Here is a 60,738-nt window from a genome sequence, read left to right on the forward strand (position 1 = left end):
GTCCCTGCCTCTGTAAAATCAGCGTGTGTCCAAGCGAGTGTACGAGTGGGTTGAGGATTCCATCCCAAGTGAGGATCGGGAACCCCCGGCAGGGCCAGCTCTAGGTTTTTTGCCACCCCAAGCAAAACATTTTTGGCTGCCCCCCACCCCAGCCCTGGGCTTTCCTCCCCACCCACCCCCCGCACCTCCTGCCGCCCCAATCCTGGGCTCTCCCCCCCCCGCACCCCCTGCCGCCCCAACCCTGGGCTCTCCCCCCCCCACCCGCACCCCCTGCCGCCCCAACCCTGGGCTCTCCCCCCCGCACCCGCACCCCCTGCCGCCCCAACCCTGGGCTCTCCCCACCCCACCCCACCCACACCCCCTGCCGCCCCAACCCTGGGCTCTCTCCCCCACCCCACCCACACCCCCTGCTGCCCCAACCCTGGGCTCTCCCACCCCACCCCCGCCGCCCCAGCGCTGGGCTTCCCCGAACCAGCGCCAACTCCGCCCATTCCCCCCTCGCCTCCAGCCGGTCCAGCGCTGGCAGGGTCAGGGTAAGCAGCGGGGCTCCTGGGCTGCACCTCAGCCCAGGGTCTCTCCAGCCGGGGCTCCCGTCTCCAGGACCGGCCGGGACCGGGGAGGACAGAGCCAGGGGACCGCCCCAGCAGGGGGCTGAGGAGCTGGGGCAGGGTAGCCCCAGAGGGAGTGGAGCCCCGGAGAGCGGGACGCGGGCCCCGCACGGCAGCACCCCGCCCTCTATGGCCCCGCTGCTGCTTCTGCTCCTGGCTGCCCTGCCACAGCCCCCGGACAGCTCGGGCCGCTTCGCCCAGCCCCGGCTGCAGCGCTGGGGGGCGGCCGCCCTGCGGCACCTGCAGGCGGCTCCGTGTGTGCCGAGGGACAGCCCCCAGCCCGAGTGTCCCGCGCTCAGAGCCCGCCCGGCCATAAGGTGCGGGCGCTGCTCCCCGACGCAAACCACAGCGGCCCCAGGGCGCCCCCGGTGCAGGCCGCGCTGCTGCTGCCAGGGCCGGCTCTAGGCTTTTGCCGCCCAAGTGCCAAAAAAAAAAAAAAAAAAAAAGAAAGAGGCTGGCTGGAATGCCGCCCCTGAAAACGTGCCGCCCCAAGCACCGGCTTGGTTTGCTGGTGCTGGGAGCCAGCCCTGACCCCCGGTCAGTTTCCATGGCGATAGTGTAGCGGGGCCTGTCCTGTAGCTGACCTGGATTTCTTGGTTTAAAACAGACAGTACGGCCGAGACTGCCCATCTCCCAGGCCTGGAGACTTGCTGGAGCGCAGTGCCTGTGAGCCAATGTAGCTGGGCCAGCACCCCCCTCGGCATGTCCTCCAGCAGCAGCCCCCGCAGGGCCGGGGGGCAGAGGGGTCCACAGCCAGGGCTTTGCAGGCTGCACAGAGAAGGTGAGCCAGCCAGCGGGCATGTGATCCGCACTGCAGGGGCCAATCAGCGAACCCGCGGAGATTCTGGCTGTGGGACTGCGTGGTCCAGAGAGTCCCATGCTGCCGGCTTGCCATGTGTATGAGACTTACAGACAGGAGCGCTCCATTGACCGGTCCCCTGGCCCGCCCAGCACTGATAGCTCTGCCCAGTGTTGTCCCGCTTAGCCTCTTGGATTTCACGCGGCAAATGTTCACGTACCAAGGAAAACGGGACCTTCGGGAGGGCGTTCCTGGGAACTGACAAATGCGGCATTATTATCGATGATTATTATTAATGATCCGTATTACCCTAGGGCCTGGGACCCCCACTCACAGACCAGGCCCCCGTTGTGCCAGGCGCTGGACAGACACAGAGCAAAGAGGGTCCCTGCCCAGAGCCGGTAATCTAAGCTCCTTTGGCCAGATAACGCCATTTCCCCTGCAGTGAGATCCCCCACCCCCGCCCCGAAGTCAGGACAAGCATTTCCCCTAGGGGAAAACCAGCCGTCTGAGCAGCCAGGAGCCTTTTCCTCCTGTCCAAACTGCCTTTGTGTTGTGGAAAGCAGCAGAGAAACTCTGTCCTCAGCTCCACAGTCCACGGGCACGATGGGAGCTGGGGGGGTGAGGACCCCAAGGTTTAAGAGGAACGATTCCTGCCAGTGCCCCGTCCTCCTGGAGTACGTGGGGTACCTGCATTTCCGGGCTGGGAGCCCAGCTTCCGGGGGGACTAATGGCCCATAGAGAGCGTCACCGCTCCTCCATCCTGCTGTCCTGAGCTTGCTACTCTCCTGTGTTCAGAGACTCAGAGAAACTAGAGCTAGAGAAACCCACTAGATCTCCGCCTCCTGAGAGGTGCAGGGCTGTTCCCGGGGGCTGTTCCCCTCCAGACACTCCAGTGACGAGGGCCCTAGACATGCCAATAGATGAATGGGTTCCTTTAGGACCAAGGCTCCAGCAGGTCTGTAGCACTTGGCAGAGGGTGGGACCTAGCTTAAGCTGATGCAGGTTTTGTTTGTGTTGGTAAAATCAGAAGTGATGCCAGCTGACGCCCCTCGCTCTGGCCCCGCGACCTGCCCACAGGGAACCCATGGAAACGGGCCCGGTCGTTCCAACACGCCGAGCAGTACCTCGCCTGCCCACAATGCACTGGGCCACAGGCATCCTAGGAGACCCAGGACAGGGATTAAGAGACCATACACTGAAGGTACCTTGATTGCCATGCGCCTTCCAACCAGGTTCCTTGTTAGGCCCCCCCAGTCTATTTTCAAAGGTACTGAGCCCCCCCAGCAGGGTTAGTGGGTGCTGGAACCAGGCCTGCATTTAGGGGTCTGGTCAGGTTCTTCCCTTCTGGGGCTGGGGGTCTCACTGGCTCTTGTAAGCCAAGCCGAGTTTGGTGTGGTCAGTCACTGGATGGGAGACCTCCAAGGAATTGTGACTGAACAGGTGGCGATCTGCCCACTGAGTCCATCCTGAGCCAACGCCCCAGCCCCACCTTTCACATCAGCCGTAAGGCCGAGGGGCCACATATCGGTGGGCGTTAAAATCGTGCACGAGTAGGGGTGTTAGCCTGGGACCTGGTCCAGTGCCAATTGGGTAATTACACTCGGTCCCACAGCACACGGGGATCTCCTGCCCTTAGCTCCCTGGCCTACGCTGGTGGGTAGCGTGGCTGGAAGACAATCAGCTGCCACCTTTCACTCCAGAGGCGGCTGCAGTGCAGTGGTGGGTGTGGGGATTCCTGCCTAATACTGTGCTAGGGAATTGGCTCTAGAAGTGGTGCTGACCGTTGCTTTGTGTTGCCGGGTCTGATATGTTTGTCCTCTGGACCGTAGCCAGGACCGACGCTGCCCGACCCCCCAGCACCGGCTCCTGCACTTCTGGTGAGGATGGTGGACAAAAGGCGGATGCCGCGTGGGAGGAATGTCCCAAGAGACCATGCCCCTGGGAGTGCTGCGGCTGGGAGAGCGGGACGCCCCGGGACCTCAGGGTGGAGAGGAGCGCGATCGAGGCCGGCCTCTCAGAGAAGCTGGAGCGGGTCTCCCAGGATTTCGCGGCCATGTACAGGGACGTGTCGAGCATGCGGAGCCGCGTGGCCCAGCTGGAGCGGGACTCGAGGGGCTGGGCTCTCGAGGTGGCCGTCCTCCAGAAAGGCAACAAGCGCCTGAGCGAGACCGTCCGGTGGCTGGAGAGCCGCTGCCACGTGCTGGAGAACCGCGCCCGCCGCAACTGCCTGCGGCTGGCGGGCCTGCCGGAGGGGGCGGAAGGGGGAGACCCCGTCGCCTTCCTGCAGAGGACCCTGCCCACGGTGCTCCGCCTGCCGGCGGACTGGCCGCCCCTGGAGATCGAGAGCGCGCGCCGTGTGCACGGGGGGGCGCGCTGGGACCCTGCCTCCCGGCCCCGGGCGCTGGTCTTCCGCCTGCTGCGCTTCTCCGACAAGCTGGCCATCATGCGAGCGGTCAGGAAACGCGCGGAGCCCCTGACCTGCGGCGGCGCCAGGGTCGCCCTCTTCCCGGACGTCTGCCCCAAGCTGCGCCGGAGGAGGGGGGCGCGGTACGCGGCCGTCAGGAGGCTGTGGCGGGCGGCGGAGCTCCACTTGGGCGCTCCGCCCTCCGGCTGCTGCCACGCCCGGGCACAAGGACACTGGGAGCCGCTGCCCAGCCCGCCGGGCCGCACGCCGGCTGCAGACGAACAGGGGAGCAGAGTCACCAAAGGGCAGTGACAGAGGGGGGGACTTGGAGCTGCTGGTTCCGCTCACCCCCCTGAGTCACAGGGTCCGTCTCCATTCTGCCCCGGAGACCACAGCGCCCCCCAGGTCCGGCCTGGAGCTCTCCGGATTCCCGGACAGTAGCTAAATGCCAGCACTTGGCTGTGTGATTCCAGCGTGTCTGCGGGGGGGGGCTCTGGGCGGGGGCCTGGGCTAGGGTCAGGCACTCGGATTTGCTTTGCTCCCCCTGACAATTGCTCCTGGCCAGCTGGGGAGAAATGTACAATTCCCCTTTTGCCCCCTGTCCATCGCCACTGCTCAAGCCGGTGTCTTTTCTGTCCAGCTTCTAACCAGCCCCCGACCCTGGGTGAGTCGCACACGCTGCTACGTCTCGGCAGCAACTTCCCAGGGAAGAGCCTTCGGGGGCCCGGCCTGTGCATGCAGGGGCAGAAACCTCCCTGGTGCATCTCACTCACAGGGCCGTTGTCAGAGTACAGGCACCGCCGCGGACTTCCAGCTCCCCGGGCACTGCCCTCGCCCAGGGGGAGCTGAGGATAAAGGCTGTCATGGGCTTTCTGGGCTGGTCCTTTCCCCTGTTTGTTTATCTACTTCCACGGGCTGGATCCACCGCCCACAGACATATGCTTATTCCCCATCACTTCGGCTCTCCGCTTTGCTGCCCAGTTCCCTACTCTCCTCTGCAACTCCCCAGGCATCTCCCGGCACTCTGCAGAGTTTCTGGTTTTTCGGCACAGGGAGAAGCTACCAGATTTGGAGCCCTCTGCACCCGGAACGAGTCCCACCCCCCACGTGCATGAGCCCTGCCTTGGAGGGACCATCTCTGAGCACAGAGGGAAGTTCATTCTCAGTGGCCTCCTTCCTCCCTACCCGGCCGAGACGACAAACAAAGGGACCGAAGGCTCGATCCTGCCAGGTGCTGTGCACTCTGGCCCCGCTGCAGCCAAGCATGTTAGCTTGTGCTTAGCTTTAAGGACTGGGTAACCCCTCTGAAGTCGGTGCTTTCCTGGATCGCGGTCTGAGCGCTTAGCGCCGCAGGATTGAGCCCTAAATGGGGCTGGGTGATGCTGACACCCACCCACTCCGTGCCCAGCTGCACCCGCCAACTCTCCCAGCAGCCATCCGTGCGCGAGCGGGGCTGGACTTGAACTGGAGACCTGCAGTGAAAGGTTCCTGCGCCCTAATCTCACCCTGATCTCATCTCAACAGGCCCCGAAATGCCGATCTCCCAACAGAGAGTTTATGCAATGTGTTCCCAAACTGTCCTGTCTGTGCGTACCGTCCTGCGTGTAAAGCACAGGTCTGAGCAGTGAGGCTGAATACAGACTGGAGCTAGGCAGGACTACGGTAGAGGATGTGCCGTGTATCGGGCCAGGCAGCCCTGGAGTGGTTGCCTGGACGATCCCAGCATTTTACGAGTTAATCAGTCCAATGAATCATCCTGTTTGCTGAACAGAAGTGACAGGTGCCTCCCTGGATACGTATTTATTAAGTTCCCTTAGCTGGCCCATGTCTCAGCCAAAATTTACTGGAGCTGGAATGTCTTCGTCTTCAAGACGCCCTCTGCCTATTCCCACTGGGCAGCTCAACGACGTCTGGGTACAGGTGAGTCACCTTCCGGTACCCACACCTGCCGCTTGAGTTCACCCCCACCCCCAGCTCTGCCAGTGCATTGCACCGGGGCCTGCTTTTCTGTGTTGGGCGGTGGCTGCGCTGCAGAGCAGGAGAGCGCTAACCCCGCTGGCTCCCCCGTCGGTCTCAACTTTGCTCTAACTTGGTGGCCCTATTCAGTAGCCAGGGGGCACTGGGGGCCTGATTCTGACCTCTTACCAGCAATATTGGGAGCGACTCCGCCGTCGGGAGCGGAGCCGGGCTGGAATCCGGAGTGACGCCGCCGTTGGGAGCGGAGCCGGGCTGGAAGCGGGAGTGACGCCGCCGTTGGGAGCGGAGCCGGGCTGGAATCCAGAGTAACTCCGCCGTTGGGAGCGGAGCCGGGCTGAAAGCGGGAGTGACGCCGCTGTTGGGAGTGGAGCCGGGCTGGAAGCGGGAGTGACGCCACCATCGGGAGCGGAGCCGGGCTGGAAGCGGGAGTGACGCCGCTGTTGGGAGCGGAGCCGGGCTGGAAGCGGGAGTGACGCCGCCGTCGGGAGCGGAGCCGGGCTGGAATCAGGCGCTTCGTGGCCCGGGCTCCCTCCTGTTGACAGCATGGTGTTTGAAATCCTTTCCTGCTGCCGGGGCGGGCGGCACATGGCTGTGCTGATTTCCCTGTGTTCTGTGCTCACGGTGCAGTGGGGCTGCATTAAAACACTGATTTGTAAAGCTGCTTGGTCCCCGGGCCTGGTGTTTGTTTGAGTTCCCTGCACCTGCGTTATGGGTGTAAGTCAGGCAGGCCACGGGCCAGAACCTGCTGTCTGGGTAAATCCGAACCACTCCACGGCCTGCGGCCTGGGGAGTTCCCCTTGTAGCCTAGAAGTTCAGGCATCCCCTGTATGAAACCCCCCTTCAGCCCCCGGAGAGAACGCGGGACATTTGCTGGGGACTTGTGAGCAGGCATGAGGGATTATGGCCTGGGCTGGGGTCCTGAGCGTTATAAACCTGGAGCAAACCCCACCAGCCGATGGATTTCCGTCTGGGGGAGGCAGTGCGAAGTGCTGGAGAATCAATGTCCTGTGCACTAGCCAATCAGATTTGCTCGAATCACCGCCCAGAATTCCATTCATTTGCATAAATCTACATGGCAGGTGGCTTCTTAAGTGCGGGGCGTGAATGTTCCCTTCCCCCATGTTCAGACTGCAGTAGCAACTGTCATTCACTTTCCTCTCAAGGCACCAGTGTGTGAGGCTGGTCGTACCTGGCAGGCGGCAGCTGTATAAGAAAGCTGGCCTCAGAGATAGAGCGGGGATAGAACCCAGGACTTTCCTCTCCCAACACGCAGCCCTTACCGCCTGAGCTAAAGGAGGTGCTCTGTTCGGTATGACCCGGCCCCTGTCCTCCCTGGAGCAGCCACTAGAGGGAGCCATAATCTCACACGCACAAGTGCACACCTACGTGCACATGGAGCAGCCACTAGAGGGAGACATAATCTCACACGCACAAGTGCACACCTACGTGCACATGGAGCAGCCACTAGAGGGAGACATAATCTCACACGCACAAGTGCACACCTACGTGCACATGGAGCAGCCACTAGAGGGAGACATAATCTCACACGCACAAGTGCACACCTACGTGCACATGGAGCAGCCACTAGAGGGAGACATAATCTCACACGCACACGTGCACACCTACGTGCACATGGAGCAGTCACTAGAGGGAGCCATAATCTCACACGCACACGTGCACACCTACGTGCACATGGAGCAGCCACTAGAGGGAGACATAATCTCACATGCACACAGTTAAGGGGCGGTAGAGACCCAGTGATGGACAGTGAGGGGAGGCAGGGAGTTGGTGGCTTGCTGGGTGTGGCTGTGGGTGACACAGGGCCAGACCACGTGTAATATAAATTAAGACCCAAAACCCAGCGTGAAGGAGCATGACTGGAAAGGGCCCAGCCCAGTGCCCTCTGTGTGCGGCGCACGGGGGCCAGTGTTGCCACGGGGACAGGTCTGCCCAGGGTGCCGTCCCTGGGGGGTCTCTCTCCCCTCAGCCCTGCCCCTGTTTAAGTCTTAGGACACTGGCCGGGAACTGTGGTGTTAAAGCACCATGTGCTGGGAGTTTCCAGGGGCTGGGGAACCCGTAGGGGGCATGGTGGCTGGGTCTGGAGCTGGGAGAAGGTATGAGGGGGGACTCCGGGTCTAAGCCAGTTCCACGTCACCTGCGTCTCCTCACCCATGAACCCCACTCCTCCGTGGGATGCTTGGCCCACCTCCAGCCACTCCTAGTGCCACCCCGCCCCACACGGGGGAGTAACAGGGGAGGCAGTGCAGGCGTACAAGGCACAAAGCATCTGGGGATGGGGCCTGTGGGGCTCTAGAGAGCTGGGAGGGAGAGGGTGCTGAAGGGGAGGAAACTCTGCTCCCATCCACCCCTGGGAACTCAGACAGCAAGTGGCCTCCACCCTCAGGGCTGGGGGCTGCCCCACCAGCTCCTCTGACCTGTGCAGGCAGCCCCTGGTGGCAGGGCGGCTGCAGCCGAGGCCTGGTGGTGGTTTGCTGCCCAGAGCACTGCGCCTCGGTGAAACACGGGAGCACCACAGGTCCGTGCCAGCAAGAGCACGGCCCCAATCGCACCCAGCAGCAGCCGCGGGCGCCCCAGCCCCTGTCAAGCAGAAGTAAACCCGTTTCACGCTCCTCTCCCCCTCCGGGGCACGTGAAGGTAATAAGAGCTGACGGTGCCCCTGACATTTCCCGCTGGCCCCTGAGCCAGGCAGCTTCTTGGCTCCCACACCTCATCGCAGGAGTACCGCACACGCCCACACGCTGGCCGTGCACTCGCCCCATCGCTCCCCAGTCCCCACGGGAACTGTCCCGGGTCCGTGGGGATCAGCGGCTGGTGCAGCTCTGAGACCCTGGCTCCGAGGGCAGAGAACGAGGCCTGGGCAGCGCCAGTGGCTGAGATCTTGGACCGCCTCCCTCCCCGTAACCGACTGAACGAGTGCCGGGTCCTGGCAGAGCCCCGGGTCTGAGCGTTAAAGCTGGAGGCCCGCTGCTTGGACACGCTGGCCAGAGGAGGGGAAATGCAGCCTCCCCTCGCGCGGTGAAGTGCCCATGAATGGAGCGGTGGGTCCGTTCGCCCCCCATCCCGGCTGCTGTGGGTTTGCAAGGTCATTATGTTGCTTCAGAAGCAAGGGAATGAGGAATAAAATGAGCCTGTGTGACAGGTGGGGGTTCCCTCTTGTGGCCATTTAAAGCCAAGGCCCCCTTGAGTGGGGGTTTCTGCGGACTGCACCGGTCGGACTCGGGGTGCACAGCCCCAGGCGTGTCTCTCCTGTGACCGGCAGGGCTGGGCAACGGGCAGCCTCCCTGCTCACTACTGCAGGGTTTCCTCCAACTCAAAGGCCATCACAAAACACGCTCTGTATTCTCCCCCCTCTGCTTGGTGGTGCAGCTGAGGCCCTGACCTGCTCCGCTCATTAAAGCTCCTACGAGGCTGGGGGTTAACCCCCAGGGGCCTGACTCTGGTAAGTCGCTCTGCGTCCCTGAACTCCTGCACTTTCAGGCTGTGCCACTCTTCCCTTTCTAGCCCACAAACATACCCGTGTGCCGTGCTAAACAGCTGCTGCAGCCCACCCAGAGGTGGCCGCATTTACTTGGTGTGTGACTGATCCTGTTTATAGTCTGTGGCGGCTTACAGGCCTTCATGGCTAAAAGGCCCTAGCCAGGCCCATGAGTCCTGATCTGCCCTCTAGTCTAGTCTACGTCTGGCCACTTTCTTCACTGTGGTATCAGCACCTTCCAGCGGGGGTGCATTAAACGCAATGAGACTAACATCCGTCCCGTATTTGGTCTTTTAACTCTCCCAGAGGGAGAAGCATGTGCAGAGCTGTGTTTGGTTGTGCGAGGGGTTCGATGTTGATAGATGCGTGGGTGTTGTTAGAAAGGTGATAGCCAAGAAACGCACCTTGCGCTTGGAGCAGAAGGTGGGACGTTCATGCCGCAATCTCGGCCCACCCCCCTGAGAAAGTTTTGTCTCCGGCATGGCCGAGCTCTGGCCTTATTACAGAGCGTTCCACTGCGCCGGAGGAGCCTGGCTGTCGCCCCCGTCTTTGTCCCAGCGCGTTCGGCTCTTTCACACACCCTGGGCCCAGGCCCTGTGGTAGGGTGACCAGATATCCTGATTTTATAGGGACAGTCCCGATTTTGGGGTCTTTTTCTTATATAGGCTCCTATTACCCCCCACCCCCTGTCCCGATATTTCACACTTGCTGTCTGGTCACCCTACCCTGTGGCGCCGTGCAGAGAAGGCCCGAGAGCCGGACCTTGCTTTGCAATCCCAGGGGCAGAGAGCAGAGGGCCGGTGAGGGGCTCGCCAGAGCTGTGTTGCTGAGACCAGCTGCTGCATCTGTCCCAGCGGGAGTTTCCTAAGAGCTGAAGCCTCTGGTGCCCAGCCGTCGCTGGGTGTTTGAACAGCGCTTAATTCCCCTGCTCACAGCTTTAGCACACTGAAATCAGGCCGGATCCTGTCCAAAATCCATCCCAGGCCATTCCCTGGCTGGCGTGCAGCCCGATCGGCCGGGTCTAAGCCAACTCTCGGAGCCTGAGGCTTTCCCGGCCTGTCGCGGCCGTGACTGCACCGGAGAATGATGGTGTTAACCTTTCACGAGCCCCCCCCTTGGGCCCCTTCACAAGCCCACACGTGGAGAGCACTTTGCCTGTTTTCGTGAGGCTGCGGGGCAGGGAGGGCCGGACACTACAGATGATCAGGGGAGTCTGCCTGCCCCTTGGAGGAGGAGGAGCAATTCTAGCCTCAGTAGTATATTATTTGGAGGGCTCTTTTGTTCTGTTTTCATTGCTCCATAGCTGTGAAGCTGGAATGGCCCATTCTGACCAGGTGGTGGGCTGACAGCTGCTTAGCGGTGCACAGCCACCCCACACAGTGGTTTAGGACAGGCTGTGATCTCGCCCACAAGACTGGGGGCTAAAAGTGCAAAACCCAGAAGGCAAATTCAACAGAGCCCCAATTTATTATTGTGTTTTGGGCCCCACACTACAAGAAGGATGTGGAAAAATTGGAAAGAGTCCAGCGGAGGGCAACAAAAATGATTAGGGGTCTGGAGCACATGACTTATGAGGAGAGGCTGAGGGAACTGGGATTGTTTAGTCTCCAGAAGAGAAGAATGACGGGGCATAGCGGCTTTCAACTACCTGGGTGGGGGTTCCAAAGAGGATGGAGCACGGCTGTTCTCAGTGGTGGCAGATGACAGAACAAGGAGCAATGGTCTCAAGTTGCAGTGGGGGAGGTCTAGGTTGGATATTAGGAAACACTATTTCACTAGGAGGGTGGTGAAGCACTGGAATGGGTTACCTAGGGAGGTGGTGGAATCTCCTTCCTTAGAGGTTTTTAGGGTCAGGCTTGACAAAGCCCTGGCTGGGATGATTTAGTTGGGGGTTGGTCCTGCTTTGAGCAGGGGGTTGGACTAGATGACCTCCTGAGGTCCCTTCCAACCCTGATATTCTATGATTCTATGAAAATCTCCTGAGGGTTTGGGTCCAGTTCACGCTTTCCCGGCGCTCGGGGCTGGAGCTACCGCCAGCAGGAGAGTCTCTTCCAAACAGTGAATGAGCAGATCCCCCCTTAGGCAGCGTGGGAAGCGGATGCTAAGATGCACCGACCTGGGAGAGGGGACATTTAAAAAGCCCCTGTGCCCCCACCCCCAGCCTATGTTTGCTACCGCAGCAGCTGGCTCATCCCGGCCGTGGGGTTTCCCCTCCGCCACCGGTGCCCTGTCCTTAGCCCTAGCTCCGGCCCCGGCCCCTGGATTTCCCCCGGGGCCCCTCTCCAGCTGTTGGATCGGGGTCCGGCCCGGCAGCCCCTGCCCACCCCCGGCTCCCGGGGGCCTCCCGTCACCCCGTCACCAGCAGGGAGCAGAGCCGCGGCCCAGCCCGCCCGGGAGCGTCTCCCGCAGCCCCCCGAGCAGGGCAAGGACCCGGCTCCATCCCACCGGAGAGCCCCGGGCCGCCCCCAGCCGCAGCACCCGGGCTCCGGGCTTCAGCCGCGGCCCCGCTGGACAGCTCCGCCCCGGCGCCGCGATCCCCCCGCCAGGGGCCGCTGCCGCCCCGCTCCTCCCCGCCCCGCCGCTCCCGGGCCCCGGCAGCCAGGCCGCGGCTCCCCCCGGCGGCGCTCGCTCTGCTCCGCTCCGCCCGGCAGCGGGGCCGGGACCTGCCCGTGGCGAGGCGAGGCGAGGCGAGGCGAGGCGGCGCCGGGACTCTGCCCAGCCCGGAGCGGGAGCGGAGCTCGGCCGGGCCGGGCCGGGCCCGCTGGAGAAGCCCCGCCCGGGGGGGCCATGGCCGAGCGGGCCGCTGCCCAGGTAAGGGCCCGGCGCTGGGGCGGGGGAGCCTCGGGCCCCGGGACAAGGCGATCCCCGCCCGGCCTGGGCCCCGGGAGCCGGGCCGCGGGGAGCGCGGGGCTGCCCGGCCGGGCGGGGGCTGAGCGATCCCGGCCCGTGTCTCCTCCCCGGGTGTGTGAACGGGGAGAGGAGTTAAACTGGTCCTGGCTTTGGTGCCCTCTCCTGCTTTGAGGCGCGTAGCTCTGAGTTCCCTGGGGGCTGGGTCCTGCTGTCCGGGGCAGGGCTTGGAAACTGTCTCTCCAGCCCCTCCGGCCTGGCGGTTTGGGGTCTGATTGTGGGTTGGAGCTGGAGAGAAGCGCCCTGTTCCCTGGCCCAGCATTGCCAGAGGCTTTCGCTGACCTCCTGCGCCTCAGTGTGTGGGGCCCGGTGTCGGGAACCTCTGGGAAGCGGGGCAAGGTCTCTCTATTCAGGGCCCCCACACACGGAGGCCTGGGAAGTCAGTCCAGGCTGCCGGAGCCTGTCAGCAATGGGGTGTATTTAATGGCAGCAGAGCTGAGAGCAATGGATGGGGTGTGAAACTGCTCATCCCTGAGCTAGGGAGCAAGGGGTACTCTGCTCCTTGGGGCCCAGTCCTATAGCGCCCATCACACCGAGAAAGGTACACGGCCAAATCATATCCCAGTGTTCTGGGTTTGCAGGGGCCTGGCACAGAGGGGCCCTGGGCCCTGATGGGGGCTCTTAGCCATCACCACAATACACACAAATAATGTTTTCAATTGATGTTATCTGAATCATAGAATCATAGAATATCAGGGTTGGAAGGGACCTCAGGAGGTATCTAGTCCAACCCCTGCTCAAAGCAGGACCAATCCCCAACTAAATCATCCCAGCCAGGGCTTTGTCAAGCCGGGCCTTAAAAACCTCCAAGGAAGGAGATTCCACCACCTCCCTAGGGAACCCATTCCAGTCCATCTGCTTTGTCCTCCCTTCTCTGCCTGCCCCTCCCTGCTCACTCCCACTCCAAATACCTATTACCACTTTTCATCCTGCTACGTCTTAACGAGAGACCCGGTGTTATGCCAAGATACTGAGCATCTCCTGAGAAACACTGAACAACCCCCACCTCTCTCTGCAGGTGCTCGGCTCTTCCCAGGATCCAGCCCGTACCTGTAAGCTCTTTGTGTCAGGGACATTACCTGTGGCTGGCCTGCACAGCCCTGTCCCTGGCTGTGGGGTTGTGTGGATGGGGCTGGATTTCAGGCAGCAGCAATAAGATATATTAGAAGTGGAAAAGATAACAGAGAAGGGCAACAAAAAACGATCAGGGGTATGGAACAGCTTCTGTCTGAGGGGAGATTAAAAAGACGGGGGCTGTTCAGTTTAGCAAAGAGACAGATAAGGGGGGATAAGATAGAGGTCTGTAAAATCATGACCATGTGGAGAAAGTAAATAAGGAAGTGTTATTTACTCCTTCTCATAACACAAGAGCCAGGGGTCACCAAATGAAATGAACAGGCAGACGGTTTAAAACAAACAAAAGGAAGGATTTCTTTACACAACACAGTCAACCTGTGGAACGCAGCTTTTGTGGCCCGCATCATGCGGGAGGTCAGACTAGATGATCATAATGGTCCCTTCTGACCTTAGAGTCTATGAGTCTATGAGCCTTGCCAGGGAATGTTGTGAAAGCCAAAAGTAGAACTGGGTTCACATAAGAATGATGTAAATTCATGGAGGACAGCTCCCTCAATGGCTGTTGGTCAAGATGGTCAGGGACACAACCCCACGCTCAAGCGAGGGACAGAAAGAATGTCGAAAACAAACCGTTACGTATGAAACAAAATCGTAACGCGCTCACTAGCGCCTCAACAGAACTCTCAAGGCACGCCCCTGGCTCCTGCAAGCTAGCTGACCCCCTGTCCTTTCCCCAGCCTTTTCAACCCCTTCCCATAAGATCAAGCCCACTGGTGGTTTGTTCACATAGATTGAAGGAGAACTGGGGGTTCATCTGCACCCCAGATATAGTCTCAAGAGTTCATTGTCTTACTGTAACAGGATAACCCCGGGTGTTCTTGTTTTGTCCTGCAACCTCCACAACCTAGTTACTAACATTTTGCTCAGATGGTAGATGGCCGTCCATTGTGAGTCGTACAGTACTTAATTGGCACGTGACCAGGCAGAGTGAGATAAATGTCTCTTCCCCTTGCTTGACAGGAGTTTGTGGATCACCTGTCAGTGACTTGCCTTATCTCACCGCCCTAGAGAACAGAGTTTTTAGCATAGATACAGAACTCTTCACATCTCGCAATGATTATGGGGACCCTTCTGGCGCCGGCTTTCGTTAGAGACCTTACATGATGGTTCTTGGCAGATGCAGACCCAGGGGATCTCAGTGGCCAATATGTACCCGTGTGCCCTGGAGTAACAACATCCCCACTCCCTCCATATCCCCACATGTCCTCAGAGAAATGGCGGGGAGGACAGCTCTGCCTTTCCAAGCCCCCGCTATCAAAAAGCCTCCTACACTTCAGGTATTAAACCCTGTGGAAATTCCACAAACCAAACCTTTGTCTCCAGGGTCTGGCTGGGTAGGTGTGACCCCCCCCCCCCGAGGGAAATCATAAGGAGCAAGGAAATGACAGTGTCTGAGGCTCCCCTTCACTGTACCCCACACTGCAGCTTCCCACAGACAGTGAGAGACTCGGCATCGTGCCAAGGAACGTGCTGCTTCCGCCAGTGACCCGGAAATGCTCTTCGTGAACCACATTCCTAGCATGTCCTTAATGGCAACCTGGTGCCCCCCCTTGCCCCTATAGAGACAGGACACACACACACACCCACGCTGGTCCTGTGCGCGCATGTCACAGTATCCGTGGAGGTGGCGAGAAGGGTTTTCTGTTGTACTGGGGGGGAGGAATGTGTTGTGCGTCTCCACAAGGGAATTCCGTCTGCTCACGCAGAGCTGGGCGCTTAGCGGAAGTGCAGTGTGTGGACAGCAGATTCAGAGGAGGCCATTGGCCTTTCCTGGCTTTTCAGGGCTGGCTCTCTGGGGCTTCTCACACTTGCTCAGCCTTAGTCCCTTTTAAGTGGAGTTTTGTTTGTGGAATAACGAGTCCCCCAGCTCCACTTACGTTCCTGTCCCTGCAAACAGGCTCCAGAGTGGGACCCGGAGTCAAAGCGCCCGATGCCTTTCCAATCCCGCTCTGACCCCACACAGACTTCTGAGAGAGAGAGCCAGCTGCAACCAGCAAAGCTTTCCATGTGGCCCGCAGTAGCTGCAATCCAAGCTGTGGACAGGACGGTGGATTCCCATGCCACGCGGTTGCTGACTCTGGAGAGGAGAGTGGGGACAGCAGAGAAGAAATTAGTCGATTGTGAGAAAACAGTGATGCAATTTGAAAGCCAGCTGGAGAGTAAATGGGCCGCGCTGGGAACTCTGATCCAGGGGTACGGACGGCTGCAGAGGAGGCTGGAGAACATGGAGAACCTGCTGAAGAACAGGAACTTCTGGATCCTGAGACTCCCCCCAGGCGCTAGGGGGGAGGTCCCCAAGGTAACGATATCCCAGCTGGCGCCGAGGGGCAGAACGGAATCACGTGCGGAGATTTTCCAGAGTCAGTGCCTAAAGCTGGGTTCCTACCTTCGTATTTAGGCAACGAATAAGTGGCCCGATTCTCCAAGTGCTGCGCGCCAGCCGCTCCCATTGGAGTCCGTGGGTGTTGCCGTGTGCTCGGCGCTCTGGAAAATCGGGGGATTTATTCATTGCCTAACTATTGCCCTTTGTGACCTGCGCGGCCAGTCACAGTGCCGGGCCCTGGGGGTGTTCCCGCTGGAAGGCAGGTATTGATAATGGAGTCTGTCCGGCTGGGATTTTCTTTGGCACAGCCTTGTTTCTTTACAAGGAAGGTACAAATGGTCTCCGAATGCAGGAGGCAGAAGGAGCAGTTTCTTAGTCAACAGCCTCCAGCCTCTGTAGGCAGCACCAGACCCAAAAGCCGTCTCTAGCTTTTCCCAGGGTCAGACACCAAACCGTGCCCCAGGCTGCAGCTTGGTTGGCTTTCCCCCTCAGTCTGTGTGTTCTCCCTCCCCACGTCCTGACCCAAACAGACTCCTCCTCCCCCTCGGTCCAAAACTCCTGGGTGGGTTCACAACCCCTTTTGTCGTAGGTTGGGGGCTGGGGTGCGGGGCTGTGATTAATTGATCCTGATAGTTGTGCTAGTTGAAAGATGTGTTCACACCCACGTTCAGAGATGTGTGACCCATATCCCGACCATCTCTTGGATAACAGGATGAATGTCAGAGCTTAACTTTAGACCTCCACTTTTGAAAATCGTGGCCTCTTTCTCTCGTCAGTCTATTGAAAGATTTCTTTTCCCGTTGACATTCCATCTCCGCAGCAAGATTTCCCCAGTCAGGGCCGCGCGCTGGAGCGCGTTTGCTCGTATCTCTTCTGGAAGGACCAGAGTATGTTCTAACCATGTTACAGAAACGTGCTACAATAGCGCACAGGCGAATTGTGTTGTGACGTGCTGCTCTGACGCTGCGTTGGCTGTTCCTTATTCACCGGCCTGAACACACATTCAGAAGCATTTGACCAGAGTAGTCACAAAAAAGACCCGTCCCAGGGGTGCTCAAACCATTGCTGGCTGGCCCCACCTCGGGCAGGCAGGCCGTTGTAACGAACCCTTGAAGAGCTCACCCCTTTATACTCTAACAGACACGTGATGTCATCGCCAACGTCTAACGTAGCTAAGAACCAGTTTGGGGCACCTTTCCCCTAGATACGGCAGTGGGGCCTTGTCGTTTGAATTGCCTTAAATGTATGGATCATAAAGCTACCTGCGTTGGCCTTTTCTCTTCTTCCGCAGGCCCACGTTGTAGTACTGGGGTGGTAAAGGTTACTGTACATTTATCACATGACAAAACAACTTCTCCTTTTGTGTTAGAACCAGTGTGTAACCATTGCTTATCATTCAGAGGCCCCGGGTCCAAAAAACTCCTTTTTCATCTCATTAGCCACCTTCCCAGCTCAGCATCCTCCCCAGAATTGGTCTTGCTGCGTGCCACGTTCTTTCTAACTTCTAAACCTGTTATTTCCAAAGCCCATTCATGGCCATGAAAGCCCCTTTATTTTACTTAAACTACAGAACCCGTTTTCTTTAGCCGAGCTCATTTAACCCTTTCCATATTTATCTGATCCTACAGCCAGAGTGTTCCCTTGGGATCAGCATGCAGAGAGGACCTTCTCCATGTCCGTGCCCACTTCCACACAGAGTATGAGGGGCAGCTGCCTCCGCGATGCATCTTCCCAGAGCCCTGCACAGCCCAGGAGTGGGGAATCCTTGTGCAAGGGGTATCTGGGTAACGTGGAGCCCCCTAGCAGCCTGGCTCCATTTCACATGTGCAGCCTGGTAACGGGAGGACGGGATCCACGTGTTGCATTGATGAAGAGGGGGAAGCAGTCTCTCTACCCTCCACCTGACCAAATTCAGATTTTCCTTTCCAGCTCTGCCGGCGCGGGGGTGGGGGCAGCATAGCCTCGTGCAGCTCTAGCTGTGATGTCTGGGGGGGGGGGGGTTACATCAAACCCATTTCTAATCATTTTCCCAATAATAGACAGACAACACTGATCCTCCCCATCTCTCCTGATTCACACGACAGGTGGGACTGACCCAGCAGGTACTGAGTGTGCAACGCTTGTGATTCCAGGTGCCGGTGACGTTCGACGACGTCTCCGTCTATTTCAACGAGCCGGAGTGGGGGAGCTTAGAGGAATGGCAGAAGGAGCTTTACAAGAACGTGATGAAGGGGAACTATGAGACCCTGATCTCCCTGGGTAATTTTTTTTCTTCGCTCACTTACAAGAAGCTGTGAGGTCACTGAAGGTAGAGTTGGCTCCAGCTCAAGTTTATTCTCCAATTCCTTTGATTCTGGGTGGATCCGTAGGTAAAATCCTTGTAATGTGGCCCTTTGATTAAGGGCTTGTCTACCCTTAAAACAGCTGTGCCATTGTTCTGCTTCAGTGTAGACACTACGTACACTGACGAGGAATTCTCCTGCCAGCGTAGGTAATCCACCTCCCTGAGGAGCGGTCGCTGGGTCGACAGAAGAATTCGACCTAGAGCTGTCTACATGGGGACTTAGTTCGGCTTCACTACGCCGCTCAGGGGGGTGGATTTTTCACACCCTGACTGATGTAGTTAAACTGACCTAGTTTTCTAGTGTAGACCAGGCCTGACTGTGTACAGCTTAAAACGAGATTATAATACACAGGGCTGGTCTACACTGAAAACGTACATCGGCATACCTGTGTCTCGTAGGGGTGTGACAGATCCATCCCCCGGAGAGCCATCGCTACCCGCTATGCTGTCCTATCCCCTGGTGTAGACGACACTAGGTGGATGGAAGAATTCTTCCCTCCAGGTAGCGACCGCCCCTCCGAGAGCTGGACTAACTGCAGCAATGGGAGAACCCCTCCCCGCGCTGTCTTGAGGGATTACACGGACGCGCTAGAGCGACGCAGCTGCAGCTCTGGCATTTTAAGTGTAGACGTGGCCCCAGTGTTGTTCCGAATTCCTCCCCCTGCAATGCTTTCTAGAGAAGGGCTGTATTGACTGCACATGCACAGAGACTCTGCAGACGCAGAGCTGTCAGTCCGCAGGGAAATGTTTGCTGCCCCAAGTGAACACAAAGGGGCCCTGTGCAGCTGGAAGCACTGGAGGCCTCGCTGGTCCATCCATGTCCCTCACTCCTGGGAGCTCTCGGCTAGAACGGCCAGTTACTAGTTCTAACTGAGAAGGAGGTTTCTGTCATTGGGCTGCATGGAGACCCCAAGTTGCATTACTCAGGTACTTCCCAGCCAGCCGCCAGAGGGTAATGGCTTGTGTTCCCCACTGCCCTGAGCCAGTCACCTAGGAGAGAGATTCCATGTCCTGTCACTAATTGTATGGACCATCCAGTTCCAACTCTAGACACTGCTGGTGTGCGCCAGGGCCACTCCCCCTTTGCCCCAGAGGGTTCTGAGTGGCCAGTGCATTGAGACAGATGCAAATGGTGTCACAGATCCTGTGACCGGCCCCTGGAAGGACCCGTTCAGTGCGCTAGACCCCCAGGAGGTCCCACCCTTCCACAAGGGGAGGCCACACGGCCTCAGTGCCCCCGAGACGGAGCCTCCTATTTCTCACTGAGCTCTGCCCAGCAAGTCCAGCTGAGAGAGACCCCTGCTCAGAGCCCGTCGCCCCTTGAGGGACCAGTGCACTGCAGCGAGCGTGGGCAGGGCCGCCAGGCACTAGAGCCGGTTTATCAGCCAGCTGGGACACGCCTGGGGTCGTGCAAAGACCAGCGGTTACGAGAGTTCAGACCGGCCAGCGCCAGGGCTCCCACGAGCCAGGCTGCCGTAGCAACGACCTATGCTGCCCTTGTCCCAGGTCTCTGAGCCGTCTCCTGTCACCTGCTGCCGCAGAGCCGGGCTGAGTCCACGTGTTCACGTTGTAACGGGAACCCAACCCCTGAACCTTTCTGGATCCTCCAGCGAAATGGGTTGGTTCCACTTCGTTCCGCAGCCTCCACAGTCAGCGCCACCAGTGCGGAATCGCAAGTTGTACCGTTTCCTAGCGGACAGAGAGCTGGAGAGCTGAAAAGCAGCTGAAGAGGGGAGAGCCTGATACACATTAGGGATGGAAAAGGTTAATCGGTAACCCTGGCGGCCCTGCATCGGGCAGGCTGGTGCAGGCTGGGACGCGCCTAGCCGGCTGGCGGGCTCCCTGGCCCTGGCCGCGCTGCGCCTACCTGGCTGGCCCCCTGGCTGTGCCGTACCCCAGCCCCGGCCGGATTGGCCCCAGTCCCCGCCGTGCCAGGCCCGCCCAGCTACCTCGGTTAATGGTTAACCAATTAAACAAAATAATTGTAGTGGTTTAACCAGTTAACTTTTTTAACCGATATTTCCATCCCTAATACACATCATGTCATTAGGAGGAAGGAAAGGAATAATCCCGAGGGTTAACAATGGACAGCAAATTCGATACCCCAAATGCACTGCCCAGTTCGCCCCCAGTTTTCCTTGGCTAAGATCCTGCACCTGGAATTTCAAGACATAACTGTGCGTTGTGTGTCAGAGAACAGCCCCGGCGCCCCCAGGCTCTATTGTAGTATAAATAGTGTCCAAATGAACCCTTCTGCCCCTCTGTGGGTGGCTCCCTGCTCGGCTTCTTAGTGCTTAATAAATAGGCACGAGGATTAATACTTCCTGTGCCCATGGCAGCCCCTTCCCTTGGGAAGAATCAGAGAGCCCCACCCATCAGAGGAACACGCCCGCCCCGGGGCAGGGTATCCCTGTAACTGTGCAGCATCTCTTCACATCGCCTGTCACCCCCAGCAGTCGGGGGTTGGGTATTTAAAACCACTGATCATGATCTGTAATGAGCATCCTACTGTGTGAATCAAACACTGGAGCGTCTCTCATCCATCTGCAGACTACGCCATCTCCAAACCTGACCTCCTGTCCCGGATTGAACGAGGGGAGGAGCCGTGTGTCAGGGATCGGGGTCGTTCAGAGGAGAGCGAGATCCCTGCAGACCCCCGCCCAGGTACATTGAAACCGCTCCAAAATGAGCCCTGAGGCCTCTCGCTTCAGCTGGGTTCCCAGTGGTCGTTCCACTGGTTGCCGGGGCATTCCCGGTGCTGGAGGTGTGACTGCCTGGCGAACGCGCACAAAGTGTGAAGTTAAATGGCTCTATCCAATGAAAGCTTCACGAGCTCTTTCATTCCCTCTGTTTCAGTGGGCACTTTTCTGACACTTGTGCCAGGGACAGGAGAACGTTTGGGGGAATTCGGGTGAAATGGACGTTGCTTCCCCCGAATCCCTGAGATTGCACCAGGGGGTTGAGCGTCATGTGTGTGTTTTATTCCTGTTCTTTGCTTTTTTAATCTAATCCCAGCCAGTGGGTAAGAGCAGTGATGGGATGAAGCCACAAATCCGGATCAGGATCTTGAAACCGCTTCCTCCCCCCACCCCCTAGTTTGGTTTGACCAACGGTGAGCAGACACCCTGTGACAAGGGATTTCCCCTGGCTGCCCCCCAGGTTAGGCAGGGCGGGGATGAGAGAGAAGACCTCTCTGGAAGGAGCAAGTGAGAAAAGCTCCTTTGAGATCCCAAAGCCTGGAACAACCCAGGGGCAGTTACACAGTTTAACCCTGGCAGCCTGCGTGCTGCAGAACGTCCCGTGTGCTGAACGGGCTCTGAGAGCGGACAGGCTCGCCCAGCCCCCAGGGGAACCACTAGTGCAAAGAGAAGCTGAAGCTCTAGCAAGCTCTCAGAACGTGCAGCTCCTCCCCAGACGTGGATTTCTGTCCTTGTCCCCGGCAAGTGCCATCTGCAGCTCTCCCCGCATCCCACCTCAACTCCCCTCCCCCTTCCTGACCGTTCTGGAATCAAACCCATCTGCAGCCCTCCATTTCCCCTCCCCCCAGAGCCGCGCTAGCGTCTGTTCAGAGCGGGCCCCCTCTGAAACACGGTGCTGGGCGGAGATGGGTGTGAGGCTCCTGGGCCCAGCTCTCAGCGGGGAGGAGAAACAGGCAGGGTGTGTCTGCGTTCAGGCTGGAAGGGGGAAGTGCCAGCCAAGGAGCCGTACCCGCGGGAGTTCTGATCTAACGAGCAGCTAACGAGAAGTGTAGCCGTGGGGGCGCACGGAGGGAGGGACAAGCTGCCCCACCTACGATCTCATCTGAGCCATTACAGATGTACCTGGGGCAGCCAGCCCCTCCCACCACCACGGCTACACGTCCAGCTCGAAAGTCGACGTACCCTTAATAGCCTTTGGCTGGGATTGGCTAAGCAGCCTAGCGACTTCGGGCCCCCACCTCCCACTGACAGTCCATGGGAACTGGGTGCCCAACTCCCCTAGGCCCCTCTGAAAATCTGAGCCCTTCTCTTTCCTGTGAACAGAATCCCCCGTCTCTGCACCAGACATTTCATTGTGGATTAACCAGGAGGAGGATCCGGGCTGCGGGGCCCGAGGGGACTCTGGGGAAAACGAAATCAGTGGAAGCCCCTGCTCGGGTGAGTAATGGATTTCGCCATCTCGGAGCCGGCGATTGCAGTAATCGTCTGCGCCCAGCCGTCTCCAGGGACCGGCAGCAGTTTTCTTACCCTCTGGGCAGCCTGTCGCCCACCTCATTGCTGTACCCGACTCCTGCCGGCTTGTCCCCCGGCCTTTCAACAGCAACCCCCTGCAGTCGCCTCGCCCCGTGTGGGGCTGGCAGGACCCCGGGGGGGCTGGCAGGGAGCAGCCCCTCTGCTCAGGAGCTGGGACGGGACCTGCCCTGCGTGCAGAGAGGATGTTGTCTCGCTCCCTTGCCTGCTGCGTGGGAGCCTGGCCTGTCTGGCCGTTAGTGCACGTGCTCTGCGTTCATGAAGCCCAGCAGGGCGGGGGTGTCCCTTAGTGTTCTGGCCGTTCAGCAAATCCCCACCTTTGGAGCCGCTGAACTTGTCTTGGGGCGGAGGAGGGGTCCACAGCGAAGGTGGTGGGGCCTGAGCTCGGTGTTCGGCTCTGGCCGAGAGCGGGGAACGTGGTGTAATCCTCTTTGCCCTGAACAGAGTTTCCGATTGTCCCCCCCGATGCCGTGTCCTGGGTTAAACGAGAGAAAGAGCCGTGTGGGCAGGATCGGCCGGTCTGTGGAGAAGGCAGAACCCCTGCAGGCCCCAGCCCTGGTGAGTAGCAGCCGAGAGCTCTGGGCACAGGGCGTGAGGGGACGAGCGGGGAATCCAGCCGGACCGTTTTACCATTTCTGCTCATCTGGTCTCAACTTCTCTAACGTGTTGTTAGTTTACAGGCCGCAAGCCAGCCGGTCGCGCCCCCTCCTGGCCCTGCCACCCCCCAGAGCCCCTCCTCCTGTCCCTCTTTGGATAGTCTGACCACTGGTCTTAGCCCCTCGTTTTCTGCTTCCTCTTGAGCCTGACCACATTAGAAAGAGGTGTCTCTTCTCTCCTCCAGCAAGAGCCACTGCCGGCTTTAAACCCCCAACTCGGGGGGAAGTGGGAGTAGAACCCAAACTGGAACGTAATCCCCCAGGAGTGGAAGGGACTCTGGGACCCGGAGTCCAGTCCCCGCTATCGCAGGCCACCCCAGCATGGAACCCAGTTCATAAACTTATCAAGCTCCACCTTCAAACCCCTTTCTCTTGCCTCCGCCTCTGTCGGGAGCCCCTTCCAGGACGTTAGAAACCGTCTGCTAATTCCCACCTGCTCTTCCCTGGGAACAGAACCTCCTGCTCCTGCGCCTGCCCGTTCCCCCTGGGTTAAACCGGAGCCGGAGGCGTGTGCTAGGACTCAACCGGCTTTGGAGCAAAGGGGGCTCCCTGGAGAGCCCAGCGCAGGTGAGTAGTGGAGAGCAACAGCTCGGAACCAGTAAGTGGCTAAAGGAGCTGGTCAGCGCCAACTTCCAGCGCATTGCGACTGCAAACGGGCCCCTCCCATCCCCCCCAGCACGGCCCCTCTGCCGGGGGAGGGGGGTGGTGTAGGCCTGGCCCTTCCAGCGTTTCTTCCCCTGGGGAATTCCCAGCAGGCCACGTGAGGCTGCTCTGCAAGCCCAGAGGAGCTCAAAGCAGCCTCATCGCTGGTGATAGCAAGGCCCAGGTCTGACCCCAGCACCTCAGACAGTGAGATGGGGAAAACGTCCCCTCTGCCCTTCTCTAGGGGAACAAAGGATTTGCAGAGCCCGGCCGGTAAACCAGCACCTCGATGAGTGTCCCAGCTCGCTCCCCACAGCCAACTTCATGGGCCTTGACTCCAAAGCAGGAGCCCCTGAATCGCAGAATTCCCTCCCTCCCTCCCGGCAGGTGACATGAATAACGGCTGTTTTCTTCTGCCCCGGCAGGTGAGATCCCGCTCCAACTTGTAGAGGAGCATCGTGCCGAGGAGGGGGGCGAGGGCCCAGGCCCCCCAGGGCAGTTTGTGCAACGCCCGGGGGTCACTGAGGAGCACGCCATGGGGGGCTGCCCCACCAGTGCAGGAGGAGTTTCACCCGCCGGTGCCACCTGGCCACGCACCAGTGGGTCCCTCCAAGGGCACTCAGTGTGGGGGCTTTGCCCGCCAGGACAGCCTGGCACAGCGCCAGAGGACTCGTCTCCTGCCAAGGGCACCGCGGGGCTGGCAGCGGGTAGCCAGGTCCTCTCAGGCTGCACCGGCCCGAGCTGGGCTTGGCGAGCCAGCCCCCTACTGTGCCCACGTGACACGTGTTCCATCCCTCCCGGGTGCCAGCCGGCCCTGGGCCAGGCGAGGCAGAGACCTTCCAGGAATAGAGTCCCTGGGGAGGGGTTTGCTGCCCACCCGAGCCCTGCAGAGAAACCATCGGTGCAGAGAGCGGGGATAGGGCTTCCCCCAGCTCCGTGGTGGGGAACGTGTCGGGTCGGAGCACTACCGGGGCCAGCACCTCCTGGGAGGAACAGCTGCCGCTCCTGAGCACGGGGAAGGATAAACGACACTGAGAATCCGGGCAGGAGGCGTCGCTTGCTGTGGGAACAGCCTCAGTCACACCCCACAAGTCAGCCGGGCTGGTGCGTTCAGGTCCCTTTGCGCACCCCTGTGTTCGGGCAGCACGAAGGGGGCAGAAAGCAGCCAGGTCGGGCCAGCTGAGATCCCCGGGCACGGGGGAGCTCTCGCCTTGTGCGCCTGGCTCCCGTGCCACCCTGGCCACCCAAACCTGTACAGGGGCCTCAGCCGAAGTGCCCTGTAGTGGAGGACAGATGGCCCCATCTCTAATCCGACACAGAAGCCACGGACTAGACAGGCCCTGGAGACAGCTCCGTTCTCACTTGTGCGGCGAAGGAAGTTTGCACGGGTGCCGTGCCGTGCCTGCTTTGTGGCTAAAGCGCACAGTGCAGCCTCCAGGACTGTTGCTCCGGCACCGTTCACCACACTGAGGAGCCCTGGTGACAGCCAGTCACCTCCCAGCCCCCTGCCGCTGAGAAGCAGACCGGAAGCTGTGCCATCTTCAGCACTCCCGAGCTGGGGAGACTGGGGTAGTTCACCTGCCTGCACCAGAGAACGCCCCGTGTTCCAGGCATGCCGCTAACGCAGTGCAGCCAGCGAGAGCGGACGGTGTTCAGAAACTGGCAGGAGCTGCCCATTTAGTTGCGATGCCTGTGGGCCCAGTCCTGCAACTCCTTGCCCATTTATCACTTCCCTGAGTGTTCCCCTGGAAGTCAATAGACCACAACCTGTCCGTGGGAACTGCAGGTCCCTGGCCCAATGGGAAGTCACCTGTGAGTCGGGGTTGGCAGGCTCAGGACACATGCACTGGAAATCTGCATCCTGCTCTTTGCACTGTGGGTGCCCCAGGGTGAGCGCTGCTCGGGGACCAGCAGGAACATCCACTCGGACGGGGCTCTGGGTATTAATCCACCAGCTGTTTGGATATGGGGACAAGCCCTCCAGCATGTTGGAGTTGGCGGATGTGATTGCAGAGCCATTGGCCATTATCTTTGAAAACTTGTGGTAATTGGGGGAGGTCCCGGACGATTAGAAAAAGGCAAATAGAATGTCCATCTTTTAACAGGGGAAGGAGGAGAAGCCGGGGAACTACAGACCTCACCTCAGTCCTTGGAAAAATCATGGAGCAGGTCTTCAAGGAATCCATTTTGAAGCACTTGGAGGAGAGGAAGGTGATCAGGATTCACCAAGGGCAAGTCATGCCTGACCAACCTGATTGCCTTCTATGATGAGCTAACTGGCTCTGTGGATATGGGGAAAGCAGTGGACATGATATATCTTGATGTTAGCAAAGCTTTTGATATGGTCTCCCACAGTATTCTTGCCAGCAAGTTTAAAAAGTATGGATTGGATGGATGGACTATAAGGTGGATAGAAAGCTGGCTAGATCATTGGGCTCAATGGGTAGTGATCAACGGCTCGATGTCTAGTTGGCAGCCGGTTTCAAGCCGGTATCAGGAGTCAGTCCTGGGGCCGGTTTTGTTCAACATCTTCATTAATGATCTGGATAATGGGATTAATTGCACCCTCAGCAAGTTCACGGATGACATTAAGCTGGGGGGAGACGTAGATACACTGGAGGGTAGGGATAGAGTCCAGAGTGACCTAAACAAATTAGAGGATTGGGCCAAAAGAAATCTGTTGAGGTTCAACAAGGACAAGTGCAGAGTCCTGCACTTAGGACAGAAGAATCCCATGCACTGCTAAAGGCTGGGGACCGACTGGCTAAGCAGCAGTTCTGCAGAAAAGGATCTAGGGGTCACAGTGGACGAGAAGCTGGATACGAGACAGCAGTGTGCCCTTGTTGCCAAGAAGGCTAATAGCATATTGGGCTGCATTAGTAGGAGCATTGCCAGCAGATCGAGGGAAGTGATTATTCCCCTCTATTTGGCACTGGTGAGGCCACATCTGGAGTACTGTGTCCAGTTTTGGGCCCCCCACTACAGAAGGGATGTGGACAAATTGGAGAGAGTCCAGCGGAGGGCAACGAACATGATTAGGGAGCTGGGACTCATGACTTACAAGGAGAGGTTGAGGGAACTGTTGTTATTTAGTCTGCAGAAGAGAAGAGTGAGAGAGATTTGATAGCAGCCTTCAACTACCTGAAGGGGGGTTCCAAAGAGGATGGAGCTCGGCTGTTCTCAGTGGTGGCAGATGACAGAACAAGGAGTAATGGTCTCAAGTTGCAGTGGGGGAGGTTTAGGTTGGATATTAGGAAACACTATTTCACCAGGAGGGTGGTGAAGCACTGGAATGGGTTACCTAGGGAGGTGGTGGAATCTCCTTCCTTAGGTTTTTAAGGTCAGGCTTGACAAAGCCCTGGCTGGGATGATTTAGTTGGGGTTGGTCCTGCTTTGAGCAGGGGGTCGGACTAGATGACCTCCTTAGGGTTGGAATAGACCTCATCTTCTGTGATTCTATGTGCCTGAGTCCATCAGTGTTCAGGGCAGCGCTTAACTTCCAACTGGTGCCTGAGCTGTCCCAGAGCGGGACGCTGTCCTGACTCAGGGCTCTGGGGAGTTCGGTGCCCACCGGGGGACTGAGGGGATAGTTACTGTCCTATGTGGATGTGTGTGGAGGGTGATTTCACTTGGGGCAACATTTCACTTGAGCTCTGTGGCCAGGCTCTTCAAAACTGGGTGCCTTGGGTGTTCCCACTGACTGCGGCGTGAGCGGTGGTGCATTTGCACTAAGTGATTCCTCCTAGAGCCTTTGGTGTGTGAGCCCCCATCGCCTGTCACCTCCAGTGACGAAGGGGGCGGGTTTAAAGCCATTTAATTTGCTTGGTAGCAGCTACTCTGTGAACAGTAACCGAGCCTCCTGTCCCCTCCCTCCTCTGCCCAGGCAATGCCATTTCCAGCCCTGCTCTGTTGACCTGGATGGCGCGTGTGGGGGAACCACGTGTCGTGGCTCAGGTGCAGGCAAAGGGGAGCCAAGTCCCTGCACACCCCGGCGTGGGGGAGTTCCAGCAGGCGTCACAAAGTGCTTCGCGCTGGGGCCTGGGCCGCACTTACAAGTTCGGTAGACGTAGACACGGCTAGGTTGACGGAAGAATTCTGCTCTTGACGTCGCTACACCTCTTGGGGAAGTGGATTCACTACAGCAGTGGGAAAACCTCTTCCCTCACTGCAGGAAGAGTCTACCCTGTGGTGCTACAGCCACGCAGGCGCAGCGCCATAGCTGTGCCACTGGAGTGTGGCCATGGTCTTTCAGGGACATTGGTATAAAACACAAACCAGAAATCCAGGAGCTTGAGTTAGTTATATTTACCCCAAACGCTTGGGTTTCCTGTAAGGAAACTCACAGTGAAGGTGGGCAAACAACCTTAACTGTGCCCCTCAGTAGCACCTGAAAAGAAAATCAGGAAGGCGGTCTGCCCTATCTATCCTCAGCACGTGTTTTCATCTGCACTGAGACTAGAATACATGACTCTCCATCATCTCTGCCTTGTAGGCCTGCTAGCTCGGTGTGTGATGACGCTTGGCTCACTGGCTGGCGTGGGGCATCACGTGCCCAGGCCTGCGAAGTGCTGCACTTTGCATGGAAGGTCCTTGGGCCCCTGTAGCACCTCTCAGGATAGGGCCATCGCTGAGTGTTGAACCCTTCGCTCTGCTGGTTGGCGAAGCAGCACTTTGTAAAGCCTCTCTGCGGCTCGGCTAAGCTGGAGAGCTTTGTTCGGGGTGGGGAAGGCAGGCTGCCTTCCGGAGGTTTGATGCTCCTGGATTTCTAGTGTTAAAAAAGAATCAAAAACTGCAGAACAGCCCTGACACGGGGAGGCTGCAGTTTGCTTGCAGGCTTGATTCCTCGTACGCGTCCCTGTGCCCTCCGTGGTTACCAAACCCCAAACTAGGTCAGATCTCCTTCCCGGGAGCATCCCCGCTGAGTTTCCGTTCCTGACTCGAGGATCTCGGACTGACTCCGTTGCACGAGCTGAGTAAGTGTCTGGATTCTCTCTTTCTTTCAGCAGCCAGCAGGATTGGGATCAAAGCCGAGGAGCGGCAGGTTGAGGAAAAGCCTGAAATCCTGGAGCTGACGACGACATTACTGGGAAGAGCAGACGAAGAGGCTTTCCAGAGCCAAGACCAGCCAGCAGAGAGTCCGTGCGGCCCAGAAGGGCGGCAGGGAGCCGGAGAGCCCACCGCAGGCGGGAGCAATCTGTGTGAATTCAAGCCAGGGGCGGTGCAGAAGGAAGCCCACGCAGCCCAAGGCCCATGTACAACTGCAGACCATGGGACAGGCGCCCAAATGGAGCAGCTGCCTCCCCTGCCCCAGAGAATCCTGACAGGAGAAAAACCCTATAACTGCGCTGAATGCCTGACAAGCGTCTGCCTCCAGCCCAGCCTCCGGAAGCACCAGCTGTCTCATGCCGGACAGGGGGCTTACGTCTGTGCCGAGTGTCGGCGAAGCTTTCGGCTGAAGAGGAGCCTTCTAACACACCAGCGAACCCACGTGGGGGAGAGCGACGGGTCCTTCATTTGTACCACCTGCGGGAAGAACTTTGGCTGCCACCCGGAGCTCACGCGGCGCCAGCGGCGGCATGACGGGGAGCGCCGGTACAAGTGCCCCGAGTGCCCAAAGAGCTTCCTGCAGAAACGGCACCTTGCGGATCACACGCGGCTGCACACGGGCGAGCGGCCCTTTCCGTGCCCGGCCTGCGAGAAGACCTTCAACGAGAAGTCCAACCTCAACAAGCACTACCGGATCCACACGGGCGAGCGGCCCTACCACTGCGCCCTGTGCGGCAAGAGCTTCATCCAGAAACACCATCTCCAGAAGCACCTGCGCGTCCATGGGGGGCCGAGGGCACAGCAATGGGGGAGGTGGGGGGATGGCGTCCCCGCCCCAGCTCCCCAGGCAAACCCGGCGGGGGAGAGACTCTATCCCTGCATCGAATGCATGGAGAGCTTCACTCAGAAGACGTCCCTGGAGCAGCACCAGCGAATGCACACCCAGGAGAGGCCCTTCCAGTGCACCAAGTGCAACAAAAGCTTCCGGCACAGGCAGTCGCTGAACAACCATCAGAAGAGCCACTCTCCCGCCGGGGGTTCACCCCGCCACAGGCAGGGGACGGAGGCAGCCCCCTCAGGGGAAAGGCTGAGAACAGGCAGTAGCCCAGTGGGCTGGCAGTGGGGAGGAGGCAATTTCCAGGCTGTTTCCTCCCCAGAAATACAGCAATACATTACATGACAGGCCCATACACTCTATAATAGCAGCTGGCGTTTACAGCGTTCCAAAGCACTGGCTGGTCCTTCATGAATCCTCGCAGCAGCCCTGTAAGACGGGGGTCAGGACTGACCTACCTACCTCACAGGCAGGGAAAGTGACTTGGCAAAGACCATGCAGTGAGTCAGTGGCAGAACCATGATGAGCACCCAGACGTGTACTCACTCCTCCAGGCCACGCTGCTTTCGGAAAGTGTATTTAACTGAAGTGGGACTTGACCCAGGTAAATAACATGTAATCATTGTAAATAGCAGATGCTACATTAAAGACCTTTACCGGGAGGCTGATGTGTTTTGAGACCAGTTATTTTTGTTAATGTACATGAAAGACTATTGGTGGGTTAGGCTTTGGGGAGGCTGGGAAGTCTAGTTATGGGGCTGGGACCATCAAACAAGCTGGGAGGGGCACGGGGATGGGGGGGGTCTGACGGTGTCTTCCAGCCCCCCCGGCCCCATGTTGTTCATATGGACATGGAGCCGGGTGCTGGTTCCCCTGAGCCGTCTCCCAGCCCGTGTCCTGCTTTGGGTGGGGGAGGTAAAAGTCCATGTCTCTGTCCCGGCAGCCCCTTGCCTACCTGGATGCTGTATCCTGAGCCACGCACTGCTGTGCTAGTGTAGCTTTCCCCTGAGTCCAGGCACACGTCCCGTCGCCCTTTCCTGCCTGGCTTCACCGGCCAGGGCCAGGTTAATGCAACCCCGGGCCCTAGCAGGTCATCACACTGAGGGACCTGCCGTGCAGACCCCTTCTTACCGCTTCTTTGGAGGAGCAAAGGGTGTGGTAGTGGCACCCCCCGAGTGTGTGGGTGTGTGTGTGTGAGGGGGGGCAAATAGCAGCCCCCTAGGAGCAGCAGTAGGGTGCCTCCCCTCCCAGCAGGCACAGCAAGGATTCCCCTGTACTTACCGCAACAGCCAGAGGGTCTGCCTGGGCCTGCTGCCCTCTTCCCCCGCCCTGCGCCCTCTGCTGGGTCTCCTCAGAGCTGTGGCTGTACTGAACGGCACGGGGCAGGTCACACCCCTCTGAGCTGTTGTTTCAGGCTGGCTGCAGGCTCAGGCAGACACAACTGCAGACTAGACCCAGGTTTTTGTCTTCACAACCAGAGCCTTAAAACAAACCCCAGACGCTGATGCAGTCACAGGAGCCCAGGCCACAGGAATAGGCCCTTAGTGCCTAAGCCTTAAATCCAGCCATGGGGGTGGGGGGGTGGGATAGATACACTGGTCACATGGGCTGCCTACTTGGAGTCGCCCATAAAAGGCAAGCCGCTTTGCTCAGCCTTTAGAGGTGTAACGAGGTCTAGACAGGCTCCTGAGTGAGTGCATCCCTCAAAGCCGGGTGCCACCTAAAGCAAACTGGCCACTCTGCTACTAGGGAACGCCGCACATCCTGGCTTTATAGTGCCTAAGCCCCTCCCACTTGCCAGAGCACTTCCTGCCAGGGCATTCATGGGGCACAGACTGGCCACACCCCAGCATATAAAGGTGACAGATACTCCCCCCCCCCCCCAGTAGCTGCTGAGATGAGGTGTCTGCCTATTGACTCCCCGCTCAACCCCCTCCCCCCCAAAATATCCCACACAAAGAGGCCTGGCCTACGCAGCCCTCTGCCAGGCTGGTAGGTACCCGAGTCTGGCCAGCTGGGGCTGCCTCTCTCTTTAGTCTGCCGTCCCCTGGTATTGGGTGAACTAATGTCCGGGAGTGAGAAGAACGGGGTGGCTGGCGCTTGCTGGTGCGGTAGGGCCTCGCCCATGCGCCTGGGTGGGTGGCGATTGTTATGCCAAGCAGGACGTGCCAGCCCCAGGGCATGTGGTGGGCAGCCTTGGCTGTCATCTCTAGCTGCGTTGGCTCGTAGAGCCCCCCCCCTGATCCCCACGTCCTGTACCGGTGATGTCCAGAGGCCCCTGACTCGTTAGCAATAGAACTACGCCCATGTGTGGTCCTTGGCCTCTCACCCCACAGAGGCGGCACAGGTGTCTGGCTCGAGCCCATGACTCTGTTCTGGGTGCCTGTGTGACGTCACTTTACTGGGCTCCAGCTAAATGAAGAATTTCAGGCTCTCTGGCCCATGGTGGGTGGGCGTAGCCTTGCCGCTGCCATTTTAACCAGCATGTTGGCTAGCCTTGCTCGGAGCAGGCTGCACCACGAGGCGTTAGTGCCACGTGCCCAGAGTCTTGTCTACATTAAGGCTCCCAGTGAGTAGCTTCAACGGTGAGCGCTTTTGCAGGGAAAGTCTAGTGTAGGCACAGCAAGGGCTGCCAGGCCAGCCGCTTCCGTCAGCACGAACCAACAGGTGACCCCAGTAAGGGTGGGAAGGCCACGGGGTGGGTGAGCAATTGTGCCATGGCCATGGGAGTTTTTTGGCCAATGCTGGTTGCCGTACCTGGCGGCTGTGAGGCGTGAGCTGGGTGACCTCCAGCTGGCTCCCCGGGCCACCTCACAAAGCTGCCCTCACACCTTGCAGCAGAGGCCAGTCTGAGCACCCCTTGGGGAGGGGACACGCCTGCACTGGGCAGGGTGGGGGAGGGTTTGCACCTGCTTTGTGGATAAATGTGGGACCTTCCATTGAGTGAGTCTCAGCTAGAACAAAGCCGGCTAAAAAGACTTAGGAGGAGCCGCCACTTTAGGGCAACACCCCTGGGAGGCAGAGGACGTGTTGGGGCCAGATGGGTCCAAGCAAGGAGGTGCTGCTAGCGCCGCTGTCCAGGAAGGGGTGGCGCTGCCCTGAGAAACCCAGGCCCAGGACAGAGAGATCAGTGAGCTAGTGAGAGTGGAGCCTGCTAGGGGCAGAGGCTCTGCAGACAAGTTTTCTAGAGAGAAAGCCACGTCCTCCTGCCCTCAGGAGATGGAGGGATTGGCCACAAGCAGCCTCACACCTCATAAGAACAGCCAGACTGGGTCAGACCAATGGTCCATCTAACCCAATAGCCTGTCTCTGACAGTGGCCAGTGCCAGGTGCTTCACAGGGTATGACCAGAACGGGGCAACGATTGAGGGACCCAGCCCCTGGCAGTCAGAGGCTTAGGGACACCCAGAGTTGCATCCCTGACCATTTTGGCTAATAGCCAGTCATGGACCTATCTTCCATGAACATATCTAATTATTCTTTGAACCCTTATACTTTTGGCCCTCATAACATCCCCTAGCAATGAGTTCCACAGGCTGACTGTGCGTTGTGTGAAGAAATACTTCCTTTCATTTGTTTTAAACCTGCTGCCTATACATCCAGTGACCCCTGGTGCTTGTGTTATGTGAATGGATAAATAACACTTCATTTTCTCCACACCCTTCAGGATTTTATATCATATGGGCTTCATTCGGTGCCCAAGGGTGCAGGCCAGCAAGGTGCATCTCTGTGCCTGGGGGGGCCGATCTACCATGCCATGTTTATACCTTCCCCCTCCACTATTACAATTTATGTCAGAAGTGTTATAAGGACAACCTAAAAAAGTGTAATATTGACATTGACACTTGCCCAGGATCGCTTAAACCGGAGTGAAGTCCTACGTGCCGGTCCCCTGCTTTCTGAACTTGCTCGCCGACAAGCCGAAGAGGACAAGAGGCGCAGGAGGAAGGAGAGACTGGCTCCCAGTCATGGTCAACAGCCTCCTGCTGCGCCTGGAAACATCTGCCCTCGTTGCAATAGCACACGTGGTTCAAGGATTGGCCTGATTAGCCGCCTGAGCCATAACGCCCATGGAAGATGATCATACTCAGTAACAAGTGATTGCCCATCCTCATACCTTCCCCCTCCCCCGAGAGTACTGCCTGGGGCGCACTTCCCCCTCCCCAGCCACCACTGCCAATATTGAAGACTGCACTGGGGGGTCTGGGCCTCCTGTGAGCAGTTGGGTGAGTGGTTCACACTGTTGTCAGTATGTCCGGCCGCCACCAGCCATTGGAACATGAGGGTGATAGCAGGCCTGAGTGCGAGAGGGGGAATGCACATCTCCTCCCACAGCAGTTCCATCATCAGTAAATGGGAAAGAGGGAAGCGTTAAGAGGTTCTTCCCACCCTGGATGAATTCATCCAAGTGCTGGTGCCGCAGGAATCCATCCACACTTAAAATGTATCAGCACAGCTGTGAACGACACCCCCTGCCCAGCCTAGCTCTGCCGCCAAACCCCAGCGGAGAGGCAGCTGGACTGACAAAAGGGGGCTGCTGTTGCTGAAACTAACAGCATTCAGGCTGGTGTTGCTGTACCAGCTTCTGGTGGTCTGCTCTGTCTGCACCCCCGGTCTATGGCAGCATCGGCTCTGAAATGCAGATACAGGCTACCAGCTCTGCGGAGCCAAGGGAGTTCAGTTTGTGAGTGGTAGAAAAGCACCTTGCAGAGCAGATGCTTTAAGATCTGATTTAATCCCACTTTGTGCCTTTTCCTGCTGGGCCCCAGGGGGGACATTGATTTTACCCAGTAGAGGCCAGTCAATAAGGGGGCACAGTCTGCTATGAATAACCCTTGCCTTATGGGAAGGAGTAAATAACACTTCCTTATTCACTTTCTCCACCTTTTATAGACCTCTATTATACCCCTCCTTAGTCGTCTCTTTTCCAAGCTGACGAGTCCCAGTCTTTTTAATCTCTCCTCAGCTTGAAGCCGTTCCAGACCCCTAATCATTTTGTGTCTTTTCCAATTCTAATTCAGCTTTTCTGAGATGCAGTGGGCAGGACTGCACACAGCATTCCAGGGGTGGGTGCACCATGGATTTGTAGCATGTCATTTTGATATTTTCTGCCTTATCTGTCCCTTTGCGAACGGTTCGTAACAGCCTGTGCGTTGGGTGCTCTGCTCCTGATGAAGCAGGAGGGATAGCTCAGTGGTTTGAGCGTTGGCCTGCTAAACCCAGGGTTGTGAGTTCAATCCTTGAGGGGGCCACTTAGGGATCTGGGGCAAAATGAGTACTTGGTCCTGCTGGTGAAGGCAGGGGGCTGGACTCGATGACCTTTCAAGGTCCCTTCCAGTTCTAGGAGATAGGATATCTCCATTAATTAAAAAAAATTATTAAAATTAAAAAGCACTACAGAAGACCAGCTCAGAATGCTCCGATCTGGGCCCAGCGGTAGACTTGCAAACACCGGTCTGATCACAGCTGCTCTGCAGGGAACTGTTACCTGTCATCTCCTCAGGGAGCCAAGGCCCCAAAAACAAACAAAACCCAGCTGTGTAGACAAGCCTGCAGGTCTCATTTTGCGGGAGGCCTGCAGGCAGCTATTGGGAAGGTAAATAGCTCCTAACCTGAGCAGAACTGTAGTGTGATGAGCAGGGGAGGGCTGAACCCCCAACCTGACACTCCACTGTAGTTAGCGCTGCTATGGCAGATGCAATGTCTGCTCTGGAGAGGTCTCACGAGCACCCACACAACTCCTAGGTCGGGCAAGGTTCAGCGGAATTGAGCTTGGCTCCAATTCCCCCCCCAGCCCTTTTAAGTTCTGAATTACGTGTTTTGACCTTTAAAGTGAAATACTCCGAGTCTGCCTTCCTGCGGCAGATCATCACACCTCACTGACACGCACGCTTTGACCACCCTGCACCCAGCTTAACTTTATTTTTTGCTGCTGCTCCAGGGTATTTGAGGGTACCACCCCCACCACCAGCTGCAGTGGGAAGCAGGAGTGTCACAAATAGAACCAGTCACCAACAGAACAGAAATCACTGCTTCCAGTTTGCCAATTGCTTCCCTGGACTGGCAAGCAAGCCGGACACTGCATTCCTGCTCTCATGCGGCACGGCGGAGCTCAGCTTCCATTTCAGGAGGGCTGAAGGTGGTGAGGGCAAGTGGTAAGAGCATAGGCGGCCTGTAGTGTAGACCTGGCTCTGCCCCTGGCTTGCAGTGCAACTGCAGGCACTTCTCAGCCACACCTCCGAGCCCCCAGCCGTACTGACTGCGGGAAGCCACTCAGTGCGGGCAAGCAGAGCGCATTTGTTGGTAACACCCTGGAGGACAAAGTACTGTTAACCCAGCACTCCTGCCGACGTGCTGACACTCACCCCCAACAGCCTGTGCTCCACTTCTTCAGTGGTGGCAGGAAGTCGTTCACGTTACAGCCGCTCGTAGCAGAGCCTGCTGGCGACGTACTCGCCGGCAGTGCCAGCGGTCAGGAGACTGTTCGTACAAAACAGCTGCGGCCACTTGGATACTTCCAACGCATTGTCCAGTCCGTCGCGGGGTCTCTTCCCCGGGCGCGGCACGTAACGGCTGCTTGCAGCTCACATTCAATACGGTCTTGCGTCACTGCCCCTCGCGTCCAGCGCTCCCCTCCCATCCGGCATGCAGAGAGGGCGTGGGATTCACTGCATTGTTTCACATGGGGCGGATCTGGCTAGTCTCTGGGGGAGGCTCTCCCCGTGCAGCTCCCAACGCAGGGCTCGCCCCCCTACTAGCCGGGATTTTCCATTTTCAGGTACAGCAGCTGGCTCTTGAACTCGGCCCCCGACGCGGCCGGCGCACCGCCCTGCTGGCCGGCGTGCGCGCACTGGTGCAGCCTCAGGGACTGCTGGCAGCGGAAACTCGTGGCGCAGGCGGAGCACTGGAAGGGCCGCTCGCCCGTGTGGACGCGCTGGTGCTTCAAGAGGTGCTCCTTCTGCACAAAGCTCTTCCCGCACTCGCCGCACTGGTAGGGCCGCTCGCCCGTGTGGATCATCTGGTGGCGCACCAGCCAGGAGTGGCAGACGAAGCTCTTGCCGCACTCCACGCACTTGTAGAGCTTCTCCTTGGTGTGGTTGCGCAGGTGCTTGAGGAAGTAGGGCTTCTGGGCGAAGCTCTTGCCGCACTGGGTGCACTTGTAGGCGCGCTCGCCGGCGTGGGTGTTCTGGTGCACAGTCAGGTTGGTGAGGCGGGTGAAGCTCTTCTCGCACTGGGCGCACTTGTAGGGCTTCTCGCCGGTGTGCGTGCGCCGGTGCTCCACCAGCGTGGAGAGGCGGCTGAAGCGCTTCTCGCACTCCAGGCACTTGTAGGGCTTCTCGCCGGTGTGGGTGCGCTGGTGCTCCAGCAGGGTGGAGAGGCGGCTGAAGCACTTGGCGCAGACGCTGCACTGGTAGGGCTTCTCGCCGGTGTGGGTGCGGAGGTGGGTGGTGAGTGTGGACTGGTGGATGAAGCCCTTGCCGCACTCGGGGCACATGTGGGTGCGCTCGCCCGTGTGGGTGCGGTAGTGGTTGGTGAGGTTGGACTGCTGCGTGAAGCCCTTGCCGCACTCGGGGCACACGTAGGAGCGCTCGCCCGTGTGGGTGCGCTGGTGCTGCACGAAGTGCTCCCTGTGGCTGAAGCACTTCCCGCACTCGGGGCAGAGGTAGGGCCGCTCCGTCGCGGGGGCCCCCGGGCACACGGTGCTGGCTTTCAAGGGGCTGAAGTCTCTCTCGTGCTGGGTGGGTTTCTCTGGCATATGCACTGCCAGGGTCACGTTTGGCCCGTTGGAGGGCGGGCCGTGCTCGGCGCTATGGTAAATATTCTCTTCCGGTCTTTGGGCCGCAGTCCAGTGCAGCTCCAGCTCCTGCAAATCTTGCTCCTTGTTCTTCTCGTGGCTGGTGAGCCAGGCGTCGGCTGGAACAGGGAGGGAAGGCAAACGTAATTCACAGGACAGCCTGGGAGAAATGAAACTATGATGCATAAAGGGGTGGGGGGGGGGAATCAACTCTCTGGCCATGCATCAGAGACCAAATGAGGGGAAGGCTGGGCCTCTGGTTACAGCACTAGGGTCCGTCTCTGCCACAGGCCCAGGGCAGAACACAGCCTCTCTCTGCCTCACTTCCCATCTGCTAGTGGGGGACAGCAATCCCTCTACCTCCCAGGGCCATAGGGAGGATAAAGACACAGCTTGGGTGTGCTCTCCATAAGCCGCCCCAAAACTTCCTCGTCATCCATCTTCAAATTCCTCTGCAAACCTCTCCTTCGCCATGACACCACATAGCCTCTGACACACAGGCTGCATGGCCTGTCATACGGACCAATATTGCCCCTTGTTCTCCTGTCCTCCCCCATCTGTTTGTACCCATGTGTTGTCTCGTCTTACGCTTAAATTGTATCTCTCTCGGGGCAGGGACCGTCTTTTTGTTCTGTGCCTGTACAGCGCCTAGCACAGTGGGGTCCCGATCCAGGACTAGGGCTCTTAGGAGCCACAGGAATACAAATAATGAACAACAATAATAACGAAGACCCTGCAGGACTCTCATACTACAGGGATGGGGCCACCGAAGAGAGACCAATAGTTCGAGATTGAAAGGATGCTAGCAAGTCTTTGGATACAAACCCTCCCTGCCACACAGGCAAGTAAGGAAACGACTGATTCTATCTGGACTCATTCCTGAGAGATTTCTCCCTAAACCCCTACATGGGGAGAAACGAAACAGGAGCTTCACAGTGGGCCAAGTTCTGCCCTCGACTGCACCCATGCAGCTCCCATTGACCCCACGGGCACGCACTTGAGAGAAGAAGTTGCTCCAGCACCTCAGTGCCACTTGGAGCAGAGAGTCACCAGGCAAGAGAGCCTAAGGGAGAACATTTCTTGTCCCTGATCCCTTCCGGTCAATCTATCCAGGCATTTCTACAATGCTCCCCTCCGGGACAGCATCGGAGCACCCCAGGGGGTTATCAGCACAGCAAAGTCCCACAGGTGGTCTCACTCCCACCCCCAAAGCAGTCCCACCCGACTGTTCGGAGGGATAAACTGCCCTGTGGGGTATGCAGCATTCTTCTTCCTGCTGCGACCGAGGCCTGTCACAGAGATAATGCTGCTCACGCTGGACTAGAGAAGAAGAGCTTTACAAGTATGAAGCTTTTGTTCGTGCTCCTGCTTTTCAACTAGACTGCCGGGATTCCGAGTCATCTGCGCCTATCACACACCTGCCACGGGCTCTGCAGGGGCTTCTCTTCCTTCTGCATCCTGCTGCTCCTCAGCCATTGGCTCTTCCTCTTGTTTAATCTGAGCGGCGATTTCGAGGGTAGACGTGGCAGACGCTGTTCATTGAAAAGAGAACTCAGTGCGGGTTTTCTAACAATCACTGCCCGACCTGAAATAAATAGCTTGTGCCTCCCGGGTGTAACTGGATAGCAAAGACCACCCATGCAGCCGAGCCAAGTCCTATTGCTAATGCAGCCCTCACTCCTTTTGAAAATTGTTCCCTAAACCTTTCAAAATGATCCCAAGCCCCAGAACCTCTGGCTCTGGAGCAGGCAGTCACTGACTAGAAACCAGCCTTGCTAAAGGGGATCTAGAGGAAACAAACCAAGTGGTTAAGTGCACTGACCAGTCCGCACACAAAACGAGGAGGGACTAGAGCCAGAAATAGTTTTGATTGGTAGAGACAAAATCAGACATAAGAAAACTACTGATTTTTTAAGCATGCAGCTCTAATGGCAAATGGAGGCTCGTTGAAGTTACAGCTGCTCGCTTCACCCGCTGTTTGAGTCGATTTCAGCCAATCTTCACCTGGGCTGGGATCTGCAGTGGTTTCTCTTTCCTCCGACTCCTGCTGACCCCTTGCACACGGCTCTTCTCCTCGCTCAATTCGGGACAGGATGTCAGGTTTGGAAATTGCATAGTCTGTTTATGGGAGAGGACATAGTGGCTATTAATAAACAGATAACTTATAGCAAAGAATTGTGACTTATTTTAAATCAATCCCCTTCTATCCCTGGAGGCGATCTGTAACCTGACTGAGTAAAAAGCAACCCCCGCATAGCGCCTCCTATGTGGGATGTCGAAGCACTTCACAAAGAGCGGATGAATCTCAGCCACCCGGAAGCCAGAGGAGTATTGCCACTGCATTGCACGAAGAAGGAAAGAGAGCAAGTGACATGCCCAAGGTCACACAGGGTCTGTGGCACAGCTGGGACCAGAACCCAGGTCTCGAGTTCCAGTTCCACCACCATAATTCCCTTACGCAGGGACATCGGTTACTTGCACCGCTTCTCTATGACACACCCTTTATGCAGCAGAATTTACCACACCCCACACAGCATCCGATTCGCATCTCTCATGCACACACGTAAGTTACAGGTGAGTGAGTGCATCGATGCCAACAGGAGTTCTACTAGTGATCAAGACAGCGCAAGATCAAAATCAGGCCCACAGAACACAAAAGGTTTTCCACATACAGGTCTGTCTTATCTTACGCGCATTTAACACGCGCAATTTCCACTTTACACAGTCGGCAAAAACAAAAACAGAAAAAAGAGAAAAACAACAGTTTTAATACTATACCTGTAGTGCGGGCCATTTCGCCCGCCATTGAACTCAATGGGGTTTTGGCTATACGCGGTTTTCGCTTTACGCGCTAACCGCGGAACAGAACCCCGCGTAAGAGGAGACAGACCTATACAAGGGCTGAGCCTATGAGTAAATACAACCGCTATTCACATCTCGAGAGCACCAAACACTGACCACCGCCACCACGCTGCACATCGGCTTTCTGTCATGACAAAACTGAATGCATGCAGGCAGGCCTGCAGCCGCAGAACTCACAGGAGTTTAAGAACACCCCTCAGCTGGTGGAGTCAAGCCAACACTCCAGAAGTCAAGCATTTTCTAATAAATCAGTGAAAAACGTTCCTTACCCAGTGAGATCATATATTCATAATTCCCCTTCATCACATTCTTGTACAGCTCCTTCTGCCAGTCTTCTAAGTTCTCCCACTCCTCCTGGGAGAAGACGGCGCTGTCATCAAACATCACCGGCACCTGACATCAAACATTCACTTAGCTCTTTGCTTTAACTCATCTCTTATACTTGTGTCACTAATATATAAAATAGATAGGGAGTGCCTAAAAAAGGCAACTAGATTTAATGCAGAAGATGGGCATTTTTTAAACACACTGTTTATGTGACAATTTAATGTTCATTATATTTGAAAGAACAATAGTAAAACGATGCAACAAATGAAAACAAAAGGGGACAGAATTCCCTGACGGGGAGAAGCAAAGGAAAACGGTTTGTATTGCAATGCCACAGAATGAAAGCTGAGTTACAACAGGACTAACAAAAGCCAGAAGGGTCCCATTTAATACCATCACTCGATACGATTCCGGCTGCACCAAACATGGAGCAACATTTCTTCCCCTTTAACAAGTATTTTTCTTAGATATTTTAAAGTTTATGGTCAGAAAGATACAGGGCCAGATTCAGATCTTTTGCACTGGTGTGAATCTAGAGCACCACCATTGAGTTACTCCAGCTTTACTCCAAGGCAGTGGAAAAGTATGTCTTGTTCTGTGGAAAATAACCAATTCGCCTCCAGTTGCATTCCAGATTGTTAAAGGTGCTGAGTTTAGAGTTATTAAAAGCATACTGGAAACACTTTCTACGACATCTGCACACTGCACTCGGACATTACACAATGGGCGCTAATACGAGAACCTGGATATGCTGCTGTAAATCACAACAATCCAAGTCGAAACACTGGGAGCAGAAGAGGGATTATTTAGCTTCGTGTAGGAATGAATTATGAAAGGAGGAGAAGCCAGAGACGACATCATCAGTGTCAGAGGGATGGTAAGGAAAAGGGACTCACTGTTAGTGTTCATTAAAAAATAATTCCCCTAGCTTTGGATGAGGAAGGACTACCGCAGGTCTGACCAGCAGAACCTTTGGCATATCTTTATTTGAGAAGTTCGTCTCTGTATGTCATAGAATGAGACCACAGAGAGAGACCATAGAATATCAGGGTTGGAAGGGACTCCCCCTGCTCAAAGCAAGACCAATCCCCAGACAGATTTTTGCCCCAGATCCCTAAACGGCCCTGTCAAGGCTGTATCCCCACTTTGAACTTTAGGGTACAAATGTAGGGGCCTGCATGAAAACTTCTAAGCTTAACTACCAGCTTAGCCCTGGTCCGCTGCCACCATCCCAATGGATTCCCTCCCTGGGAAGCCTTGAGAAACCTTTCACCAATTCCCTGGTGAATACAGATCCAAACCCCTTGGATCTAAAACAAGGAGAAATTAACCATTCCCCTCTTTCCTCCCACCAACTCCTGGTGAATCAAGATCCAAACCCCTTGGATCTTAAAACAAGGAAAAATCAATCAGGTTCTTAAAAAGAAGGCTTTTAATTAAAGAAAAAAGTAAAAATCATCTCTGTAAAATCAGTATGGAAATTAACCTTACAGGGTAATCAAACTTAAAGAGCTCAGAGGACTCCCCTCTAGTCTCAGGTTCAAAGTACAGCAAACAAAGATAAACACTCTAGTAAAAGGTACATTTACAAGTTGAGAAAACAAAGGAAAACTAACACGCCTTGCCTGGCTATTTACTTACAAGTTTGAAATAGGAGAGACTTGTTTAGAAAGATGTGGAGAACCTGGATTGATGTCTGGTCCCTCTCAGTCCCGAGAACGAACACCTCACAAAACAAAGAACACAAACAAAAGCCTCCCCCCCCCCCAAGATTTGAAAGTATCTTGTCCCCTTATTGGTCCTTTAGGTCAGATGCCAGCCAGGTTACCTGAGCTTCTTACAGGGAAAAGGATTTTGGAGTCTCTGGCCAGGAGGGATTTTATAGTACTGTACACAGGACAGCTGTTACCCTTCCCTTTATAGTTATGACAGGCCCCCTCAAGGATTGAACTCTCAACCCTGGGTTTAGCAGACCAATGCTCAAACCACTGAGCTCTCCCCAAGTCTTCTAGAGACCCTTTAGGGGATCACAGTTCAGAGAGAAACTGCAAAAAACAAAACATCTGCCTCTGGCTGTATAGACAGGCCTCAGTACAGGGAACGAGGGAAAATGAGTCCAGACATACCCGATTCGACGTCTTTCAAAGCCACGAGAGCTAGACGCATTCAGGCAGGGTCACTGGGAGGGACTGGATCCTAGGTTGGGGAGGGAGTGTGGGCAGAGAAGACAGTCTCTTGGAGGAACAACTATGACCTGAGGCACTGCTACCAGCCCACTACCAACAGCTGATCTTAGTAACGTACCCTTCCCTCGGAGCAGCACAGCTCCTGGCACAGGAGGGAGCGTAAGTGCTTCTCTCCTCTCTGAACAGGGATTCTCGGCTGGCCTGGAGGTTAGGGGTGCTACTGCATGCTCAAGTTTATCCCCAGAGAGGATAAACTCGCCCCAACAGCCAGCACAAGAGGCAGTGAGAGTGGGGATTCTCCTGATAAGAGCCCCAGATGGACGGTACGGGGATGAGTTCTAGGAAACTATCCAATGAACCCTCCAGACCTAATGTGACTAGCTAACGCTAGTGGCTAATCAAGGCACTGCCTCTATTCAAACTTTTGCAATGGGAAATGAAAGGGCTACTGGATCAGAGATATGAAAAATCTAGGACTATCAATTAATCACAGTTAACTCAAGTGATTAACTCAAAAAAAATTAACCTGGTTAAAAAAATTAATCTCAAGTAATCACTGTTTTAATCTTACTGTTAAACAGCAATAGAACAACAACTGAAATTTATTCTATATATTTCTGGATGTTTTTCTACATTTTCAAATACATTGATTTGAATTACAACACTGAATACAAAGTGCAGAGTGCTCACTTTATATTTTATTACAAATATTTGCACTGTAAAAAAGAAAATATAGTATTTTTCAATTCACCTCGTATAGGTACTGTAGTTCAATCACTTTATCGTGAAAGTGCAACTTACAAAAGTAGAATTATTTTTTTACATAACTGCACTCAAAAACAAAACAATGTAAAACTTTAGCGCCCATAAGTCCACTCAGTCCTACTTCTTGTTCAGCCAATTGCTAAGACTAACAAATGTGTTTACATTTACGGGAGAAATGCTGCTCGCTTATTTACAATGTCACCAGAAAGTGAGAACAGGCATTGCATGGCACTTTTGTCGCCAGCGTTGCAAGGTATTTATATGCCAGATATGCTAAACATTTGTATGCTCCTTCATGCTTCAGCCACCATCCCAGAGGACATGCTTCTATGCTGATGACAGGTTCTGCTCGATAACAGTCCGCACTGCTTGGGATTGATGCATGTTCATTTTCATTATCTGAGTCAAATGCCACCAGCAGAAGGTAGTTCAGGTTCTGTAGTTTTCCAAATTGGAGGATTGCTCTTTTAAGACTTCTGACAGTGCATTCCACACCTTGTTCTTCTCAGATTTTGGAAGGCACTTCAGATTTTTAAACCTTGGGTCGAGTGCTGTAGCTATCTTTAGAAATCTCACATTGGTATCTTCTTTGCATTTTGCCAAATCTGCAGTGAAAAAGTGTTCTTAAATCAAACAACATGTGCTGGGTCATCATCTGAGACTGCCATAACACAAAATATATGGCAGAATGTGGGTAAAACCACAGAGCAGGAGACATACAATTCTCCCCCAAGGAGTTCAGTCACAAATTTAATTAACACATTTTCTTAACAAGCGTCATCAGCATGGAGGCATGTCCTCTGGAATGGTGGCTGAAACACGAAGGGGCATACAAATGTTTAGCGCATCTGGCACGTGAATACCTTGCGACGCCGGCTACAAAAATGCCATGCAAACGCCTGTTCTCGCTTTCAGGTGACACTGTAAATAATAAACAAACCAGTTTAGCTACTGGCTGAACAAGAAGTAGGACTGAGTGGACTTGTAGGCTCTAAAGTTTTACATTGTTTTGTTTCTGAGTGCAGTTATGTAAAAAAAATAAATTCTACATTTGTAAGTTGCACTTTCACGATAGACTGCTCTACAGTACTTGTATGGGGTGAATTGAAAAATACTATTTCTTTTCTTGATCTTTTTACAGTGCAAATACTTGTAATAAAAATCTCAAGTGAGCACTGTACACTCTGTATTCTGTGGTGTAACTGAAATCAATATATTTGAAAAGGTAGAAAACATCCAAAAATATTTAAATAAGTGGTATTCTATTATTGTTTAACAGTGCGATTAAAACGGCGATTAATCGCAATTTTTTTTTTTAACCTTTTGACAGCCCTAGAAAAATCCCTTTGTTACCCGATACAGGCTCAGCCTTTACTTCCTGTACTAATTGGGGTACGCTTACCTTGGGGACTTCTCCATTAATACCAGGGGGGAGTCTCAGGATCCAGAAGTTCCTGTTCTTCAGCAGGTTCTCCATGTTCTCCAGCCTCCTCTGCAGCAGCCCGTACTCCTGGATCAGAGTTCCCAGTGCCGCCCATTTACTCTCCAGCTGGTTCCCAAACTCCAACTCGGTTTTCTCACACTCGAATATTTTCTTCTCAGCCGTCCCAGTTCTCCCTTCCAGACTCAGCAACCGTGTGGCCAACGAATCCACCTTCCTCTCCACAGCTTGGATGGCAGCCACTAGGGTCCACATCGAAATCTCTGCTGTTTGCACCGACGTTCGTTCAGGCTGGGAAGACATCAGGCGCTGCGACTCTGCATCCCACGCCTGAGCCTGTTTGCAAGGAGAGAGACGGGAAATGGAGCTAGAGTCAGATACAGAGACTCTGCACAAGAGCCGCTCACACGCTGCGGACTCCTCAGCACTGTGCGATCTCTACGCCGACAGTGGCGCTGTCCTGATGCGAGGAATGAGCTCTTTTGACATCTTTATTAGAATTATAAACTCCTTGAAATGAGGCTCATAAAAGGTTCAGCTGCCCTGGGCTGACATGTGCCATGAATAATAGCTACCCAGCTATTTTCTTCTTAAATTAGTGCGGTGACGGTCTGAAGCGGAGTTTGTCTGCAGAGCGTCAGGCATCCTAGACAGAACTTTATACCCACACAGGGGAGGTTTAAGGGCTGCCTCAGCTCGCAATCGAGTCAGTTTCTACAGTGAGAGTTAAGACTAGCGTCAGTTCTTACAACTGCCCTTTCGTTAGCCTGCTCGTTTCAATGATCACACACTCCTCATTTCTGTTAAATGTTTCTCGTCCCTGTTGCTGTGTGAAAGACCCAGAGTGAAAACACCTACACGAAGGGCTGTCAAATGCCCAGTGTAAATAAACAAAGAAAAGAACCTATAATTTTCCTCTAATTTCCTTCTGTTATAGTCTTTTTCGCTGTTATTGTAACACTATTAGTGATTTTAAGTTGATGTCCCCTGGAAGTTTGCAGATGCTGTGTTGTGTAAATTCATATTGCTATACCTGCTGCATGAGAGATGCTACAAACAATTTTAGTGAAATACAAGTGTGTGTACACACGGTACAAATAAAAAGTGGTTTTAAAAGCAGTTTTGGAGCAGACAAACGCTCTGCATGCTGGTGGCTTGATCATTTTCCATTCAAAATGCCAAGTTTGTTTATTTGGAAGAAGCTAGTATAATGTAGCTCTCCTACTGGCAGTCACAACCCAGTGGATTCTGGTCATACAGGAATCTATAGTGCTCTCCTGCCAACCAGCAGATCCTGACTGGTGTCCTGGGAACCACAGAGTTAGCAGCTCTGCGTTTTTCATTGAATATCTTTATCCACACTTTTGACACTTACGCACTCAGGGGTCCCTCAAATTCCCAGGAACTATTCAGACATGTAAAGTTACTCACATGAATAAGTGTCACTTTCATCCCCGCAGACTCTGATCCTTTGCTGCAAGTCAGGCATGCAATTCTAGTTCATTTCATTCACAGCCTAAGCTACTGAATGGCAATGATGCCTGACAAAGTTTTGTCACTGACATGACCTCTCATGAGAGCGCCACAGGAACAATGTACAAGCAACAGAGGTGGTGTCAACTTTAAAACAGTGTCAGACACTAGAGGAATGAGACAGAACTGTACAGCAGAAAGGATCTATTTTAAAATGAAGAATCACAGTGACGGTCAGAATCTAGGCTGCCTTTTCAAAACTGATAACCCTTGCACACAACGCTCATAAAGATTATCTTTGCACACAGCTCAGAGGTAAGCAGCAAAAGAAAAGGTCTGAGGCCTTGTCCACACGGGAAAGTTTGACCAGTTATACTGGTATAGGCACACCGGTATAACACCCTACACCCTCATTCGGGTGTAACAGCACCTGTTCCCAGTTTAGAGTCAGAGCGTTTAAGGCCAGAAGCGCCCACCAAACCATTTAGCCTGTCACAGCCCACCAACCCCAGCCAGCTCCCTCATACTAAACCCAACACGCGAAATTTGCCCAGAGTAATACAGCCCACAAGAGACTAGTCTATTATCTCCTTCCCAAGCAACATAACTAGGCTGGTTTAAATTCCTACCTTAGCTTATACAAAAAAACAAAACAAAACCCAAAATCTCTCCCGTGTAGACCAGACCTGAGTCCTTAACACCCAAATCCTACACAGTGAAGAAGAATTTAGCTCATCAGAAGCTTGGTGCTTGTTTTCTACCGGCCCAACCCAACGCATCATCCCCCACATATTTTTACTCAGGATATTCCACACACATTTGTCCACTGCCGGGATCAGTATTCCAAGAATGCCTAGAGGCCCCAGCCACAGTCAAGGCCCCATTGTTAGTGATATTCCTGTAGCGTTGAAGAGCCCCAGTTACGGACCAGGACCCCGTTGTACTATGCCCCAAAGAGTTTACAGTCTGAAGTATGAGACAGACAGAGACATGGGGGAGTACAAGGAAACAACGAGACAGTCCTGGTCAGCATGGTAGGCAGTGGGCTCTGCACACCAGCCACTTAATCACAGTGAAGTTTTTTGGAGGCCTGGTAGCTTTGTGAATGTTGTGGGGGCGAGGTGCTCTCCCAAGCATGAGGGGCAGCAGGGGAGAAAGCACATTGGCGACACGTTTGAAAATCTAACCAGATGGGGAGAATGGGGCTAGGCTGTCAAGACCCTTGAAAGTGAAGGTCAGTAGCTTTTGTTTGTTGAGCTGGAGAAGAGGGAATGAATTGGCAGCAGGTTTAAAACAAACAAAAGGAAGTATTTTTTCACACGATGCACAGCCAACCTGACAAACTCCTTGCCAGAGGATGTTGTGAAGGCCAAGACTATAACAGGGTTCAAAATGGAACTAGACAAGTTCATGGAGGATAGGTCCATCAATGGCTATTAGCCAGGATGGACAGGGATGGTGTCCCTAGCCTGTTTGCCAGAAGCTAGATCACTTGATGATTACCTGTTCTGTTCATTCCTTCTGGGGCACTTGGTTTTGGCCACTGTCAGAAGACAGGATACTGGCCTAGATGGACCTCTGGTTTGACCCAGTGTGGCCGTTCTTATGAGCCTGTGGAAGGATTCAAAGCAGTGAATGACATGTTCAAAGCAACAAGCCATGAAAGTGATCTTGGCAGCACCACGCTGAATGGACACAAGCCGGGCAAGATTGCATTTGCCAAGGCTGGGGGAAGGAGGTGGCAGTAACTGAGAGGTGAGCAGATGAGAACCTGGGGATGAGCGTTTCAGCCGTGTGGCTGGACAGGAAAGGCCGTCTCTTAGAGATGTCGTGCAAAAAGAATCAGCAAGATTTAGACGTAGCCTGGATGTGAGGACCTAGAAATTGATCTGAGACAAAGATGAGGCCCAGGTTACAGGCAGAATGGGGGTGCTGTCCACAACGATCAAGGAAAGAGGTAGCAGTTAAGACTAAGGGGAAGGGAGAAAGGTTAAGAGCTCTGATTTACCCATGTTGAGCTTAAGCTGACAGCTAGAAACCCACAAGGAGATGTCAGAGAGACAGGCTAAGAGTTCAGTTTGGCCAGAAGGAGACAGGTCTGAAGCAAAGTGATAGGTCTGTGCGCCATCAGCACAGAGAGGATAGTTGGATTTGTGTCTGCGGATGAGATTACCCAAAGATAAGGTGCAGAGGGAGAAAATAAGGCTATTGTACTGCGCACTGTACAAATATGTAATAAGAGACGGTCCGGGTCGTGAAGAGCTTACGTTGCAAGGAATCAATGCAGCAGACACCTGCCCAAGTAGTCCCCCACGCGAGAGCCGTCTCCCTGAAGTCAAGGGGACGCCTTCCGTGGCAGAAGTTATGCAAGTCTGGAAGCATTTCCAGGATCAGGACCTAAACAGACCAGACAGGTAGAGGATGAGAGAAAAGCGACCGCCGCCTGCCATGCCAGCGAACAATGGGAACGCTGGGCAGACATAACCCAGTGCCCACAACCCCCTACCCCCAAGTGCCCCTTGCAGGGCGGGGGAGCCACAGCCCCTGGATCCCAGGGGAGCCATTCAGCAGAGGGACAATGGGGAGGACCGGCTGGAGCCAAGCGGGAACCCGCTGGGCTGTTTCCAAGGCAAAGTCACGGCCGGGACCCCGAGGAGTTTAACATCCCAGGGCCGGGCCGGGACCCCACAGGCCTGAGCCCCGCGGACCGGGACCGGGACCGGGACCCGCAGCAGTGGGGGCGGGGCTGGCGCTGCGAGCGAGGGGACCGGGGGGGGGGGGGGAGTCCGGACCGGGGGGGGGGGGCGGGCGGACCCCGGGGCCGGTCGGTTCCGAACGGAAAACACCGGCCTGGGCCCGGCAGTGCAGCGCCCCGACCCCGGCCCCCGGTCCGCCCGGCCGCCCCGACCCAGCCCCCGGCCCCGGCCCCCTGTCCGCCCGGCCGCCCCGACCCAGCCCCCGGCCCCCGGTCCGCCCCGGCCCCGACCCAGCCCCCGGCCCCCGGTCCGCCCCGGCCCCGACCCAGCCCCCGGTCCCGGCCCCCGGTCCGCCCGGGGAGCCCCCACCCGGCCCTTACCTGGGCAGCGGCCCGCTCGGCCATGGCCCCCCCGGGCGGGGCTTCTCCAGCGGGCCCGGCCCGGCCCGGCCGAGCTCCGCTCCCGCTCCGGGCTGGGCAGAGTCCCGGCGCCGCCTCGCCTCGCCTCGCCTCGCCACGGGCAGGTCCCGGCCCCGCTGCCGGGCGGAGCGGAGCAGAGCGAGCGCCGGGGGGAGCACGGGGGGGGGGGGGGGGGTCTTCTAGCGCCGGCAGCGCCCCCTGGCGGTCCCCCTCCCACATAGCCCTCCCCCTCCTCCTGTCCACCCCCACCCCCACCTCTATCCTCCCCATCCCCCTCCCCACATTCCCCACCCCCACCCCATCCTCCTGCCCACCCCCACCCCCACCTCTATCCTCCCCATCCCCCTCCCCACATTCCCCACCCCCACCTCTATCCTCCCCATCCCCCTCCCCACATTCCCCACCCCCACCCCATCCTATTCCCCATCCCCACCCCTCCTCCTGCCCACCCCCACCCCTATCCTCCCCATCCCCCTCCCCACATTCCCCACCCCCACCCCATCCTACTCCCCATCCCCACCCCTCCTCCTGCCCACCCCCACCCCCACCTCTATCCTCCCCATTCCCCTGCCCCATCCCCCTCCCCACATTCTCCATCCCCACCCCATCCTACTCCCCACCCCCACCTCTATCCTACACATTCCCCTGCCGCATTCCCCTCCCCACATTCCCCACCCCCACCCCATCCTATTCCCCATCCCCACCCCTCCTCCTGCCCACCCCCACCCCCACCTCTATCCTCCCCATCCCCCTCCCCACATTCCCCACCCCCACCCCATCCTACTCCCCATCCCCACCCCTCCTCCTGCCCACCCCCACCCCCACCTCTATCCTCCCCATCCCCCTCCCCACATTCCCCACCCCCACCCCATCCTACTCCCCATCCCCACCCCTCCTCCTGCCCACCCCCACCCCCACCTCTATCCTCCCCATTCCCCTGCCCCATCCCCCTCCCCACATTCTCCATCCCCACCCCATCCTACTCCCCACCCCCACCTCTATCCTACACATTCCCCTGCCGCATTCCCCTCCCCACATTCCCCACCCCTCCTCCTGCCCCATCCCCCTCCCCACATTCCCCACCCCTCCTCCTGCCCCATCCCCCTCCCCACATTCCCCACCCCACCCCCACCTCTATCCTCCACATTCCCCTGCCCCCTGGAGATTCTCCTTCAGCAGGCCCTGGACATATCAGATCAGTGTATGTGTATTGCTGGGGGGGGACACACCTGCACCCACCTGACTCAACTGCTGCGGGTAGGAACCCCACGGGATCACCCATTTTCACCCTCTCCTCCCCACTTTTTAATCAGTAATTGTTCCTCTTGACCATTGTCCTGTGTGGAAGCTGGGGGGGGGAAGAGCTCGGGGGAGGGGGAGAGCTGGGTTGACGCCACATGTGGCCTGTCTGAATTTGGGAGAGGGGGCGGTGAGCACACCTGGCTCAGAGGCTCTTTGGTGCATGTGTGGAGTTCCCAGTGCTTTCACCAGACCTCCAAGAGCAATCAAGCTGTGCCCCAGGGCAGCCCTTGGGAACACCAGCCCCCAGGGTCCATTGGGGTATTGAGTGAGATTAACACACTGTTGAAAACGTTGTGTGACCAGGGAGGCTCTGAGCTGCCCAATTTCACTGGCACAGGTTTGGAAAATTCTGGCCTTCGTGCACCGTTGAATGAGACACCAGCTCTATGGGGCTGAGCCTGTGAGCCACTCCGGCTGTCCCAGGCCTGGACCTTATCCTGAGTCTCCTTTCCATAAACATGCACACATGCCCGAGCTGACCCAGCTCTTGGATTTCTATAAGAAATTCCAGGAGGTCTCAAGATACGAGAGAAGATTCCCAATCCCACTGCCCTCGCCCTTGTGAGCCCTCCCACTGAGAAGGACGAGGCTAATCAGGATTACACTGAGTAGGCTTTGGCCCAAGAACGATTAGGAGGCAGACGTGGGTCAGAGCAGGTTTAATGAAGTGGGATTGGAATAAGGTTGGTAATCAGAGAGATACAGCTCCACTCACACTGCTGTATTCTGATTAGTTATCTCGAATGCACTATGTTGTCGATATATTAAAGGACAATTTCGCCCTCAATTGCAGCAGCATATCAGGACTGAGTTCACTGAAATCATTGGGGTTTCTCTGCTTACCCTGGCGTAACGGCAGAGCTTGGTCTCCAGTTAGAACATATTAGAATACACTGCTCCATTTCCCACAGCGTGCGCTCCCGTGTCGAGATGGTGGCGTAGCATGGGAGCGTCTGGGACCCTGAATAATAAAAGCTGAGAGAGGATTCCAGCTAGGCATTCTGCCCCTGCGGCTCCTTGTGGTGTCAGCATCTCTCAGTACTGGAGGGCCAGGTGTATCAGAGACTCGCGAAGTATTTACATAAACACTCACGTTGTAGAACAACTCCTAAGGAGCATTTCAATGCCAACACTTATAGTCTTAGGTGGCCTATGAGAAGCTGTTCACAAGGAGTAACCTGCACCTATGGTACTTTGATGCACTATACGAAGAATGTTAGATTTAAATCCAGCGAGGGCTGTTTCTTGTGTATTTCACACCTTTCCTACATCTTACAATGACCCAGCACAAGGGACCAAGCTGCAACCCTGTAACTGAAATAACTGCCTTGCTCCCCCCCCCCCAAATGTTGCCAACTGTCCCCTGCCCCTTAGGTCCTGCATTGAAGGAACCCGCACAGGTCTGCAATCATAGAATATCAGGGTTGGAAGGGACCTCAGGAGGTCATCTAGTCCAACCCCCTGCTCAAAGCAGGACCAACACCAACTAAATCATCCCAGCCAGGGCTTTGTCAAGCCAGGCCTTAAAAACCTCTAAGGAAGGAGATTCCACCACCTCCCTAGGCAACCCATTCCAGTGTTTCACCACCCTCCTAGTGAAATAGTTTTTCCTAATATCCAACCTAGACCTCCCTCACTGCAACTTGAGACCATTGCTCCTTGTTCTGTCATCTGCCACCACTGAGAACAGCCGAGCTCCATCCTCTTTGGAACCCCCCTTCAGGTAGTTGAAGGCTGCTATCAAATCCCCCCCCCCATTCTTCTCTTCTGCAGACTAAACAATCCCAGTTCCCTCAGCCTCTCCTCATAAGTCATAAGCAATTCCTTGCTGAGCCATGACAGCAGCTTCTGTGGAGCTTCACAGGAATCCCCGGGAAGGATTCCGGGGCACGTCTGAGCCCTGAAGACAGATGCCATCGGCTGCGTCTGAAGAAACCCTGCTTTCCAGGAGGAGGCCGGATTAGAAAATGAAGCCAGAAGAGGAAGGAGGTAGGCAGCAATGGAGAAGCTGCTCATAGGTCAGTTGTGCATACGACACACTCAGATACAATGTCTACTCCATACGCAGAAAACAGGCTCTTTTAAAGGAGGGCGTTTGGCCACCTGAACTATACGCGTAGCTGTCAGCTTTGCCTGTAATGTGTCACGGTCTGTATCAATCACCCTGCACAGATAAATATTTCTGTAGGTTGGCCAAAAGGTTAACTCTGCCTCTGGTCAGACTTCTGTCCATCTCTGCCCTTACTACAGGGGAGATCAGACAACCCACCCTCCAAGAGACGAGTGCGGGGACATAGGAGCTTTGTCACCTTTTCCCTCCCTCCCAAGATTCCCAGGGCTCTCGGCTCTGTCCCCACCATGCACTAGCTAAAGGAGTGGGGGGAGCACGTGCTATGTCTTGGAAAGGGCTGGCACAATCCCTTCCCCGGTAGGAAAAGGGATTTTATCTCCACTCAGGGAGTCTCAGCTGTGAGCCTGCTGCTGCAGTTAGGTGCCAAGGCCAGGTCAGCCCTTTCTCAAGAAGAAACCAGGAGGAGGAAGTGGTGGTGGCAGCTGTAGGGTATTCCGGGATGGGTCTCTCTCACTGAAGTTGTTCTTGTGACGTTGTGCAGTCTATATGGTTTTATAAAAATATGGTAATGAGTGAATAAAATGTAACTGGAATATGCAAAAGATCTCTTGTAAGGTATCATTACAAAGCTTATAATCTATGAGTGTGATCATCCTATTTCTATAAATGTACCACTCTTGTATCTGAAACTAGAAATATGAAATATAACTCTGAGGGCCTATTGTAATTATGCAAAGAGTGGGCTATTAATGGTGGTTTAGAATCTTAATAGCTCCCATCAACCAGGACAATTGACTGGGGCTCTGTTTGCAAGCAAGCCTTTCTGTCAGTCAGGCTGGGAGGAATGAAGGCTTGGGGTCTTACAGTGACATGTGATCATGTCACATCAACTGGAATCCATCTTTAACCTGGTGCTTTTCCAGTGAGGGGGGGTGGAAACCCAGAGAGAGACAAAGGATTCCTGTCTTATGCAAAAGATATATAAAGGGGTGGAACAGAACAAAGGGGGGAGAGAAGCCATCATGAAGAATCCCCTAGCTATCACCTGAGCTGCAACAAGAGCTGTACCAGGGGAAAGAATTGTGCCCAGGCCTGGAAGGGGTCCAGTCTGAGGAAAAAAATTACTGAAGCATCTCTAAGGGTGAGATTATCTGTATTCAGTTTGATTAGACATAGATTTTTGCATTTTATTTTATTTTGCTTGGTGACTTACTTTGTTCTGTCTGTTACTACTTGGAACCACTTAAATCCTACTTTCTGTATTTAATAAAATCACTTGTTACTTATTAATTAATACCTGGGGGAGCAAACAACTGTGCATATCTCTCTATCAGTGTTATAGAGGGCAAACAATGTATGAGTTTACCCTGCATAAGCTTTATACAGGGTAAAACGGATTTATTTGAGTTTAGACCCCATTGGGAGTTGGGCATCTGAGTGTTAAAGACAAGCACACTTCTGTGAGCTGTTTTCACGTAAACCTACAGCTTTGGGGCAAGTAATTCAGACCCTGGGTCTTTGTTGGAGCAGACGGGAGTGTCTGGCTCAGCAAGACAGGGTGCTGGGGTCCTTAGCTGGCAGGGAAAACAGGAGCAGAGATAGTTTTGTCACATCAGGTGGCAGCTCCCAGGGGGTTTCTGTGATCCAACCCGTCACAGCTCTACTGTGTATAAATACTTAAACCATCAATAGGCCAGAGTGTGAGAGTGATTGTACAGCCTGGAGATCAGGGCACTCACCTGGGAAACCCAGAGTCCAGCCCGTTCCAGTTAATATTGTATTCTCCTGGGGGAATTCTGCGTCACTGCACATGCACTGAATTCATGTCCCCTGCAGATTTCTTTGCTTCCCCGCAGAAAAATGACTTCTGACGGGAAAGCAAAGGGAAGCTGCAAGAGCGGCACAGGCAGGTTGGCTTGGGTGCCCGAAGCAGCCGGTAGAAACATAAATCACTACCAGGGGGAGGGGCAGGGCAGTCATGAGAGAGAGAGACTCTCTCCCTCACTGTTGCAGCTTGCTTGGCATGGAGGGGCAGGGCTTCAGGGTGTTTCTGAGGAGGTAGGCATGGGGCAGGCTCTGTCCCCTGAGGCAGAGCAGAATGTAGCTGCCTGCCTGCTTAGTGAATTGTTCCCATTCTTTTTGTGAATTCCCCCAGGAGCATAAAGAAGGTGTAAATGTTTTAAGGTTCCTTTACAGTGCCAGAGTGGTGTAAAGGACAGTGTGGCCTTAGAAATGCTTATGGTGCTTTAGTGATTAAAACTGATCTAAATTTTTGGACTGAAAAACTTTCCTCTCAGAATGTGCTCCATGAACTGTTTGCTGCTGACCTTTCTGGATATGTTCAGTAGCCAATATACACTGCGAGTTTGATTCCCCAGCCCTCACTTGCTCTTCAGTTGCCTATGATGTAACACTGAGCATATGGATGCATATATTTGTTGACTAATAACTAGAAATAAAGGGTCAAACTTAGTTACATTACTGTCAGGCAAGGGGGTTTGGGGATTTTTTCAAAAGCTCCCCACTCCCATTCTCCATCCATTTTACTGTAGTTTAAGTAAATTACCAAAATAATTGAAACCAGAGTGATTATAGTGCATTATTTTGACAAATAAAATATGCAGAATTTTATAATACAGTGCGCAGATTTTTTAATTGTTTGGCGCAGAATTCCCCCAGGCATAAATACTTCAGTATTACACACGTTGGAACAGCTTAGGAGGAGGGACTGAGGGAGTCCCACCCCAGAATTAGGGTACTCAGCCGGGAGGTGGGAGATCTGACTTCATGTCGCTGCTCCAAATCAGGCAGAGCCATGATCTGCAAACAAGTCTGCCACTTCCCAGGTGAGTGCCCTAAGCACTGAGCTATTGGGTACTCTGGGATAGAGAAACAGACACACACGCCAGTCGGGTCTTCCCCGGCTGTCTTCTGCAAAAGGCCCAATTCGATAGGCCCTCTAAGAACACCTACCCATTTGGGCCCTGCAGGGAGGAGCCGGGGAACAACACCTCCCTTAAGAATTGCCCCAGGATTTAGGAGTGAGGTATGGTGCTGAGCAGCTCCAGGGCATCAGAACATAGGCAGTTTTGCGCTCACCTCCTGGCAGAAACATAGCCGCCGGCAGGTTGAGGGGGAGTGGAGCAGGTGTTTTGAGGATCTCAGTGGCACTTAAGTCCCTTTGTGGATCTAGTCCTGGCCAGCAAGGTCAGCTGGGCTAGAGAATTGCAGGGAGTAGTCAAGTTCCTACAGGAGTCCCTGGGTCAGGGCAAGGACCCGGAAGGGCTCAGAGAGGTGAGGGAAATGGGCAGAGGAACTACTTCCTCTTGACATTTTGCCTAAGTTTCTGTTTAATCAATAAATGGTGCCCTGTGGCAAGGGCCTGAAACAGACTCTGGTGTGGCGTCAATCCATCCTGAGCTGGTGTGAGACCCCACCGCTTGACGGGCACTGATTTTTTTCAGTCAAATAATTTCTCCATTTTACAGTGCGCATCATTGTGGTATCAGGGGATTTTACAGGGTTTAAATTGAGTCATTAATTCTTCCAAGTACAAAGCTAAAACCTCACAGCCTCACAGGTAGATCCCTGAAACCCCACTGATCAGAATAAATCTGTGTCTGTCATTCAAGACTCTGTTATATTGCACAATCTAGACCAGTGGTTCCCAAACTGGGGTTCGCGAACCCCTGTGGGTTCGCAGAACATTACAGGGGGTTTGCAAGAAAAAATTCATTAATGGCGGCCAGAGGACCCCGGCATTGGAGGCAGCAGGTGGGACCCTGTTGCAGGGCAGACAGCCCGTGCCCCAGGGAGAGCAGGGCCCTGCAGCTGGGGCTGGCAGCCCGAGCCCTGCCCCCGTCAGCGGGGGAGTCGGAAGCCCAAACCCCAGGGAGAGGGGAGCCGGGCAGTTGGGGCCAGCAGCCCGAGCCCCAGCGGTCAGCGGGACCTGCAGCACAAGCTCAGTGGAGCTCAGTTGACTGGGGCGGTCAATGGGGTCCATAGAATATCAGGGTTGGAAGGGACCTCAGGAGGTATCTAGTCCAACCCCCTGCTCAAAGCAGGACCAATCCCCAACTAAATCATCCCAGCCAGGGCTTTGTCAAGCCTGACCTTAAAAACCTCCAAGGAAGGAGATTCCACCACCTCCCTAGGGAACCCATTCCAGTGCTTCACCACCCTCCTAGTGAAATAGTGTTTCCTAATATCCAACCTAAACCTCCCCAACTGCAACTTGAGACCATTACTCCTTGTTCTGTCATCTACCACCACTGAGAACAGCCGAGCTCCATCCTCTTTGGAACCCTCCTTCAGATAGTTGAAAGCTGCTATCAAATCCCCCCTCATTAATCTCTTCTGGAGACTAAACAATCCCAGTTCCCTCAGCCTCTCCTCATAAGTCATGTGCTCCAACCCCCTAATCATTTTTGTTGCCCTCCGCTGGACTCTTTCCAATTTTTCCACATCCTGCTTGTAGTGTGGGGCCCAAAACTGGACACAGTACTCCAGATGAGGCCTAACCAATGTTGAATAAAGGGGAACGATCATGTTCCTCGATCTGCTGGCAATGCCCCTACTTATACAGTCCAAAATGCCATTAGCCTTCTTGGCAACAAGAGCACACTGTTGACTCATATCCAGTTTATCGTCCACTGTGATCCCTAGGTCCTTTTCTGCAGAACTGCTGCCTAGCCATTCAGTCCCTAGTCTGTAGCAGTGCATAGGATTCTTCGGTCCTAAGTGCAGGACTCTGCCCTTGTCCTTGTTGAACCTCATCAGGTTTTTTTGGCCCAATCCTCTAATTTGTCTAGGTCCCTCTGTATCCGATCCCTACGCCCCAGCGTATCTACCACGCCTCCCAGTTTAGTGTCATCTGCAAACTTGCTGAGAGTGCAGTCCACACCATCCTCCAGATCATTAATAAAGATATTAAACAAAACCACCCGCAGGACCGACCCTTGGGGCACTCCGCTTGAAACCGGCTGCCAACTAGGCATGGAGCCATTGATCACTACCCGTTGAGCCCGACGATCTAGCCAGCTTTCTATCCACCTTACAGTCCATTCATCCAGCCCATACTTCTTTAACTTGGCAGCAAGAATACTGTGGGAGACTGTATCAAAAGCTTTGCTAAAGTCAAGGAATAACACATCCACTGCTTTCCCCTCATCCACAGACCCAGTTATCTCATCATAGAAGGCAATTAGGTTAGTCAGGCACAACTTCCCCTTGGTGAATCCATGCTGACTGTTCCTGATCACTTTCCTCTCCTCTAAATGTTTCATAATTGATTCCTTGAGGACCTGCTCCATGATTTTTCCAGGGACTGAGGTGAGGCTGACTGGCCTGTAGTTCCCCGGATCCTCCTCCTTCCCTTTTTTAAAGATGGGCACTACATTAGCCTTTTTCCAGTCATCCGGAACCTCCCCCCATCACCATGAATTTTCAAAAATAATGGCTAAGGGCTCTGCAATCTCATCCGCCAACTCCTTTAGCACCCTCGGATGCAGCGCATCCGGCCCCATGGACTTGTGCATGTCCAGTTTTTCTAAATAGTCCCAAACCACTTCTTTCTCCACAGAGGGCTGGTCACCTCCTCCCCATGCTGTACTGCCCAGTCCAGCAGTCTGGGAGCTGACCTTGTTTGTGAAGACAGAGGCAAAAAAAGCATTGAGTACATTAGCTTTTTCCACATCCTCGGTCACTAGGTTGCCTTCCTCATTGAGTAAGGGGCCCAGACTTTCCTTGACTTTCTTCTTGTTGCTAACATACCTGAAGAAACCCTTCTTGTTACTCTTAACATCTCTTGCTAGCTGCAACTCCAAGTGTGATTTGGCCTTCCTGATTTCACTCCTGCATGCCTGAGCAATATTTTTATACTCCTCCCTGGTCATTTGTCCAATCTTCCACTTCTTGTAAGCTTCTTTTTTGCGTTTAAGATCAGCAAGGATTACACTGTTTAGCCAAGCTGGTCGCCTGCCATATTTACTATTCTTTCTACACATCGGGATGGTTTGTTCCTGCAACCTCAATAAGGATTCTTTAAAATACAGCCAGCTCTCCTGGACCCCTTTGCCCTTCATGTTATTCTCCCAGGGGATCCTGCCCATCTGTTCCCTGAGGGAGTCAAAGTCTGCTTTTCTGAAGTCCAGGGTCCGTATTCTGCTGCTCTCCTTTCTTCCTTGTGTCAGGATCCTGAACCTGCAGCAGGAGCCCCAGGGAGTGTGGATCCGGCAGCCCAGGCCCTGGCGCGGGGCCAGTAGCCTGAGCCCTGTGGTGGACAGGGTGGCAGTGAGACCCCCAGACCTGCAGGTGGCAGCTCGGACCCCTGTCTTTGTCAGACAGGGGAAGTTGGCATGGAGGGCAGAGTTAGCAGGGGCCATGCTGTACGTGGGGGGTGGTCCAAGCTAATTTGTCCTTCGCAGGACACCCTCCTAGGGACAGACCTCGTGGCGGAAGAAAAGCTGTTTGGGAGCCAAACCAGCCGGAAGCACGTCGTAGCCCGTGTAGCAGTGTTAAGGTGCCTTTGTAATTGTCACTCTCTCTGGAGTGCTGTTTTGCTTCAGTGAGACTTGAGTGAATCTTCTCAGTTTCTAGTTTGTTGGTTGTTAGCAGTCTCTCTGTGTTGTTTTTATTAGAACTTTTGTACACACGTTCAGTGGATAAGTGGCTGAAAAAGGAAAGTGTAAAGACGCAAGAATCAGCTAGTGTTTCCTCAAGTCCACACTGTGGAACATCTACGTCTAATGATCATGATGGTCCTGGAAAGTCACGTACAAAGAAAAGAAAATATGATGATGATTATATAAAATATGGCCTTACATGCATTGGTGATCAAGAATGTCCAAAACCACTGTGTGTGATTTGTGGTGATGTTCTAGCAGACAGCAGCCTCAAACCTTCTCTACTTCGGCGCCATTTAGAAACTAGGCATCCTGCACAACTTGACAAGCCTGTTGATTTTTTCAAGAGAAAATTAGCTGAGAGGAAAAGTGACATTACCAGTTTTATGTCCAAAGCAAGTACTGATAATGAAAATGCACTTGAAGCATCATACCGCGTGAGCTACCGAGTAGCAAAAGCATCAGAAGCCCATACCATAGCAGAGAGCTTGATTGGTCCACGTATAAAAGACGTAGTTCATTGCATGCTCGGAGAAAAGGCTGCAAAAAGGATTGACATGGTACCTTTGTCCAATAATACGTTGTCACGAGAATTAATGACATGTCAAATAACATAGAGACCATAATTGTACAGAGAGTGAAAAATAGTCCATATTATGCTATACAGTTGGATGAATCAAGTGATGTAGCTAATCTAGCTATTTTGCTACTGTTTGTATGTTATGTGAATGAAGGTCTGATTGAAGAAGACTTGATGTTTTGCTGACCATTGGAAGAACGTACAACTGGAGAAGATATCTTCAATCTGACTAATGCATGTTTTCAAGAAAAGGAAATCGATTGGTCTCATTGCCTAGGCATTTGCACTGATGGGGCCACATCAATGACGGGGAAGTATACTGGATTTGTAGCTCATCAAAAGTCTCTTGGACTCATTGCAGCATCCATAGACAAGCCCTCGCAACAAAACGCATGCCTGAGGGACTAAAGGAAGTGCTGGACAATGCAGTGAAAATGGTCAATTTCATAAAATCATGGCCAACAAATCCCAGAATATTTCACGTACTTTGTGAAGAAATGGGTAGTATACACGATTGTCTGTTGACCCATACTGAAGTTAGATGGCTCACACGGGGCAAAATCCTGGTGCGCTTGTTTGAGCTTAGAACGGAAATCCTAGTTTTTTTCAACAGCCACCCTTTCCACCTTGCCAGCTGTATGGAAAATAATGTCTGGCTCCAGAGCCTAGCTTATTTAGCAGATATTTTCTCAAGAATTAATGACCTAAATTTCTCTCTTCAAGGTCTCAATATAACAGTTTTCAGCGTGCAAGACCGAGCTGAATCCATCATAAAGAAGTTGCAGTTCTGGG

The 60,738-nt window shown here is 55.0% G+C and overlaps 3 protein-coding genes across 7 annotated transcripts in view; 2 read left to right on the forward strand and 1 right to left on the reverse strand.

Annotated features, from left to right (window-relative positions):
- LOC128830976 (protein KRBA1-like) overlaps nucleotides 1-6,451 on the forward strand; it is a 20,223-nt gene extending 13,772 nt beyond the window's left edge. Inside the window, exons 16-19 of the mRNA XM_054016970.1 lie at nucleotides 1,216-1,389; nucleotides 1,722-1,808; nucleotides 2,438-2,611; nucleotides 3,240-6,451. Of these exons, the coding sequence (XP_053872945.1) occupies nucleotides 1,216-1,389; nucleotides 1,722-1,808; nucleotides 2,438-2,611; nucleotides 3,240-4,126 (1,322 nt within the window). The 3' untranslated portion in view covers nucleotides 4,127-6,451. The remainder of the gene's footprint in view (nucleotides 1-1,215; nucleotides 1,390-1,721; nucleotides 1,809-2,437; nucleotides 2,612-3,239) is intronic.
- Nucleotides 6,452-11,869: 5,418 nt separating this feature from the next.
- Nucleotides 11,870-30,068, forward strand: LOC128830933 (zinc finger protein 398-like). 2 transcript variants are annotated; one of them, XM_054016877.1, is made up of 8 exons: nucleotides 11,870-12,098; nucleotides 15,229-15,630; nucleotides 17,787-17,913; nucleotides 20,549-20,662; nucleotides 22,021-22,134; nucleotides 22,672-22,785; nucleotides 23,337-23,450; nucleotides 28,529-30,068. In XM_054016877.1, the coding sequence occupies exons 1-8, from the start codon at nucleotides 12,075-12,077 to the stop codon at nucleotides 29,749-29,751; spliced, it is 2,232 nt and encodes a 743-aa protein (XP_053872852.1). In that variant the 5' UTR covers nucleotides 11,870-12,074; the 3' UTR covers nucleotides 29,752-30,068. The 2 variants fall into 2 exon arrangements, with proteins under 2 accessions (XP_053872852.1, XP_053872853.1); XM_054016878.1 differs by having other exon boundaries at nucleotides 28,532-30,068.
- Nucleotides 30,069-35,304: 5,236 nt separating this feature from the next.
- LOC128830942 (zinc finger protein 501-like) lies at nucleotides 35,305-49,515 on the reverse strand. 4 transcript variants are annotated; one of them, XM_054016902.1, is made up of 7 exons: nucleotides 49,332-49,515; nucleotides 48,523-48,652; nucleotides 44,744-45,118; nucleotides 40,333-40,456; nucleotides 39,206-39,319; nucleotides 38,620-38,733; nucleotides 35,305-37,320 (listed from the first exon to the last, which is right to left on the reverse strand). In XM_054016902.1, exons 3-7 carry the CDS (start codon nucleotides 45,083-45,085, stop codon nucleotides 36,161-36,163), a joined length of 1,854 nt encoding a protein of 617 aa, XP_053872877.1. In that variant the 5' UTR covers nucleotides 45,086-45,118; nucleotides 48,523-48,652; nucleotides 49,332-49,515; the 3' UTR covers nucleotides 35,305-36,160. The 4 variants fall into 4 exon arrangements, with proteins under 4 accessions (XP_053872877.1, XP_053872876.1, XP_053872874.1 ...); XM_054016901.1 differs by lacking the exon at nucleotides 48,523-48,652 and having other exon boundaries at nucleotides 40,333-40,417; XM_054016899.1 differs by lacking the exon at nucleotides 48,523-48,652.
- Between the last annotated feature and the right edge of the window lie 11,223 nt (nucleotides 49,516-60,738).

The sequence above is a fragment of the Malaclemys terrapin genome, chromosome 2, assembly GCF_027887155.1.
Source record: "Malaclemys terrapin pileata isolate rMalTer1 chromosome 2, rMalTer1.hap1, whole genome shotgun sequence".
NCBI lineage: Eukaryota > Metazoa > Chordata > Testudines > Emydidae > Malaclemys > Malaclemys terrapin.

Bases quoted from the DNA above. Each gene is read 5' to 3' on its own strand.
- LOC128830933 (XM_054016877.1), top strand. From the start codon at position 12,075: ATGGCCGAGCGGGCCGCTGCCCAG. The intron at 17,914-20,548 runs GTAATTTTTTTT...ATCCATCTGCAG, and splicing joins TGAGACCCTGATCTCCCTGG to ACTACGCCATCTCCAAACCT. The intron at 22,786-23,336 runs GTGAGTAGCAGC...CCCTGGGAACAG, and splicing joins CCCTGCAGGCCCCAGCCCTG to AACCTCCTGCTCCTGCGCCT.
- LOC128830942 (XM_054016899.1), bottom strand. From the start codon at position 49,355: ATGGCCGAGCGGGCCGCTGCCCAG. The intron at 45,119-49,331 runs GTAAGGGCCGGG...CCTTGCAAACAG, and splicing joins CCGAGCGGGCCGCTGCCCAG to GCTCAGGCGTGGGATGCAGA. The intron at 40,457-44,743 runs GTAAGCGTACCC...GTTTGATGTCAG, and splicing joins TTAATGGAGAAGTCCCCAAG to GTGCCGGTGATGTTTGATGA.